Source organism: Amblyomma mixtum, chromosome 1 (assembly GCF_055824585.1).
Source record: "Amblyomma mixtum isolate Tamu chromosome 1, ASM5582458v1, whole genome shotgun sequence".
NCBI lineage: Eukaryota > Metazoa > Arthropoda > Arachnida > Ixodida > Ixodidae > Amblyomma > Amblyomma mixtum.
Genome location: NC_143012.1, coordinates 247,443,367 through 247,515,455, shown reverse-complemented (window position 1 = coordinate 247,515,455; position 72,089 = coordinate 247,443,367). Strand labels below are relative to the sequence as shown.

At 46.7% G+C, this 72,089-nt stretch overlaps 5 non-coding genes across 5 annotated transcripts; all 5 read left to right on the top strand.

Moving 5' to 3' along the window:
- The first annotated feature begins 40,178 nt into the window (after nt 1–40,178).
- On the top strand, nt 40,179–40,250 carry TRNAT-AGU (transfer RNA threonine (anticodon AGU)). Its single transcript has one exon. It is a non-coding gene; the product is annotated as a tRNA-Thr (tRNA).
- A 1,883-nt stretch (nt 40,251–42,133) lies between these two features.
- On the top strand, nt 42,134–42,205 carry TRNAM-CAU (transfer RNA methionine (anticodon CAU)). Its single transcript has one exon. It is a non-coding gene; the product is annotated as a tRNA-Met (tRNA).
- Nucleotides 42,206–43,110: 905 nt separating this feature from the next.
- TRNAT-AGU (transfer RNA threonine (anticodon AGU)) lies at nt 43,111–43,182 on the top strand. The gene has a single exon. It is a non-coding gene; the product is annotated as a tRNA-Thr (tRNA).
- A 5,807-nt stretch (nt 43,183–48,989) lies between these two features.
- Nucleotides 48,990–49,061, top strand: TRNAM-CAU (transfer RNA methionine (anticodon CAU)). Its single transcript has one exon. It is a non-coding gene; the product is annotated as a tRNA-Met (tRNA).
- Nucleotides 49,062–52,422: 3,361 nt separating this feature from the next.
- Nucleotides 52,423–52,494, top strand: TRNAT-AGU (transfer RNA threonine (anticodon AGU)). The gene has a single exon. It is a non-coding gene; the product is annotated as a tRNA-Thr (tRNA).
- Nucleotides 52,495–72,089: the final 19,595 nt, after the last annotated feature.

The following is a 72,089-nucleotide window of genomic DNA, read 5'->3' as shown; positions in this document are numbered from 1 at the left end:
AAAACATTTAAAACAAATTTAACATTTAGCCATGTTCTACGTTCGATTGCGCGCCCAGTACATCACAACTTAGACTGCACAGTAAGGAGCAGGCTGCCATTATTTATTCTTGCGCAAGGCTTTAGCAACGTCTTAGCGGACTTTTTGTTTTTACTGTTGTCAAAAGCTTTAAATCAAGCCGATTTTTCTTGAAATATTTCAAAAATTGCAAAAGGAATGTTTTTGCTTGTAATTACGGGCACCTTACTTTTTATTCTTGCCGCTCGAATGCTCCAGTTATTACTTCACTCTTACCAGAACAACGATTCAGTAAGAAAAGAGCTCAAGGGAGAAGTCGAGACGAACGAATGTGGTGGCTCTATCATGAATACTCATTAAAAACCCCACGAAGCCTATCGACTCCGCTATGGCGGCCCGTTCGGTGCTGACGAATTTGTAACATAGCAGTGGACGCTGGCGTGATGCCTATTGCAACCGGTTTAGGTCGTTGTTGCCTGTGGACCAAGGGTACAATGTTCGCATTTGTCTGACGCAAGGAGTTTCGGGCTTCTCGTAATCCCCTCTCTCGCGAAAGGGCCCTTTCCACCGCTTCATCTTGAGCGTGTTGCTCTCCTTAATCTCCTGCGCGCACACTTTCGGTGTTGGTTGCGTGACCGCTGCGGTGAAATCTCTCTTACTCGGTGTCGCCTCGGACATGATTCGATCACGGACGATGTGCTGTAGTCACGCTACAGATTACAGGTCTCTGAAGAACGTCGTTATGCCTCACTGCAAAAAAATCTTGATATTGGACAAGTTTGAAGCAGTGGCTTCCAAAAGGCTGTTTACCTTAAGTGGCAGCCACATGCATACTACAGTGGGGTTTTTAAAATGAGCAACTTAGTTAATAAAAGCGGACACTGTCACCCGAAGCTGCCGCTGAAGAAGCACCGTACTATTTCTAGAGCCCGCTTGGTGAAGAAAGACAAGAGATACTACTGACAGCAAGTCTCTTTTTTATTGACTAGAAATGCTTATTTGGACTGCTGGACTTTTCGCTCATTTTGAGAGGCACGTAGCTTAGGCGTGACGATCTGGCAGTTTTAGACACAGTGACGAGTGGTTTGCTCGGCAGACTACCATTCGAGTTGACTTTCCTAAAGATGAAGCGTGTGCAAATGAGGCCCAGTGCGACGTCTTCGCAATACAAAAAACAGTCTCAATTTTGTAAAGAATAGCTCAGGACCTGGAATGTTGTTCAAATACAGCACGATACGTGTACTCCAAGAAGCGACTGCAGAATGCAAGAAATGAGTTCTGGTGAATGCCGTGTATGTCTTCTTGTGTCCCTCATCCGATTTTCGCGCTTACTTTTCATATCCAAGAAACGATGGCCTTTCTTTCTTAAACCTCCTCAACAGACAACACGGTACTCTCAAACACGACTAGAAGCAGTTGACGACCCAGAGACCGCGCTATGAGTTAGTAAAGCCGTCCCATAACTCCTCACTTGAGCGCCAGGGTGCAGCACTCATCATGTAGACACCTCGTAACTCGTGCCCTGGAGCACAAGACAAGACGAACTGAACTGGGCCGTCAACTGTACGAGAGCCTAGCTGAGGAGCTGGTGACCCCGTAGCGGTGTTCGCCGTCGGGCCAAAAAGTGTAGCAGCGGGGGGCCACTTTAGGTCCCGCCAATCCCTAATATACTACTGTCCCAATAACTTGCAACTATGAATCTTGATTTCTGGCTATGAAGGCCTGGACGTCGCACGCCTGATAAACCCGCATTCCCTTTCACTTTGCCGCACACCGACGATCCATACGAAGACTGCCACGTGTCACCGATCTCTTTGCTATGCCTTAACCATTCTTGTTCTGCCCATAGACATATTCTAAATGTCTGACGTTCATGAGTATGCTATAATTTTGAGCAGAGGCTCCACCTCTGCCTATGCAGAAGGTTACGCTTCGTACACTAGTAGGCAGTGAGAAGATGTTTTATGTTTATAAAAAGACAGGACGCCTTCACACGCGTTTCGCTGGAGCGGAACAGTACCTGCGCAGAAATGGGGAAATACGTCTAGGCGTAAGAATTCGATACGTACTGCGGTCCTAAGCTTCATATGATTACAGGCATCGGCACATAATTTTCATGGAAGCCTCTTCACCCTCGACGTCAGTTCACTCTCACGTGAAACCGTTAACCTCATTTGCACATAGCAGATTGGCGACGGCGGATTTTACACTGCTGGGTGGAGGGAGCATTTGCAAACGCACAGAAGAACCCAAGCAAAGGAAAAGCAGGCGCTTTAAGCAAGCTGTGCACCTTTCGCGAAGGGGGGGGGGGGGGGGGGGATTAAGTAGCAAAGGAGAGCAAAAGAGAAAAATTGAGTTGACTGCTTGAATATAAATAATGCAGCCATGATGGAAGGGCATTACACTGTACTATGAAACGAAAAAAATGTGCTTTGTTCTTTTAGATCACATTTTACGCTACCCGAGAAAGTGTCCTGGAATTCACGGATACGTGCACGAACTTCAAGTGAAAATTCATTTTCGGCAAGGATGCTCGCTTGTATCTCAGGTTTGGGTCAAAATTGAGGGACACTTCGTAATACCACTAGACAGACAGCGCCGTCGCTGCTGACCACTAGAATAGTTACGATGCTGTTACAACTCGCGCCACGTGTGCGGCCTATGGCAGGAAGGCCCATAAACGAAACTTGACTGAGCTGGCAATAAAAGCATGTAAAGAACTGGGAAGTCAACAACGGAAAAATTTTATCACGACGACCTTTATAGTACCCCTGTTTTCGAAAACAGAATGACCCACAAATTGCTTTTCTTTACTGCATGGTATCTTTCTATAAGGTTATCCCTAAAGAGGTCGCTTAACATCATTACAATAGTTGCTATCTAAACAGAGCGCAAGAGGTGTGTATTATTACGACTATCAGCTCTGGCCTAAAGGAATTTGTAATGACCTCGATCCCTGCTTCCCCTGAAAACTTCTCGCTTTGGTGCTGACTATTAACCAGCTTTATCATCCTTTCCCTCTTGATATCATGTGTGAACAAGTCCGCGTTAGCTCCTTTAGGCGTACAAGCAATGCAGTGCGATAAACCATGCAGATAACCGTTGGTTGAACGATATATGACCAGCATATTTCCTTCGTTACTTCGACTCGCTTTAACCCCGAGTCCTCGCATGTATTTTGCGACTGCCAGTGGGATTATGGTTCATAAATACAGCGCCTCTAGCCACTGTAATATTTCTTTTTGCGCATAATTTATGTCACAAAATTCATAGCCGTCCTTTTAGTCCTGTAATCAGTATGCGCCAGGCGGCTAGGCTTTAATATCCGCAGATGTACTTAGTTTAGCAATCCCAAGAGAATAATAGGGCGCACATTTTGATGGGGATAGGTTTTTCTGGGATAGCTTCCGATGGCAATGCGTACGTCCGCTAACAGCGACTACGTGACCAGAACTGCACCGGAAGTACCGGCTCGATCTCCTACCCTAGCAGAGAGAGGGGGAGGGACAGCTGGATGGATGCTTGGAAGGAAGGCGAGGTTGTGTAGGCTTAGGAGAGATGGCATTCGCGCCGTGACTATGGGCACCAATCAGCGGAAAGCGGATGTATGGATAGATGAGGGGTGCTCAGCCAGCGATGTCTCGTAAGTCTGCGGAGCGCACGAATACGAGCGGTCTGTCAATAAAGTAGCGAAACTAATTCAGTAGAACACTTGTTTTAGATTGAAGTAGAAATACGCTTTGTGTCGTGTCTGCTTTATGGGAGTTTAACATCCCAAAGTGACTAATGCTATAAGGGACGCCCTAGTGCAGGGCTTCGGAATTTTCGATCATCTGTGGTTCATAAACGCACACTGACATCGCACAGCACACGGGCCTGTAGCATCCTGCCTTAATCGAAATGCGACCGCCGCGGCCGGGAACGAACCCGTTCGGGTCAGCCGCCGAGCGCCATAACCATAAACCTGCATCCATCAAGTTACTTTGCCCTTGAAAGCGATACAGCGCCTAAGATGTTGTTCCTACACTTCGTAGCAATGCTCGAATGCAGAAGCCGGAATGGCTTCCAGCTCGGCGCTTACAGAGTGCTTCATGCCTTCCGTCGTGCCAAAATGATGTCTTTTGAGGCGTTGTTTCAGTACATTGAAGAGAACGTGGAAGCACGGACTCAGGTCTGGCGAATACGGGGCTTAAAGGCAAAATGACTATTTTTTTTCATGTCAAAAACTCTGTAATCATAAACACCGTGTGACAAGGCGCGTTGACCTAATGAAGCATACAGTATCATTGATGATTAGCCTCACGCGAGCCGCAACTTTTCAAAACCCTTCAAAAACTTAAAAAAAAAGTACTGATTTACAGTCTGTCCTTGAGGCATGAATTGTTAATGAACGATTCCATGGCTGCAAAAAAAGCAAATGAGCATGAGTTTGAGCTTCGACTGTGTCATTCTCGCTTTTTTACCGGCCATGGTCAGTTTGCTGTGTACCACTCTTCTTTTCACCACTTTGTTCCTGAATTATACTACAAATGTATCTTTCATCACCAGCAATGATGTCTGTGAGAAAATATGTATATTTTTTTATCCGCTCTAGAAGGTCACAGCACAATTCCTTACTCTTGTCGTTTTGCTGAGATGTGAGGCTTGTGGCGACCATTTGTGCACAATTTTTTCGCATCCTCATTTCGTCAGACAAAATTTGATGAATGGTTGTATTGTTCACATTCAGCTCATCTGAAATAAATCTTGCTGTTAACCGACGGTCGTGTGGCAGGCGTTCTTTGATTTTTTCCATGTTTTCGCCACCGCGGTGGCTCAGTGGTTATGGTGCTCGGCTGTTGACCCGAAAGACGCGGGTTCGATCCCGGCCGCGGCGGTTCAATTTCTTTGGAGGAGAAATCCTAGAGGCCCGTGTACTGTGCGATGTCAGTGCACGTTAAAGATTAAAGATCCCCAGGTGGAGGAAATTTCCATAGCCTTCCACTACGGCGTCTCTCATAGCCTTAGTCGATTTGGGACGTTAAACCCCATAAACTATAAACCAAACTTTTTCCACGTTTTCCACGTTTTCATGCGTTCTTCACGTTGACGGCACCTTCGACCGTAGGTCATCTTCATCGAACTTGCGGCTTTCTGCAAATGCGCTGAGCCTTCTAAAATCTTGGGCTCTTAACAAGGCGCCTCATCGCAAGGTTCCTGAAGTTTTACAAAAGTATGAGCTGGTTGTCCTCGAGTTTGAAACATAACTCGATCGTACACGGCAGCTCGTAGCTGGGCTCGCTTATTTCCGGAACGAAAAGAAAAAAAAAACTTGACTTTGCGAGAAGTCCGAAGTTTATCATGACCAAGCTCCTCCTTCAGCACAAGTGCATGCGTGATTGACCTCAGAGCACGAACAAGGAGAAAATCTCAATGTTGTAAGGTCAAATGCTCTTTACTTTATTTACAGTTATTAGAAATAGAGCGCCAGAACACGGCACAAGGCGTGTGTGCGCGCTGTATTAAAAAAAAATTTCACGTGAAGGTTAAAAAAATCTACACAGTGCACAGAAGCAGCTCAGATATTGTTGAGTTCAACACGTTGTGCAACATAGCGTAAACGTTTTAGATTTCTTTTTGCTTTGCAACTTGGCAGGTCGAGTATATACAACTTCTTTCCGGCTATGAAGGGCTTCTCTTTGTCTTCGCCTTTCATGCCGTTTCTCTTTTTCGTTTGCTCCTGAACAAGAAAGAGCTAGGACGTTGAAGCTGAGATATTTTGCTACAACTTGCTTTTCCTCTGAAATTTGCTTAACTTTTCCTATACGGCTTTCCGGTGCAAAAAGGTTGGGTGCTAAACTCAATCATATGAGGACACTTAAATGTAGCCCCTATGTTAGAGAGATGAGGCTTTCAAAAAAAGAATATTTTTGTTCGTGGGGAACAAACAAAGGGACAGGCAGAGAAGCATGTCTGCTAGCAAGGAAGAAACAAACAAACAAAAAAGCTTGCTTAAAACGACATCACAACTAGCAGAATAGATATATTTTTAAAATTGAAATTTGCGCACGCTAAACATTGCACCATTAGCATGCTACTGGCGTTGCAAAATTGTGGACCGTGACGCAGTAACTGTCACATGACGCAGTAACTCTAATGACGCAGTAACTGTGTCAAACATCTCGGTGGACACCCGAACTGCGTCGCAAGAGAAGGGATAAAGGAGGCAGTGAAAGAAGAAAGGAAGAAAAGGTGCCGTGTAGTGGAGGGCTGCGGAATAATTTCGACCACCTGGGAATGTTTAACCTGCACTGATAATAATTTTTATACGGTCGATCAAAAAGACAGGAAAGGCGTGACTCAAGCTGCGCTTATTTGTAGAAGATAGTTTCAAAACTTCTATGATTGTTTTCTCGCAAGTGAAGCCTTCCCCGCTGGCCTAAATATTCCGGCTTACGATTGCTGATCCACTTCTGAGATAAAGTGCAACATCCCGATGGTAACGTGACTTTCACAGGAGATTAATTCACGAGGAAATCATGCTGTAAGGTACCAAACGTCTGGAAATTAACATTAAGGCCAGACGCATGTTATCTGGACCATTCTTTACGCCCCACTGCATTACGCGCGTTTTCGGTTTTTTCAAAACTGGCAATATAGATCCCGAATTTCACTCTAAAATTTCGGTGAACCAGGATAATTGACTATTGATACCCGAAGCTTTGGCCTTTGCGTTACCCCTGCTACAGTAGATGCTCGCAACAGGCGATTCGCATGCCTGCCAACATGAAGCGAGTGGACTCTTTAAACTAACCATGCGATAGTGCGATGTCGTTTGTATGCGACGGGCATCACTGTCGAAACAGAATGACTTTTGATCTCCAGGGAAGCCGCATGGGCTCCAGTATGCGACTAAGAAGCCAACTGTGGAGCCTGGCTAGTTTTGGCAAAGGCAACACAACCTTAGTGTCTTATTATTAGCAAGTAGATCGCAACGTCAGGATGCTCCGCGCATCTCAGAACGCGTAAGGTATTTAGAATAGCGATACAAACATACGGAAAATCCTCGCATGCAGGATAAGAATGAACAGAATGGTACAAATGCTTTTCAGCTTAGTATTTCCATGCCTATCGCTTCTGCTTCATGTGCCTGGTGAACGCTTTTTACCCCGTAATGAAAAAAGTGAGCTAGCAAACTGTACTCTGGCCCTTCATGATCCCCGCTGAATACTGCTGAAAGCACCCAATTTCCAGAGTTGGTGCACCAGCATGCTTCTTCAACATAAATGTTCTGCGGGGCGATCTTTGGAGGAAGGGTCTTTGAAGAATTTTTCAAATTACTTGTTAGAAAGTCCAGGAGGCTCTGAATTCGAAAAAAATTCCAGAAGACAGATAGACAAATATATGCGGAGTGCCTCGGCAGATAGGCGGAGAAAGTCTGATGGCTTTGGTGAACAAAGGGGGCTAGCCAGAATTGGGTCGCGGTGTCACACACTCTGGGCACCTCACCCGAATCTCGGGAGCATAAAGCTCGTGCCTTTGTTGGCAGCAGGACTTAGAATATCGAATATGCGCTACCGCCGCGTACGCAGTGCAAGAACGGAGAGATGCGTGCAGAGAGTGATATGGATCTTAATCAACCAGAGAGAACGGGTACCACGGTGCTCATTACTCTGCCATGGTTTGTTGTACTTGTGAATTGCGACAGCACGGAAACGAGACGGTTGTTTCTTTGGTTTGGAAGGTTGTTTCTTAGTCTAAGAACGAACATAAAGCGCATTCTAGCAACTGAAAAAAGGGAACAGCATCGCGAAGCTTATCATCTAAATTGAATTTCATGGGAATTAGTCGCCAGTTTTTTTCCGAACAAGGATAGTGAAAGCTGTGGGGATAGACTGCGAAAGAGCCATTGAGCGTCGACAGCTGTCGCTTAGTATGTATTTTCTTCAGATGGCGCACCGCACAGATAACACACAGAAAAGGTGCAGCATAAAATTAAGTGATTAATTTCAAAATCTGATTAAGATTGTTTTGAAAGACTTGCACAGCAATGACAGCTCAGAATAGAGTAAGCTATAGACTGCAAATATATAAGTGCGCTCATAGTTCCTGTGAATGCCTAGAGAAAACGGATGACTGAAAACAAGACTACTTGTTGCTTACCCAGGAAAAAAAAGCCCGCAGAAATTATCTATTTTGCTATGGGAAACGAACTTGATAACGTAGACATCGCAAGACATGTAAAAAGAAGTTTCGCTGTTAACTCTGAACATTGGGATGGGGTCAGTTATTTGTTTTTTGAATGTTCGCCGATGAGATGCAGCAGTTGTAGCGCCAGCAGGGAGACAGGTTCCAGAGAAAAAAAGAACGGGCGGAAATTAAATTTCGGGATGGTACCGTGTGAGGCAAGTTCCTGTGGTATTTGCAAGTGAGGGCTTTGCCAGCCGCGAGACGCCACAGTAAGAGCAATTTTGGAGCAGGCGAAGAAATATACGGTGACAGAGGAAGTGTCTAGATACAGTGGACTATAACGGTGTTTTTTTCTTTCTCCATACTGGAACTGTGCTGGTGGAACAAATAAGGCGCGGCTTGTACACTACTTCCCGTGCTACTTGTCCACAGCGCTCAAGCGGCACGCCTGGGTCCGGGTGACAAAGTTGGGAGCTTGATTATCGGTTCCACACAGCTCGTTCGATGCATAAACGATGTCATGAATGAAAGCAAAGGGAAAATATAGTTGGATGAGGTTTTAGCCCCTATGAAGTTATGAACGACGTCAAGGCTTTACGTAGTGCGCTTCTCGCATGTTCTGGACAAGTGTGTAAAGCACTCCAGGCTCGTTGACGCATGCAAAGAGAAAGCACCCCTGATTAAACAGAAGTTAGGAGGAAAGGGAGGAAGAAAGATTTCATGATGCAAAAATCAAGGACTCCAGGTTTTACGCAAATTAAGATGCCATGAGGTTATTCGTGGAAGAGCGAAGTTCATTATAAAGGGAGTTCCTGAGTTTAAAACTGCCATGGGGACAACGTGGCAGCCTATCTCAGCGATCCTCAGCGCGACATCGTCTTGTAGTACCCAGGAATGGAACATGAAAAGGGCGTAGCCTTGACGCAGTGGTCCCGGCATCTCCTTGCGAGGAAATTTTAACCTGCAAGCTCTCAGCATCTCAACTGTCTTTGTGAGGAATCGATGTGTTTGGAACTACAAAGCCCCTACGTCAAATTGTTATGCTAATTATGGTAACGCATATGCAGGGCATTTTTGGTCTACAGATATTTATTTTTCAAAGACGCGAAAGATGTGTCGGTTCGGTATGCGCATGAGAACTCCACACATAGGCGGTTTTTATATTCTTGAAAGAGCAGAGTAAATAGGCGGCTAATCAACTACTATTAACTAATCAAGGGTTTAATTTGTGAGTACAGGGCACAAGATCATACTCGCGAATCAGAGCTGGTCCGCATCGAAGGCAAATTCAATTTTGAATATTTCTAATTCGATACTACATTTCCAGAATCCAGCCGGTATAATGAGCCCATTTCGCGCAGAGAGGACGCGCTTAAAGACACAGGCACAAAGCCGCGTTTCTTGGCTGTGCGGCCAGCCTCTCGCTGTTGACGCTGCTATGATCTGCGTCCAGAGCTACTGAGAGGGAAGACGAGATTTCTAAGTTCGGAACAAAGTATATTATTCCTACGTACTCAGCACGCACTGAGCACATACTGAGGCGTCTGTTCAAAACGTACCGTGATGGGGGCGAATATCTAAGCAGGGTCAAGGTGACCAGCTTCTTTGAACTCCATGTTCTTCTTATGAGATTCGTCGTCCACATAAAGCACGCCACAGTATGTGTCCTGCCATTAACGTTTATAATTCTTAATCTTAAATGAGTGCTCAAGAAAAATGACTCTGTATAAATAAGAAATGTTCCTGGCTAATTCACAGAAGACGTATTTGTTGATGAGTCATACCTCACGTGACAAGACACAATGAACACGAAGCATTCAAGGGCTTAGCATAGGAATGGTAACACGTGGCAGAGTTTCAAAGAAGGTTAGTATTGCGTATTTTATAAAAGCTGAAGGGGCTGCACTTCTTGAAGCAGCTCTACATGTGACTGCATGTACTAGAGAACATGTTATAGAAACTTACACTTTAGGAAAGAATATAAAAGAGGAAACAGTTCAACCGGTCATTTAAGTGAACTTAGGGAAGCAATCGAACACCATAAATTGTTGGAATGAGAGAGCGAAGGTAGTCGAATCCCTGAAACGTTCGTGAAATAATGCAATCCGATGTGTTAGCAGTGCAAACAATAATGCCAATTTATGTCTGTAATCTATGCAGGGCGGGACACACCAAGGCAGATCGAACAAGGTTGTCCCTGGCTAGGTCGTGTGGTTAGTTTTGCGACGACAACAGAAACCATGACGCATTGCAGCCGATCTGTGGTGCTTTCATAGCAAACAAATTGATAATGAGCCTGTTGAATATTGCTTAGATAACGCTCAATTCAACGTTTGGTGATAGCTGCAAGAAAAACGATAAGCGACGATATTTGACGTAAGCAAGCGTGTTCTAGCTATTAGCTTAGGGTGGTGACGAAATTTGGCGTGGTTGCTTATAGCATTAGTGGGCTTGTTATTTTGTACGGCTTCATGAATTGCTTATTTAGAACACTTTTTTCTTGGATTACGGCAGCTCTGCGCCATATTTCCTGTAAAGAAACCGTCTGAAGTCGGTTGTACGCATCATGCACTGCTCCTCTTGGTTAATCAATCGTTACTGATATTATGCATGATGTAACGTTTTACCTCTCAGGCTTGCACCCAGGCAACCGCTCAAGAAGTTGCTATGGGCTTACTGCTTGTCAAAGTGAAAGGAAGGACTTACATAAGAAAGAAATGCGAGAGCTCTGGAAATCAAAATTGCTCGCACGCTTGCGTGATGATTTCCATACCAATTTGTTCAGACTTCACCTTACACAAACGATGTCAACACATTTTGTACTGTAATGTACGTTGCAGCGTGCATCTAATGAACATGATGATTTTTGCGGCAGCGCGGAGAACCTGCTGAACTAGTGAAACATGCGAATTAAGTGAATAAAGCATTTTTTGATTGTGATCCAACAAAACATACTCTCGCGAAATTGAAGGTTTTAGAACACGACCTGGGGATAGTTTGGTTAGAGCTAGTTGGTGGAGAAACGTGGGTGATAACAGGACTGGCGCACCTTGTGCTTACTGTGTCTTTAGTCCTTGTTATCTTGCGCCTTTGCAATACATCAGCCATAAAAGATGTCGTTTGAAGACCTCTTTACTAGGCCAGCAGGGGCCTCGAAATGTCATCTTTGAAAAGATTCCTACTGCAGAAAATTATAGGGTCGAGGCATTTGGCAAGGTTTTATACTGAATCTACTAGTGTAAACGACAAGGACTAGGCTATGCAGCTTCTAACCTTCCGCGATAATCAATCACTGGGAACGAGGCAAGATAATTGCTATCTTGTCATGGCGGCGTCTTTGGCAAAATAAACTGAACAGCCGGCCGTTGGCCTGAGTGCCCTAGCAGCCGACAGGCCACGCTGAGGGTACCGGCACTGGACTCGCTTTCCGGATGCGAGTGTAAACTAGCTGACGTAAGTCTGCATACTCGCTCTCCTTACTTGGATGATAAAAAAAACAATATAAAAGCGACAAAAAATAAAAGGAAATTAAGAATAAAAATATGAAAAGTTAAAAACAAAATATAACATAAAAACAAATATAAAAAAACTCTGCTTCTCCCGTAACCGAGAGTAGAGTAAGCATGAAATGTTTACGGGCCTAATGTCCTCTCGGTGGACACCAGAACCGCACCGTATAGGAAGGGAGGAACGCCACCACCCGTTCAGCGCGATGCCTTGCCATTTGAACGCAACGTTTTTTGAGGAAAGGAAATGGCGCAGTAATTCTCTGCCATCTCGGTGGACACCCGAACCGCACCGTAAAGGAAGGGAGGAACGCCACCACCCGTTCGGCGCGATGCCTTGCCCTTTGAACGCAGCGCTTCTCCCCCGGGCCCCTGTGCGCCTGCGCGGCTTTGCTTAGATGCGCGAGGCCCCTAAGAGATCACGTATGACAACGAAGTGTATCGTGGCATTTATGTGCTTTTGCACGCGTTATTAGAAATCGGAAATTATAATTCCGTGCATTATCAAACGCACAGCTCGACTGATATCTTGATAAACATTGAGAAGGCACTGGCAGCAGTTATTTTTTGTGACTCGTTTGGAGACCAACCGGCGCTTGCATGCCGGTCGCGTAAGAGGGCTTAGAGAGTCTCGTTAAATATCGTGAAGCCTCGTACGGTGCCCGTATGTTCTCGTTTCAGAGCCCGGATGACTGGAATTTAGTGGATTTCAGTGCCCGGATGATGGCTCTCGGTCTCGGCGTGACGTCACCACACTGCCGACAACGGGAGCTAAAAGCATATCATGCTTAAAAGCAAGCGGATAGTATGTGCGGTGTACGATGTCGCGCCTTCAGAGCCCTGTATACTGAGACTGGGTGCATGATTACACCGGTCACTTTAAACCCACACTCAGGGAGCAGGAAGAAACGCCGCGCTGAAGCGCCCTTTTCGACAGATAATAGGCCTGCATGTTATACAGAATTGTTTTTACGTCTTCCAGAAAGACCAGAAATAGACGAGCTAAGAGAATCAAAGCTTGAGAAGCTAAAGCACAAATCGTTTCTTAGTCACTTAGAGAGCGCAGGGTATTAAAATTACTACATGAATACTCGTACAATATTCGAAAATGAATTGCAGTATTTGCCGAAAACCAATGCAATTTAGTTGCAATGACTATTAGGCGTAACGAAAACATTCTTTTCCCGTGAAGTGCCGGTGACCAAGCTCCAGCTCGATCCCTATCCGATTAGATCGCTAGAGAGCAGGGCACTGCAGAGAACACTGGCTCGTCCCCCGAAATCATTTTAGCATTAACGAAAACCTGACCTAGAAACCTATATCACGAAGTAATATGCTTACGTTCGTTGCTCGCATCTAGCACGCTGCTTAATCAGGACGGAGCCCCAGTGGAAGCGGGCACAGTCTAGAGAAGGCAGCGCGCATTCCTCTCGAGACACGTGCGCGAATGGAAGCGTTCCGCTCCTTACGATGAGCTCCTGTACGCCTGCAGGGAGCAGCCCGTTCCCTCTGTCTCCTGGCGCGCCCCCATTTATCCCCTTTCCACATATCGCCCCGACGCACATGTTTACTTTCTGTGGAGTAAACCATGACGACGCTGCCGACGCAAAGTGGGACCTGGCTGCGGTGAAAGCCGCTGCACAGACTGGTCCTCTCGGGGCGCCACGGCTGCTCACTATGAGCGCGCACAGAGTGACACTCCGGCGAACATTCCGGGATAATATACGGTTCAGTGGTGTACGGCTCTGGTAGCGCACTATGGGACCGCCCAGCCCATAGGTGGGTCGTGTCTAACCTTTAGGGAGGTTTGTCCGGCTTGGTATCTGAAGAAGAGCTTCATCAGTTATGCTTGCTGCCTGGCGTATTGGAAAAATCTACAATATTAAGACTGTTCATTCCCCCCTTCTTACATCTAATGTGGATGACGGTTACTTGGGAATTTTCTTTAGATGTCTCCTCTGCGAGCATATGATGGCGACTTGGATATTCTTCTGATAGAATGGGTTATGTATTGGTGGGAGTGATGGCTGAAGTATTTTGAAGATGCAATATAGGGAGGATTCAATAGGAAAAATGTCTGGGCGAGTTCGTTCATCGTCACACAGAAAGCATAGCGCCGTAACTACAAAGGACGAGGTGAGGACCAGACAAGCGCTGCTTTCAACAAAGGTTTATTGTGGTTCCGGAGCATATATATACTACTCTTGTGTGCAAAGGGTAAGAAGGAAAGTAAAAGACAAAATTGCCATGTGCCACTGTCACCCAGACTTCGCGCACTTTTACGTGGGAAGCTCCCAGACACCCTTAGAGCGTGTGGGGGTAGCGGTCTCGGACTCAAAGGAGATGCCCTCGACTCAGCGTGGCAAACTCAGCGGAGACCAGCTACCAAGTGACAAGAGGTTTTTGGGCGTTCGGTGCCCAGCTTTCGCTGGTCGCAAGCCAGAGAATGGGTCGGAGCCAAAGGTTCACAAAACAAAACAAAGTTTATACAGCAATTGAGACGATACAGAGGATTACACAATCACTAGTACAGACACATACAAAGTGATTAAGAGAACAATGCAACTCGTGCAAAGTTAAACTCGAGAGAGAATACAATTCAAAGGAAATATTACACCTAAAGTGCACTAAAACAGGAGAGAGGTAAACAAGCAAAACACAATTTGTTCACCGGGCACTGCGGCAGTCCGACGACCAGAGTTCCATGACGATGCCGTCCCGCAGACTGGCGAACGTTGCCTCGTTGGTCCGATGCTGGCCGAGTGGTGTTTTCCCCGGGAGTCGAACGGGCGCGCTTCTCCGAAGCTTAAACGGCGGTCCGGACTGACTGATAGCGGTCAACGTCCTTCTTTATAGGCTCGCTCTCCCGTCTGTTTGTTGATCGCGCCCGAGTAGGCGCGCACATACACGCAGCATTGGCAGTGCTGTCTCCCTTTCCTCTTCTCACCGGCCGCGCGTCCCCATTGGTCAGAGGTCGCGGGTCGCATCTCGAAGTTTCGAGCGTGTTCTTGAGTGGCGCCGACGCCGACGGGCGAGGGGGGACGTGTCTTAGTGCACGCAAGGCTACGCCCTTTCCCCCCGTCAGCTGTAGAACCGACTCGTCTGTTCCAGAGAATTCGGCGTGGATGACTCATTCCTTCGGCGCACGCCATGGCGGTGGAGAGAGAGGCACGCGCTCGGCGGGGCTTTCACTCTCTCCCGTTGGGCTCGCGCTGGCGAGACGGCGTGCGCGCGGCGGTTTTTCTTTCTTGGTTTCTAAAATGCGCCGAATTTTGTGACACTGCCCCTTCCTTTAAGAATATTGTGTAACAATATTCACAAAACACAAAATTCGCGCGCACATGCATGCGCTCACAAAGTCAGTGGCGAATGCCAAAATACATACATCAATACCTTGATGCTTTTACATACATAACACAGTACAATAGACAGATTGCACTCCAAAACACGCCGCAGTTCGGCGGTACAATTCGCGCGCACATGCATGCGCTCACAAACTACATGTGAAAATACATACACCACTACCATGATGTTTTCACATACACAACACAGTGCAATGTTCACAATGCACATAAGTACACGCCGCGATTGGGCAGTACATTAACACAAGGCTACAAACATGGAGCACGCAAATACAAGGCACACTTTCGCCTATACTTCCAAGTTTGGCTGACACGGCGGGCTCGGAGCAGGATTGCTTCCTTCAATCTTTCAGTCGCACTTTCAATTCTCTTTCTTACGCGACTCTGACCTTTCCTGCTGTCACGAATTCTACTCTTCTTCCGCCTCATGCTGAGGCTTTTCTTCCGAACGCGGTTTTGGCTCCGCTTCCTGCTCGTACTCCTCTCTGGTTCTGCGGCCAGTCTTCGAGCCCTTCTTTTCCTGTGGCCAGCGCGTCTGTTGCGAGCAAATTTAACGCCAGTTCGCTTACGACGGCTGCGCTTCAGGTGTTTGCTCTCTTTTCCGTGTGCGCTCTTCTGTTTTCGTTTGCGCCTCCACACTGAGTCCTTGCTGTAGGCTGGGCTCGGTCCTCTGAGCTTCTTTCTGATTTTGCTGCGATGTTCGGGCAGCTCGCTCGCATTCGGCTCGGCTGTCTTCAGCTTGGTTCTGTCTCTTCCCGTTTTCTTCCTGAATTTTCTATAGGGCATCTGCTTTTCGGCTTCACCTGCTTTGGTGGTGTCCGATTCATACCCTTTTCTTTTTTCCTTCTTCCAAGCTCTGCTACGGAGCACACCCAGTTCATTTTCACTTGCATCATCCAAGACGGCCTCTCGTGATGAAACCGTTGGTTCAGTCCCTTTCTGTTCTTCATGTTCTTCTCGGTTCCTGACCTTGCTTCGTGCACAGTGCTCGAGACTCGGCTCAGGATTCTTTGGAGAGTTATTCTCCTCACTGATTCCTTCCATCAGTTGGTCACTTAGTGTGCAGCCGTAAAAAGGCTTTCCTTCGACTGCACCCACTCCTTCCTCATAGGCAAAAATTTCCTCGCCTTCCTCTTCGGGAAAGCCCTCCTCGCTGCTCGAGGGTTGACTCGGAACGGCTTCCGGGTCTTCACTGAGTGCGCTCTCCTCAGGTATTACTACGTATGAGCTTTCACACTCAGCGCCATTTAACCACTCTTTCTCGTGGTCATCACTGCCGGACTCAGAGGTGTTGCACTGGGACTCCTCCATAGAGAACCGAACTGCTTCATCGTCCTGAGGCGGCTGCCCTAGGATTCCCTCTGCCTGAAGTGTCAGGTTGGCCTTTACTTCAGTGCCTACTACCTCAGCAGTAGCTACACAATCAGTTTCCTGAGGAAGCGACACTCCGGTCTGTTCTTCACTCTCTGTGGTTGCAGCTGCAGACACAGACTGTTCCACAACCTCACTCTCACTAGTTGAGCTAGTTACATGCTCTTCAGTAGTTGTCAACAAATCAGACTCGTTAGTCTTCCAACCGGCCTCTCCGGGGTTATGCTCCACTGGATCCCTGACGTTCCTCAAACGCCGCATTTCAGCAAGCTTCCTCTGAATGATTGCCATTTCTATTTCAAAAGCTCTTTCGGCCGCTTCTTCGCGCCTTTTCCGTTCTCTCTCTTCTTCTTCACGTTTCCTTTGCCTCTCTTTCTCAGCGGCTTCTCTAGCGCGCTGTCTCTCTCTCTCTCTCTCTTCTCGAGCCCTCTCTCTTTCCTGGTCCACCCATTCTCGAAGTTCGGCTCCGGTCATCCCCATCTGGAGACCGACCTCTACTAGCTCCTTTAGCTCCTTGAAGCTCATCTTTTAGACCGAACTCTACATTCAAGGCAATGAATACCTCTACACGGTGAACCTCATTAACCGCTTCGGTGCGGCACCTCACAATATCGCTCTGCTGCTACCACTCGTTTACGACTTCTTCGTAAACTCCTTCAGACTCTTTCTCCGTTCTCTGTGCTTGCAAACACCAAACGTCCTGTCGCGGACGCCAGAATATATTGTCACCCAGACTTCGCGCACTTTTACGTGGGAAGCTCCCAGACACCCTTAGAGCGTGTGGGGGTAGCGGTCTCGGACTCAAAGGAGATGCCCTCGACTCAGCGTGGCAAACTCAGCGGAGACCAGCTACCAAGTGACAAGAGGTTTTTGGGCGTTCGGTGCCCAGCTTTCGCTGGTCGCAAGCCAGAGAATGGGTCGGAGCCAAAGGTTCACAAAACAAAACAAAGTTTATACAGCAATTGAGACGATACAGAGGATTACACAATCACTAGTACAGACACATACAAAGTGATTAAGAGAACAATGCAACTCGTGCAAAGTTAAACTCGAGAGAGAATACAATTCAAAGGAAATATTACACCTAAAGTGCACTAAAACAGGAGAGAGGTAAACAAGCAAAACACAATTTGTTCACCGGGCACTGCGGCAGTCCGACGACCAGAGTTCCATGACGATGCCGTCCCGCAGACTGGCGAACGTTGCCTCGTTGGTCCGATGCTGGCCGAGTGGTGTTTTCCCCGGGAGTCGAACGGGCGCGCTTCTCCGAAGCTTAAACGGCGGTCCGGACTGACTGATAGCGGTCAACGTCCTTCTTTATAGGCTCGCTCTCCCGTCTGTTTGTTGATCGCGCCCGAGTAGGCGCGCACATACACGCAGCATTGGCAGTGCTGTCTCCCTTTCCTCTTCTCACCGGCCGCGCGTCCCCATTGGTCAGAGGTCGCGGGTCGCATCTCGAAGTTTCGAGCGTGTTCTTGAGTGGCGCCGACGCCGACGGGCGAGGGGGGACGTGTCTTAGTGCACGCAAGGCTACGCCCTTTCCCCCCGTCAGCTGTAGAACCGACTCGTCTGTTCCAGAGAATTCGGCGTGGATGACTCATTCCTTCGGCGCACGCCATGGCGGTGGAGAGAGAGGCACGCGCTCGGCGGGGCTTTCACTCTCTCCCGTTGGGCTCGCGCTGGCGAGACGGCGTGCGCGCGGCGGTTTTTCTTTCTTGGTTTCTAAAATGCGCCGAATTTTGTGACAGCCACCTACGCCTAGAAATCAATCTCTGTCTTCGATAGAGCAACGGACGGTTGCTCACACAATCCTCACTTGCTCATGCTATCAGTGACGCTTTGCCTAACTCGAAATATGAACTTGAGAAAAAAAGGGCTGCCAGGTGATCTCTCTTCTTGCATTTTCTAGAAAAACAAAGCCGGCAGAGTACGACAAAGAAAATAATATCAGATGCATGTACCGACCAGCAAGAATGGTATCTGAGTGGGTGTGTGTGAGCTCATGTGTAAATGTTCCTTACTCCGTCAGTATAGGACAGCTTTCCCACCGCCCTCTGTAGCTCCGTATATACACCACTACCTTGTGCAGCAAGGTTCTGATGCAGTTATTCGTTCATGCATCCCCGTCCATGACCATGGCGGCGAGTTTTGGATTTTTATTTCTTATCAATAGCGAAACAAGGGCTCTGATGTCGTGAAAAGTAAAGCGGTCTGGAGCGCAGATAAAAAAAATGGAATAAAGTGAGATCATAGACCGGCGCGTTGGTCATATCAGCTCACTATAGACATAGGCGAATGTTTAAATAATGAAAAGGTGAATATGAAAGAAAGAGAAATTTAGGGGACTGCGGACTTACTTGATGACTGTTTTACACATACGTTACTCCAGTTTAATCATTGTATGACAAAACATACGTACAAGTAAAGAAGCACTCTTACAAAGAGTCTTGTGAAATAGCATCCACGAGGCAGCCTCTAATACGACGAGCACAATTTCCAGAAACCACAAAGGTCCAAGAGAAGCGCTATAGGGATGCCAAGAGTTGTATAGTCAGAGTTGTCCGCAAACTTAAGCCCCATTTTGGCTATGTCCACGAAGAATAGCGACAATACTGGCGCCGAATTGAACGCAAACCTAGAATGAAAGCAGTAAGTTTTGAAACACGAAGTCACGGTTGGTGCGGTAGAAATTGGATATTTTGCCGTTCACAACTAGGAAAAAAAGATAGGCACGTGTTAACTAAAGAACAAGTTCACACAGAAAAGGAGCGCATGAAAAACGCAATGGAGACCTAACAATTGAGCTAAAAAGTGCTGGGATGCAAGCGGAGAGTAGAAGAGATCATCGTCCACACTTCTTTCCTTCGTACTCTACCCCCTCCCCCACCCGACGTAAATGTATGGTGAAAGTGGAGGTACGTGCGGAAATTTCCCAAAGCAGCTGTATGAGGCAACGAAGTAGGCGAAGGGAGGGAGAGGAACTGGCACTATACCAGGGAGTGTTTTACAGTTCTCTAAATATGATTGTCTTTTTTTTCGAATCTCGGCGACTGCGACTATCAGTAGGAAACGTGCAAGTGAGCCCAAATAAGAGATCTGGAGAGTAACTCACTTCATAGGTGACAAACGCTGTATACGTGTGGAGAGTGCGATGCAGAGGCACACGACAATGAACATGAACACTAACCACGCAGAAGTTCAAGTTAGAAGGAATATGCCTGCAGTAACGTGTACAGAAAGCATGGTGCTTGAAACGCTGCTCCTCTTACCTAGCTTCGCTGCTTTATTTTCCGTTTTGTACGAGTGCTTAACGCCGCTTATATTGTGTAGCCTTACACAAACACTCAATTTTCCTTCACGCTATTTCTGTGGAGAAAATATTGGCGCGGGCTTAGCTATGGTTAAGCCGGGTAGGTTGCGAAAGGTGTTTTATACTGCATATGCAGCGCCTCTAGTGGGGAGAGTGCGGCGCGCCGTGCCAAGCGGCCGCCGTGCCAAGCAGCCGCCGTTACCCTACGAGCCGAGTTGGTAGCCCGTCTCTCGCTCCTGGTATGACGTCACGCTGTGACGTCACTAAGCATGGTATGACGTCAGGGGTCATTGTAAAGGTCAAACGTGCCAAGTGGCCGCCGCTACGTGGAAGGCCGTTCTTGGGAGTAGTATTGCTTTCGCAATAAAAAACACCGAACTCACGGCTAGTTCCTGAATTACTCATTGCGCTGTTATCTGTGTGGAACATGTCAGGCGAGATTTATTTCGCTATTTTAATAAAACCTATAGATAATAAAACTGAGAAAGGGAAACGTCGTTATGGCGCCCTAAATGCTCTAGCCGGAAAGCTAGCAGACACTATAAGGGCGGGGTAAAGCACGTACACGGGCCGTGGTGCGTTTTCACGCCTTGATGCCTTGAAGTCAGTAGCTTACAAACCACACCTTAGGCAGCCCACAAAAAGTCGCAAATCTGTAGCGCCTGATCCGAGACAATCTATGCTGTACTTTGTGCGGTTTCCTACAATTTTTTAATTTCTTTTACAAAAACTTGGTGATGTTGAGCGGGCGGGAACAGATAACGTTGGACCGAGAAAGGATGATTAGGACGCACGTTGAAAGGTTTTTCTACTTGTCTTAGAATTGAGTTTACATTGCCGTATTGAAATCCTGGTTGGAAGGTATTTCATCTGGCGAGAGTGATTCATCGCCCAAACGTACACCGACCAACTGCTGCAGAAAACAGCAGCAGTTTGCAAATAAAAAAGTGTCAGGTTTTATTTTTAATTTTTTGCTACAACGTTCGGCGAGCGTATGCTTTTGTCAGTCGCTATTGCACTATTCTACACTGCGCAGGAAGCTGACATTACTTGCTGCTTTGTTTTTAGTATCGGTCACGGATATAAAGCAGCATTAATAGACAGAAATTATCAGAGTGAAATAAGTGGCGCAAATGAACGGGCCTGGTGCACGACCACAGACTTGCCCTGTAGGTTGGTTGGTTTATGGTGTTTAACGTCCCAAAGCGACTGAGGCTATGAGGGACGCCGTAGTGAAGGGTTCCGGAAATTTCGACCGCCTGGGGTTCTTTAACGTGCACTGACATCGCACAGTACACGGGCCTCTAGAATTTCGTCTCCATCGAAATTCGACCGCCGTGGCCGGGATCGAACCCGCGTCTTTCGGGTCAGCAGCCCAGCGCCATAACCACTGAGCCGCCTCGGTGGCACAGACTTGCGCTGTATAAAAGAAAATAAAAAAAAGAGACATAGACCAAAATTTCAGTCCAACATTCATCACTTGTAGGTTGTTGGAACCCAAAAGGATATTATTTTTGGAGGATCGAAATGGCCGGACACATTCTGGAGTATTTTCTCTTTAAATTTTGACCCTGAAATATTAGAAAGAACGGTGGCTTAACGTAAAGAACGATCATAATTGCGAAGGTAGTCAACTGTCATTTTATGTCTCGACATTACATTTTATTGTTTTGAAATCTCTCACACTCCAAACCATGAGGCTGCATAATTCCAAAGTGGTGATTTTTTCACCCACTGCTATAACACGGCCTACGTATTATGTGCGCACGGTATGGATTAAAAAGACCTCAGATTTGTCACTATCGAGAGCACTTCAAAAAATACAAAAACAACGAAAGCTAAGCGACGATAGCGAACTTAAACATCAATTTGTTGAAATCATTTTGATGCCAGCATTTGGTAGAGATACAATTGTAAAGTTGCGGTGATGCCCTTTAGTGGAAATTGTACAGGAAGGGCTTTCGTAGTCAATAAGGTTATTTTTCCAGCAACAACGTAGTGAAGTTCATAACTATCGCATTCTTCCTGCCACACATGACGGAGTTTCACAAAACGCGAAGATTTGTATTGTGTTATCTGAACACGTAATGTGGGACTTCGCATTAGGCGGAAAGTTCCGTTATATGAGCAAGGTCTCCGTAGCACGCCTGCCGCCCAGCCATCAGTCACGTTCTTGGCCTGATCTACATGGGCGCACTGTCGGGGGTACGTGACCGACAAATCATAGCGTGACCTCTGTATGATGATGGTCTCTGTGGGGATCGACGTGTTTCGCTCGTCGAAGTTTAAAAGGCACGCCACCAGTAACCGAAAGGAAGACACACGTAGGCTACAATTCCGTAAAATATTATAGGTTTCTGGGAGGCCCCAATTTAACCCAGGTACTGTTATAGATCGCGCAAAACGCACGAATGATCTGCGTATTGATGGCATCAACTCGACTCCTTTTGCTGGCTCTGGAAGATAGCTTGCTGTTTATTTTTCCGGATCTTAGCTTAACCAAAGAGCTTCATTGTTCCGCTTGGAGAGTCACGTATTCGAACGTTCCTGTACGCTTAGAAGTATTGTTGTTAGTGCACCAGCAAATCGAGTGCAAGCCCGTATGCGCCTACAGATAGAAGGTCAGGCAACTTGGATTTTGCTTCGATCAATTCATCTATTTTCACAACTGAGAGGCGGTGAGAACTACCAAGTGAAGATGCAAAAAGACAGCTGGATGCAGCGTCGTTGAAGATACAGCAATTAGAAAGCCGTGAGATTAGGAAATTAAGTTGAAAGATACGAGGCCTCAGTGCTCTATCCGTTGCGAAAATGAGGCTTACTGGACCTATAACTATCATAATACTCACCGAATATATGCATCGTGCATTAATTTCGGGAAAACGTACTTTTTCGTACAGTACATTTTTATATTCCACACATTGCGCACCGTTTATTCGCGGCTTCATATCTGACGTGATCAAAGGTGTGATGAACACCGTCAAAGCACCCCAGATTGTAGAAATTAGCAGAAACGCCCTTTCTATGACGCCTGAATGGGTGCCTCTGGGCAGGAAGCCACCGACGCTTGACAAGTACTGGCTACGAGCAAAAAGAAAAGAAAAGCAAGAAAAAAGATGGCGGTCTAAAGCAACGCTTCTCTACGGCGTTAACGTGATGGGAACTCATTTGCCGCGCCACCAGCCACCGAGCACAATACACTGCTTCGTCGAGGAATCACGTCCCCGTCACGTCGCTCTCGTCCCCTCATTCTCACTTCTCCTCCCCATTGCGGTCCCTAAGCCGAGGGAAGTGAAGAACGCCATTCCACTAAACGGCGTCCGCACCACGTCTCCACAATTGCGAGGCGAAGAAAAAATGCGAATCATGATACATTATGTGGGCGAGAGTGGTGCGTGGTGTGTGTGGAATCATAACTCCAAACCTTGGGAAACGAAGCACTGCAAAGAAAAATGCTGGCAAATACGGCAGTCAGTGGGGCACACCTGAACATTTTTGACGGGCTGGCCTCAATCGGTAAAGCCGGTGGGGGCAAACGAAGAACTGGAGAGCCAAGTTAATATCAACACAGCTCTTATAAGCTCGTTCTTAGTTTCGCGCCGTTGTCGTCAGCGACAGCAGCGCCAGCTACCACCTGCCAACGGAGGCAGGTGATGAAGTAGACAGAGAAATCTTCTCTGTACTTTTAGAGGAGAGGAGGGAGAGGAGAAGTGGGAGACGGAGACGGGTGGCAAGAGGCGGCGGGTGGCAAAGTAATCTTGAACGTGGCCTCGGCAGCGTCAAGTGCTTGGTTCAAACCACAGTGCCGGACAAGGATAGGTACTAGAGTCCCCCGGCCATGCACCCGGCTTTTTGCTTTGCAGTCACACCATAGCTAACGCTGCAAACGAAAACGTTTGTTCCCCTATCACGGAATTATGGATAAGGTGTTTGGTACACGTACCCTGGAGACAATATTAACAAGCTGAAGTCTGTACAAAGTAAACCAGTTATATTTACATACCTTGAATATAATTGGCGTGGATGCCTCCGGCCCTCCGCACGGGGGATGGCACATGGTCGCGGTAGTTCGCTAAAGCAGCACAGTTAACGGCCTCACCTTTAAATCCCGCAGTTTAACACATGCAGAAGTGGTCAAGATTGCTCTCGCAGCCTCCCATTTCGATTCAAAACACATAAAAACCGACTCGCGAGGGCCCTGTCGGAACGTCGAACAAGGCTGCACTCCCTTCCTCGCCTATCGAATCTACCAAAGTTCCATACGGGATACGCACCCCTCACACCGTAACCTTATATAAGCGCCTGCTCATTAGCGCTTGGCAGGAAAGGAGGCAGCAGACGCAGCCGCCCGCGCGCTCTCTCGCCGGGCTGTTTTCTCTTCCCAACCCGACAAGCAACCGTATTTCATTCCGATCTGTACCTTCAAAGATGTGACAACCTGCTATCAAGAGAGTCATCGCTTTTACCCTCGCCCTAAAAGCCTCAAGGAGGCGGATGAGTGGCTCCTTCTGCGCCTTCTCACCAATACATTTCTGTGCCGGGCAGCACTAAAACATTTTACCCCTCCTTTAACGGCAGCTGCACGCACTGTAGAGCGGTGTCTTCTGACACATATCACTTGGTGTGGGCCTGCCCCTCCAACCCAGCTATTCCCCTTATCCCCAACCCAACCCGGGAGAACTGGGAGGTCACCCTGCTCGGCTGCCACGACTTACAGGTCCAACAAGCCTAAGTCGGGCGCGCCGGGGCGTCGGCCACCGCCACTGGGTTCCCAAACTAGGGACCTCCACCTAGTGCTTGTAAGAATCGGTCCCTTATGGGCTGGTCCAAAAATACCTTCTGTTCCTTCCTAATAAATGTTTTCGACACCCCCACCGTTCCGCTGCTCGAGGGTACTTCAGCAGAGCGGCGCTTACCGAAGATCATAGCAGCGCGAGAGATCGCCTGATCGCATATCACGACATCACGCTACACTACCGCTAAGAACGTCTACTTTGCCCCCCACCACACGCATCCGTGACAAAACAACAGACGACCTGACGTCCATTTCAGGCTCGCGATGTTCCTTCCCCAGCGCTGCTTGCGCTTTTCTTTTCTTTTACTCACGCCCTCGAATGCTCCCTGTGTGGGGCCCCAGGTGCCACATCCGACCTTATTAGTTCACCTGTCGACCACTGCAACCGCCGGTACAATGGGCCCACGGGATTCTAAGGGGTGGGAGGTCATTGTTTCTAGCTCCTACCCGGCTTCGCAACGTAGGCTAGTGCATTGGGCGGAGGAGGTCGCCGTCAGTCATGGGCTGTCGGCCACCACCCACGACCAGGATCCTGCCCACCTCTGAAATTTTGAACTACGAGGTCATAAAAACGACCTTCAAAAACATGGTACCTGCAGCTGAGGTGAATCTACACCCATTCTGCCAGCGCACGGCGGGCCGTCGGCAACGTTTCTACTGCGTTGTTCGAGAATTTTCTGTCGCAACTGAAATGTATCGTCCGCTGCGCTTGCAGTATTATTCGTTTGCTGGAGAAAATATTTTCATTGTGCTCAATGCGCAATACCAGGTGATTCACGGAACTACGTTGCAGCCCATTTTTTATGGCTGTTGATGCCATTTTTTTTCTCATAACATGAACTGTACGATAGTCTATGCCAATCTCTTTGTAGCTTCCACAAGAGTGCAAGGGCGGCAGTTTAGCTGACCTGCTTACTTCTTTTAATTTTGTCCTGCTCTAATACCCGCATATATGCAACTGTAAGAGCGCTGCCACAATTGTTAACGGGCCTTCTTTATATTTCTATGTAAGTTAAGTTCACAGGTAGTGTTTTTTCTGCTCTGAACACGTCTCACGGCAAAACATGCGATCTGCTACTGATGCAGCCTGAAAAAGCACTCATGGTCTTTGCAGACATCCAAGCATCCAAGCACGTGTTCTTCAAGCGTGTACCAAAAGAAAACAATGAAAATAGGGCTCTCGAGTTGCAATCTCCAGACTAGTTCTTGAACAATCCAGTTCGCCCAATACTGCCTCCTGCCTAGAATCGATCCGTTGCGCATTGCGTTGGCCAATTTTTTTGCGTTGATTATTTTTCACATTCTTATCACTAATCACCTCCTGTGCGGTGACTACCTCACCAAACGGAGATCACAGAAATTGCTTGATAAAAGAAAAATGATATTTAAATTGAAGATGGCTGTTATAATGTCCGCCTAGCCGCCACAGAAGAGTGGTATTGCTTAATGTCAGGGCTAGTGTTAAGACTCGAAACAGTGGTATTAACAGTCCGACTGGCCAAATAACGAGGATTCAGATCTCGTGTCGAGACGCAAAAAAAATTATGCACAAAGAGTGTTAAGCATTTAAGCTGTTTGCCTGCTGCGGGCCAAAACAAATAGAGGCCTTCGCATTCCACTCTGAACGTTCGGATTACGGAGACTCGGTGTAGCCAAGGGCTGATTGCGGTGGGGAAACCGCAGGCACAGTTTTGACTGAGGTGCCTTGTGCGCTCACTCATGCAGGAGCCACCTTTTCAGTAGTTAAATAACGCGAAAGTCCCCGTCGCCTGGTTGCGGCGGCTTTCTCGGAACATGGGCAACGAGAGTTTAGATACTTTTTGCTGGAGCAAAGTGCCACATGTTACACAATTCTCACTGCCTGCCCTCACCCCTTGTAACCAGGTTTGGACGCATAATCAGTGCTGCCTAACAAACTGTACGAATGTAGGTATTGCAGATGAGGCACATCCATTTGCGAAGGGTGCTCAGCTATGAATGAAGCTTAATTCTTGGGCCATTGAGAGTTGCTGCATTAACAACGGGCTGCCCAGGCTCAGTACTATCAAGAGCTGAATGTATGGGGTAGGGTAAAGAAAAAAAGTCGAAATTAAAGGCGAGGGGAGGTTTAAAACGCTCAGCGACAATGTTCGTTACTATGGTCGATAGTTTTGGTGTGGTAAACGTCCGTATCTATAGTGCGTTTATTAAAGGTTGAGCGTATTGTTATTCTATCCAAGATAAATACTAGCCAGATTCAGGATGCTTTTCGTTATTGTTATTCCATCCAAGATAAATACTAGTCAGATTCAGAATGCCTTTCGTCACTGAGAGCGATCTCAGTGACATAATCATCATCCGGTTCATAATCATCTGGTCAAACATTATATAGATAACAACTAGCACGTTTTCTTCTTTGCCCGAGTCATGCCTGTATTTTTTTTTGTCACACCCTGCTTATCAGCCCATTTGCCTTCCTGTGCATTTGCTCATGTTCTTTTTCTTCCCGTTACTATTATGTCGTATTTATATTCTATTTTTTTTATTCAATGTTTTTCTGCATGTATTTTGTACTGTCGTGATAATTTGTAATCAGCTTTTAGAACGTAACAGTGTTTGTTTCTACGCATTTTTGGTTTCTTCTAGCTACTGTTGCACATATTTATTGCTCCCCTCTTACTCAATGCCTACCTGGAGGCCTGTAAGGTACCTGTAAATAAATAAATAAATAAATAAATAAACATCATTAGCGCCTTGCCTATCGTGTTGCTCGCAGATGCGCTAGTAAGCACAAACAAGAGCGTCGTTGATATTGAAACGAAATCCATGCTAGGGTTTTGGAAGGAATCGCATAACTGTTCATTATTTTCCATTCGTAAGCTTCTCCTTTGACTTGTAGGTCTGTGAATACCATTGCATGCTAGCTCTCAGGTAATGGGCGGCAAATACCAACGACAGAAATGCTAAGTTTTGGATAAGGAATAAAACTAATGACCATGGTTTTCTTTCCATGAGAACGCAGAAAACTCTGCGCGTTGCCTAGCCCTGACTGAATGCCCGCAGCGTGGGTGCCTTTATGCTGTGTATGTATATGATGTATATGCTGTATGCTGTATATGATGTATATGGAGCAAATAAGTTGCCTGAACGTGGGGGCTTACTTGTTGGACTTGTTGGAAATTGTTGGACTGATTTGTCACAGATTTACTTGGACTAACACTACTTGGACTAACACGCCTTAGGAAGCATAAGAGGGTTCTCACGCAGCTTCCACCCTCTCCGTTCGATGACGTTCTACGTCACACCTGCGGTAACTCAGGACGTTCTACGTCCGCCGCTTATGAACGTGGGTGGCGCTGATGAACACTTTCAAGGTTAGGTTACTTGTGAACATAAATACCCCCGAAAGCAGAAGAATCGACAGCCGTCGCCGTAGCTCAGAGGTAGAGCACCGGACGCGTAATTCGGAGGTCGTGGGATCGGATCCCACCGGCGGCAGGTGGTTGTTTTTTCTTCTGCTTTTCTAATTAGTTATCTTTAAACGGTAACATATTCAGTAATATTCTAAATTGATCAACACCACAAAATAAATAACATAAAAAAATCCCCTGTGCCCCTTGGTTTCTGTGGCTGTTGGCTTCTGTCATATTTATAACGAGCGCCTCATCTCCTTCCCTTGTTTGCATAATTGCTTAGCGAGGGCCTCGATTCTGGCAGCCTTGACGCCTTAGGAAGCATAAGAGGGTTCTCACGCAGCTTCCACCCTCTCTGTTCGATGACGTTCTACGTCACACCTGCAGTAACTCAGGACGTTCTACGTCCGCCGCTTATGAACGTGGGTGGCGCTGATGAACACTTTCAAGGTTAGGTTACTTGTAAACATAAATACCCCCGAAAGCAGAAGAATCGACAGCCGTCGCCGTAGATCAGAGGTAGAGCACCGGACGCGTCATTCGGAGGTCGTGGGTTCGGATCCCACCGGCGGCAGGTGGTTGTTTTTTCTTCTGCTTTTCTAATTAGTTATCTTTAAACGGTAACATATTCAGTAATATTCTAAAGTGATCAACACCACAAAATAAATAACATAAAAAAATCCCCTGTGCCCCTTGGTTTCTGTGGCTGTTGGCTTCTGTCATATTTATAACGAGCGCCTCATCCCCTTCCCTTGTTTGCTTAATTGCTTAGCGAGGGCCTCGATTCTGGCAGCCTTGACGCCTTAGGAAGCATAAGAGGGTTCTCACGCAGCTTCCACCCTCTCCGTTCGATGACGTTCTACGTCACACCTGCGGTAACTCAGGACGTTCTACGTCCGCCGCTTATGAACGTGGGTGGCGCTGATGAACACTTTCAAGGTTAGGTTACTTGTAAACATAAATACCCCCGAAAGCAGAAGAATCGACAGCCGTCGCCGTAGCTCAGAGGTAGAGCACCGGACGCGTAATTCGGAGGTCGTGGGTTCGGATCCCACCGGCGGCAGGTAGTTGTTTTTTCTTCTGCTTTTCTAATTAGTTATCTTTAAACGGTAACATATTCAGTAATATTCTAAATTGATCAACACCACAAAATAAATAACATAAAAAAATCCCCTGTGCCCCTTGGTTTCTGTGGCTGTTGGCTTCTGTCATATTTATAACGAGCGCCTCATCCCCTTCCCTTGTTTGCTTAATTGCTTAGCGAGGGCCTCGATTCTGGCAGCCTTGGCGCCTTAGGAAGCATAAGAGGGTTCTCACGCAGCTTCCACCCTCTCCGTTCGATGACGTTCTACGTCACACCTGCGGTAACTCAGGACGTTCTACGTCCGCCGCTTATGAACGTGGGTGGCGCTGATGAACACTTTCAAGGTTAGGTTACTTGTAAACATAAATACCCCCGAAAGCAGAAGAATCGACAGCCGTCGCCGTAGCTCAGAGGTAGAGCACCGGACGCGTAATTCGGAGGTCGTGGGATCGGATCCCACCGGCGGCAGGTGGTTGTTTTTTCTTCTGCTTTTCTAATTAGTTATCTTTAAACGGTAAAATATTCAGTAATATTCTAAATTGATCAACACCACAAAATAAATAACATAAAAAAATCCCCTGTGCCCCTTGGTTTCTGTGGCTGTTGGCTTCTGTCATATTTATAACGAGCGCCTCATCCCCTTCCCTTGTTTGCTTAATTGCTTAGCGAGGGCCTCGATTCTGGCAGCCTTGACGCCTTAGGAAGCATAAGAGGGTTCTCACGCAGCTTCCACCCTCTCCGTTCGATGACGTTCTACGTCACACCTGCGGTAACTCAGGACGTTCTACGTCCGCCGCTTATGAACGTGGGTGGCGCTGATGAACACTTTCAAGGTTAGGTTACTTGTAAACATAAATACCCCCGAAAGCAGAAGAATCGACAGCCGTCGCCGTAGCTCAGAGGTAGAGCACCGGACGCGTAATTCGGAGGTCGTGGGTTCGGATCCCACCGGTGGCAGGTGGTTGTTTTTTCTTCTGCTTTTCTAATTAGTTATCTTTAAACGGTAACATATTCAGTAATATTCTAAATTGATCAACACCACAAAATAAATAACATAAAAAAATCCCCTGTGCCCCTTGGTTTCTGTGGCTGTTGGTTTCTGTCATATTTATAACGAGAGCCTCATCCCCTTCCCTTGTTTGCTTAATTGCTTAGCCAGGGCCTCGATTCGGGCAGCCTTGACGCCTTAGGAAGCATAAGAGGGTTCTCACGCAGCTTCCACCCTCTCCGTTCGATGACGTTCTACGTCACACCTGCGGTAACTCAGGACGTTCTACGTCCGCCGCTTATGAACGTGGGTGGCGCTGATGAACACTTTCAAGGTTAGGTTACTTGTAAACATAAATACCCCCGAAAGCAGAAGAATCGACAGCCGTCGCCGTAGCTCAGAGGTAGAGCACCGGACGCGTAATTCGGAGGTCGTGGGTTCGGATCCCACCGGCGGCAGGTGGTTGTTTTTTCTTCTGCTTTTCTAATTAGTTATCTTTAAACGGTAACATATTCAGTAATATTCTAAATTGATCAACACCACAAAATAAATAACATAAAAAAATCCCCTGTGCCCCTTGGTTTCTTTGGCTGTTGGCTTCTGTCATATTTATAACGAGCGCCTCATCCCCTTCATTTGTTTGCTTAATTGCTTAGCGAGGGCCTCGATTCTGGCAGCCTTGACGCCTTAGGAAGCATAAGAGGGTTCTCACGCAGCTTCCACCCTCTCCGTTCGATGACGTTCTACGTCACACCTGCGGTAACTCAGGACGTTCTACGTCCGCCGCTTATGAACGTGGGTGGCGCTTATGAACACTTTCAAGGTTAGGTTACTTGTAAACATAAATACCCCCGAAAGCAGAAGAATCGACAGCCGTCGCCGTAGCTCAGAGGTAGAGCACCGGACGCGTAATTCGGAGGTCGTGGGTTCGGATGCCACCGGCGGCAGGTGGTTGTTTTTTCTTCTGCTTTTCTAATTAGTTATCTTTAAACGGTAACATATTCAGTAATATTCTAAATTGATCAACACGACAAAATAAATAACATAAAAAAATCCCCTGTGCCCCTTGGTTTCTGTGGCTGTTGGCTTCTGTCATATTTATAACGAGCGCCTCATCCCCTTCCCTTGTTTGCTTAATTGCTTAGCGAGGGCCTCGATTCTGGCAGCCTTGACGCCTTAGGAAGCATAAGAGGGTTCTCACGCAGCTTCCACCCTCTCCGTTCGATGACGTTCTACGTCACACCTGCGGTAACTCAGGACGTTCTACGTCCGCCGCTTATGAACGTGGGTGGCGCTGATGAACACTTTCAAGGTTAGGTTACTTGTAAACATAAATACCCCCGAAAGCAGAAGAATCGACAGCCGTCGCCGTAGCTCAGAGGTAGAGCACCGGACGCGTAATTCGGAGGTCGTGGGTTCGGATCCCACCGGCGGCAGGTGGTTGTTTTTTCTTCTGCTTTTCTAATTAGTTATCTTTAAACGGTAACATATTCAGTAATATTCTAAATTGATCAACACCACAAAATAAATAACATAAAAAAATCCCCTCTGCCCCTTGGTTTCTTTGGCTGTTGGCTTCTGTCATATTTATAATGAGCGCCTCATCCCCTTCCCTTGTTTGCTTAATTGCTTAGCGAGGGCCTCGATTCTGGCAGCCTTGACGCCTTGGGAACCATAAGAGGGTTCTCACGCAGCTTCCACCCTCTCCGTTCGATGACGTTCTACGTCACACCTGCGGTAACTCAGGACGTTCTACGTCCGCCGCTTATGAACGTGGGTGGCGCTTATGAACACTTTCAAGGTTAGGTTACTTGTAAACATAAATACCCCCGAAAGCAGAAGAATCGACAGCCGTCGCCGTAGCTCAGAGGTAGAGCACCGGACGCGTAATTCGGAGGTCGTGGGTTCGGATGCCACCGGCGGCAGGTGGTTGTTTTTTCTTCTGCTTTTCTAATTAGTTATCTTTAAACTCTTTAAACGGTAACATATTCAGTAATATTCTAAATTGATCAACACCACAAAATAAATAACATAAAAAAATCCCCTGTGCCCCTTGGTTTCTGTGGCTGTTGGCTTCTGTCATATTTATAACGAGCGCCTCATCCCCTTCCCTTGTTTGCTTAATTGCTTAGCGAGGGCCTCGATTCTGGCAGCCTTGACGCCTTAGGAAGCATAAGAGGGTTCTCACGCAGCTTCCACCCTCTCCGTTCGATGACGTTCTACGTCACACCTGCGGTAACTCAGGACGTTCTACGTCCGCCGCTTATGAACGTGGGTGGCGCTGATGAACACTTTCAAGGTTAGGTTACTTGTAAACATAAATACCCCCGAAAGCAGAAGAATCGACAGCCATCGCCGTAGCTCAGAGGTAGAGCACCGGACGCGTAATTCGGAGGTCGTGGGTTCGGATCCCACCGGCGGCAGGTGGTTGTTTTTTCTTCTGCTTTTCTAATTAGTTATCTTTAAACGGTAACATATTCAGTAATATTCTAAATTGATCAACACCACAAAATAAATAACATAAAAAAATCCCCTGTGCCCCTTGGTTTCTTTGGCTGTTGGCTTCTGTCATATTTATAACGAGCGCCTCATCCCCTTCCCTTGTTTGCTTAATTGCTTAGCGAGGGCGTCGATTCTGGCAGCCTTGACGCCTTAGGAAGCATAAGAGGGTTCTCACGCAGCTTCCACCCTCTCCGTTCGATGACGTTCTACGTCACACCTGCGGTAACTCAGGACGTTCTACGTCCGCCGCTTATGAACGTGGGTGGCGCTTATGAACACTTTCAAGGTTAGGTTACTTGTAAACATAAATACCCCCGAAAGCAGAAGAATCGACAGCCGTCGCCATAGCTCAGAGGTAGAGCACCGGACGCGTAATTCGGAGGTCGTGGGTTCGGATCCCACCGGCGGCAGGTGGTTGTTTTTTCTTCTGCTTTTCTAATTAGTTATCTTTAAACGGTAACATACTCAGTAATATTCTAAATTGATCAACACCACAAAATAAATAACATAAAAAAATCCCCTGTGCCCCTTGGTTTCTGTGGCTGTTGGCTTCTGTCATATTTATAACGAGCGCCTCATCCCCTTCCCTTGTTTGCTTAATTGCTTAGCGAGGGCCTCGATTCTGGCAGCCTTGACGCCTTAGGAAGCATAAGAGGGTTCTCACGCAGCTTCCACCCTCTCCGTTCGATGACGTTCTACGTCACACCTACGGTAACTCAGGACGTTCTACGTCCGCCGCTTATGAACGTGGGTGGCGCTGATGAACACTTTCAAGGTTAGGTTACTTGTAAACATAAATACCCCCGAAAGCAGAAGAATCGACAGCTGTCGCCGTAGCTCAGAGGTAGAGCACCGGACGCGTAATTCGGAGGTCGTGGGTTCGGATCCCACCGGCGGCAGGTGGTTGTTTTTTCTTCTGCTTTTCTAATTAGTTATCTTTAAACGGTAACATATTCAGTAATATTCTAAATTGATCAACACCACAAAATAAATAACAAAAAAATCCCCTGTGCCCCTTGGTTTCTGCGGCTGTTGGCTTCTGTCATATTTATAACGAGCGCCTCATCCCCTTCCCTTGTTGGCTTAATTGCTTAGCGAGGGCCTCGATTCTGGCAGCCTTGACGCCTTAGGAAGCATAAGAGGGTTCTCACGCAGCTTCCACCCTCTCCGTTCGATGACGTTCTACGTCACACCTGCGGTAACTCAGGACGTTCTACGTCCGCCGCTTATGAACGTGGGTGGCGCTGATGAACACTTTCAAGGTTAGGTTACTTGTAAACATAAATACCCCCGAAAGCAGAAGAATCGACAGCCGTCGCCGTAGCTCAGAGGTAGAGCACCGGACGCGTAATTCGGAGGTCGTGGGTTCGGATCCCACCGGCGGCAGGTGGTTGTTTTTTCTTCTGCTTTTCTAATTAGTTATCTTTAAACGGTAACATATTCAGTAATATTCTAAAGTGATCAACACCACAAAATAAATAACATAAAAAAATCCCCTGTGCCCCTTGGTTTCTGTGGCTGTTGGCTTCTGTCATATTTATAACGAGCGCCTCATCCCCTTCCCTTGTTTGCTTAATTGCTTAGCGAGGGCCTCGATTCTGGCAGCCTTGACGCCTTAGGAAGCATAAGAGGGTTCTCACGCAGCTTCCACCCTCTCCGTTCGATGACGTTCTACGTCGCACCTGCGGTAACTCAGGACGTTCTACGTCCGCCGCTTACGAACGTGGGTGGCGCTGATGAACACTTTCAAGGTTAGGTTACTTGTAAACATAAATACCCCCGAAAGCAGAAGAATCGACAGCCGTCGCCGTAGCTCAGAGGTAGAGCACCGGACGCGTAATTCGGAGGTCGTGGGTTCGGATCCCACCGGCGGCAGGTGGTTGTTTTTTCTTCTGCTTTTCTAATTAGTTATCTTTAAACGGTAACATATTCAGTAATATTCTAAATTGATCAACACCACAAAATAAATAACATAAAAAAATCCCCTGTGCCCCTTGGTTTCTGTGGCTGTTGGCTTCTGTCATATTTATAACGAGCGCCTCATCCCCTTCCCTTGTTTGCTTAATTGCTTAGTGAGGGCCTCGATTCTGGCAGCCTTGACGCCTTAGGAAGCATAAGAGGGTTCTCACGCAGCTTCCACCCTCTCCGTTCGATGACGTTCTACGTCACACCTGCGGTAACTCAGGACGTTCTACGTCCGCAGCTTATGAACGTGGGTGGCGCTGATGAACACTTTCAAGGTTAGGTTACTTGTAAACATAAATACCCCCGAAAGCAGAAGAATCGACAGCCGTCGCCGTAGCTCAGAGGTAGAGCACCGGACGCGTATTTCGGAGGTCGTGGGTTCGGATCCCACCGGCGGCAGGTGGTTGTTTTTTCTTCTGCTTTTCTAATTAGTTATCTTTAAACGGTAACATATTCAGTAATATTCTAAATTGATCAACACCACAAAATAAATAACATAAAAAAATCCCCTGTGCCCCTTGGTTTCTTTGGCTGTTGGCTTCTGTCATATTTATAACGAGCGCCTCATCCCCTTCCCTTGTTTGCTTAATTGCTTAGCGAGGGCCTCGATTCTGGCAGCCTTGACGCCTTAGGAAGCATAAGAGGGTTCTCACGCAGCTTCCACCCTCTCCGTTCGATGACGTTCTACGTCACACCTGCGGTAACTCAGGACGTTCTACGTCCGCCGCTTACGAACGTGGGTGGCGCTGATGAACACTTTCAAGGTTAGGTTACTTGTAAACATAAATACCCCCGAAAGCAGAAGAATCGACAGCCGTCGCCGTAGCTCAGAGGTAGAGCACCGGACGCGTAATTCGGAGGTCGTGGGTTCGGATCCCACCGGCGGCAGGTGGTTGTTTTTTCTTCTGCTTTTCTAATTAGTTATCTTTAAACGGTAACATATTCAGTAATATTCTAAATTGATCAACACCACAAAATAAATAACATAAAAAAATCCCCTGTGCCCCTTGGTTTCTGTGGCTGTTGGCTTCTGTCATATTTATAACGAGCGCCTCATCCCCTTCCCTTGTTTGCTTAATTGCTTAGTGAGGGCCTCGATTCTGGCAGCCTTGACGCCTTAGGAAGCATAAGAGGGTTCTCACGCAGCTTCCACCCTCTCCGTTCGATGACGTTCTACGTCACACCTGCGGTAACTCAGGACGTTCTACGTCCGCAGCTTATGAACGTGGGTGGCGCTGATGAACACTTTCAAGGTTAGGTTACTTGTAAACATAAATACCCCCGAAAGCAGAAGAATCGACAGCCGTCGCCGTAGCTCAGAGGTAGAGCACCGGACGCGTATTTCGGAGGTCGTGGGTTCGGATCCCACCGGCGGCAGGTGGTTGTTTTTTCTTCTGCTTTTCTAATTAGTTATCTTTAAACGGTAACATATTCAGTAATATTCTAAATTGATCAACACCACAAAATAAATAACATAAAAAAATCCCCTGTGCCCCTTGGTTTCTTTGGCTGTTGGCTTCTGTCATATTTATAACGAGCGCCTCATCCCCTTCCCTTGTTTGCTTAATTGCTTAGCGAGGGCCTCGATTCTGGCAGCCTTGACGCCTTAGGAAGCATAAGAGGGTTCTCACGCAGCTTCCACCCTCTCCGTTCGATGACGTTCTACGTCACACCTGCGGTAACTCAGGACGTTCTACGTCCGCCGCTTATGAACGTGGGTGGCGCTGATGAACACTTTCAAGGTTAGGTTACTTGTAAACATAAATACCCCCGAAAGCAGAAGAATCGACAGCCGTCGCCGTAGCTCAGAGGTAGAGCACCGGACGCGTAATTCGGAGGTCGTGGGTTCGGATCCCACCGGCGGCATGTGGCTGTTTTTTCTTCTGCTTTTCTAATTAGTTATCTTTAAACGGTAACATATTCAGTAATATTCTAAATTGATCAACACCACAAAATAAATAACATAAAAAAATCCCCTGTGCCCCTTGGTTTCTGTGGCTGTTGGCTTCTGTCATATTTATAACGAGCGCCTCATCCCCTTCCCTTGTTTGCTTAATTGCTTAGCGAGGGCCTCGATTCTGGCAGCCTTGACGCCTTAGGAAGCATAAGAGGGTTCTCACGCAGCTTCCACCCTCTCCGTTCGATGACGTTCTACGTCACACCTGCGGTAACTCAGGACGTTCTACGTCCGCCGCTTATGAACGTGGGTGGCGCTGATGAACACTTTCAAGGTTAGGTTACTTGTAAACATAAATACCCCCGAAAGCAGAAGAATCGACAGCCGTCGCCGTAGCTCAGAGGTAGAGCACCGGACGCGTAATTCGGAGGTCGTGGGTTCGGATCCCACCGGTGGCAGGTGGTTGTTTTTTCTTCTGCTTTTCTAATTAGTTATCTTTAAACGGTAACATATTCAGTAATATTCTAAATTGATCAACACCACAAAATAAATAACATAAAAAAATCCCCTGTGCCCCTTGGTTTCTGTGGCTGTTGGCTTCTGTCATATTTATAACGAGAGCCTCATCCCCTTCCCTTGTTTGCTTAATTGCTTAGCGAGGGCCTCGATTCTGGCAGCCTTGACGCCTTAGGAAGCATAAGAGGGTTCTCACGCAGCTTCCACCCTCTCCGTTCGATGACGTTCTACGTCACACCAGCGGTAACTCAGGACGTTCTACGTCCGCCGCTTATGAACGTGGGTGGCGCTGATGAACACTTTCAAGGTTAGGTTACTTGTAAACATAAATACCCCCGAAAGCAGAAGAATCGACAGCCGTCGCCGTAGCTCAGAGGTAGAGCACCGGACGCGTAATTCGGAGGTCGTGGGTTCGGATCCCACCGGCGGCAGGTGGTTGTTTTTTCTTCTGCTTTTCTAATTAGTTATCTTTAAACGGTAACATATTCAGTAATATTCTAAATTGATCAACACCACAAAATAAATAACATAAAAAAATCCCCTGTGCCCCTTGGTTTCTGTGGCTGTTGGCTTCTGTCATATTTATAACGAGCGCCTCATTCCCTTCCCTTGTTTGCTTAATTGCTTAGCGAGGGCCTCGATTCTGGCAGCCTTGACGCCTTAGGAAGCATAAGAGGGTTCTCACGCAGCTTCCACCCTCTCCGTTCGATGACGTTCTACGTCACACTTGCGGTAACTCAGGACGTTCTACGTCCGCCGCTTATGAACGTGGGTGGCGCTGATGAACACTTTCAAGGTTAGGTTACTTGTAAACATAAATACCCCCGAAAGCAGAAGAATCGACAGCCGTCGCCGTAGCTCAGAGGTAGAGCACCGGACGCGTAATTCGGAGGTCGTGGGGTCGGATGCCACCGGCGGCAGGTGGTTGTTTTTTCTTCTGCTTTTCTAATTAGTTATCTTTAAACTCTTTAAACGGTAACATATTCAGTAATATTCTAAATTGATCAACACCACAAAATAAATAACATAAAAAAAATCCCCTGTGCCCCTTGGTTTCTGTGGCTGTTGGCTTCTGTCATATTTATAACGAGCGCCTCATCCCCTTCCCTTGTTTGCTTAACTGCTTAGCGAGGGCCTCGATTCTGGCAGCCTTGACGCCTTAGGAAGCATAAGAGGGTTATCACGCAGCTTCCACCCTCTCCGTTCGATGACGTTCTACGTCACACCTGCGGTAACTCAGGACGTTCTACGTCCGCCGCTTATGAACGTGGGTGGCGCTGATGAACACTTTCAAGGTTAGGTTACTTGTAAACATAAATACCCCCGAAAGCAGAAGAATCGACAGCCGTCGCCGTAGCTCAGAGGTAGAGCACCGGACGCGTAATTCGGAGGTCGTGGGTTCGGATCCCACCGGCGGCAGGTGGTTGTTTTTTCTTCTGCTTTTCTAATTAGTTATCTTTAAACGGTAACATATTCAGTAATATTCTAAATTGATCAACACCACAAAATAAATAACATAAAAAAATCCCCTGTGCCCCTTGGTTTCTTTGGCTGTTGGCTTCTGTCATATTTATAACGAGCGCCTCATCCCCTTCCTTTGTTTGCTTAATTGCTCAGCGAGGGCCTCGATTCTGGCAGCCTTGACGCCTTAGGAAGCATAAGAGGGTTCTCACGCAGCTTCCACCCTCTCCGTTCGATGACGTTCTACGTCACACCTGCGGTAACTCAGGACGTTCTACGTCCGCCGCTTATGAACGTGGGTGGCGCTTATGAACACTTTCAAGGTTAGGTTACTTGTAAACATAAATACCCCCGAAAGCAGAAGAATCGACAGCCGTCGCCGTAGCTCAGAGGTAGAGCACCGGACGCGTAATTCGGAGGTCGTGGGTTGGGATCCCACCGGCGGCAGGTGGTTGTTTTTTCTTCTGCTTTTCTAATTAGTTATCTTTAAACGGTAACATATTCAGTAATATTCTAAATTGATCAACACCACAAAATAAATAACATAAAAAAATCCCCTGTGCTTCTTGGTTTCTGTGGCTGTTGGCTTCTGTCATATTTATAACGAGCGCCTCATCACCTTCCCTTGTTTGCTTAATTGCTTAGCGAGGGCCTCGATTCTGGCAGCCTTGACGCCTTAGGAAGCATAAGAGGGTTCTCACGCATCTTCCACCCTCTCCGTTCGATGACGTTCTACGTCACACCTGCGGTAACTCAGGACGTTCTAAGTCCGCCGCTTATGAACGTGGGTGGCGCTGATGAACACTTTCAAGGTTAGGTTACTTGTAAACATAAATACCCCCGAAAGCAGAAGAATCGACAGCCGTCGCCGTAGCTCAGAGGTAGAGCACCGGACGCGTAATTCGGAGGTCGTGGGTTCGGATCCCACCGGCGGCAGGTGGTTGTTTTTTCTTCTGCTTTTCTAATTAGTTATCTTTAAACGGTAACATATTCAGTAATATTCTAAATTGATCAACACCACAAAATAAATAACATAAAAAAATCCCCTGTGCCCCTTGGTTTCTTTGGCTTTTGGCTTCTGTCATATTTATAACGAGCGCCTCATCCCCTTCCCTTGTTTGCTTAATTGCTTAGCGAGGGCCTCGATTCTGGCAGCCTTGACGCCTTAGGAAGCATAAGAGGGTTCTCACGCAGCTTCCACTCTCTCCGTTCGATGACGTTCTACGTCACACCTGCGGTAACTCAGGACGTTCTACGTCCGCCGCTTATGAACCTGGGTGGCGCTGATGAACACTTTCAAGGTTAGGTTACTTGTAAACATAAATACCCCCGAAAGCAGAAGAATCGACAGCCGTCGCCGTAGCTCAGAGGTAGAGCACCGGACGCGTAATTCGGAGGTCGTGGGTTCGGATCCCACCGGCGGCAGGTGGTTGTTTTTTCTTCTGCTTTTCTAGTTAGTTATCTTTAAACGGTAACATATTCAGTAATATTCTAAAGTGATCAACACCACAAAATAAATGACATAAACAAATCCCCTGTGCCCCTTGGTTTCTGTGGCTGTTGGCTTCTGTCATATTTATAACGAGCGCCTCATCCCCTTCCCTTGTTTGCTTAATTGCTTAGCGAGGGCCTCGATTCTGGCAGCCATGACGCCTTAGGAAGCATAAGAGGGTTCTCACGCAGCTTCCACCCTCTCCGTTCGATGACGTTCTACGTCACACCTGCGGTAACTCAGGACGTTCTACGTCCGCCGCTTATGAACGTGGGTGGCGCTGATGAACACTTTCAAGGTTAGGTTACTTGTAAACATAAATACCCCCGAAAGCAGAAGAATCGACAGCCGTCGCCGTAGCTCAGAGGTAGAGCACCGGACGAGTAATTCGGAGGTCGTGGGTTCGGATCCCACCGGCGGCAGGTGGTTCTTTTTTCTTCTGCTTTTCTAATTAGTTATCTTTAAACGGTAACATATTCAGTAATATTCTAAATTGATCAACACCACAAAATAAATAACATAAAAAAATCCCCTGTGCCCCTTGGTTTCTGTGGCTGTTCGCTTCTGTCATATTTATAACGAGCGCCTCATCCCCTTCCCTTGTTTGCTTAATTGCTTAGCGAGGGCCTCGATTCTGGCAGCCTTGACGCCTTAGGAAGCATAAGAGGGTTCTCACGCAGCTTCCACCCTTTCTGTTCGATGACGTTCTACGTCACACCTGCGGTAACTCAGGACGTTCTACGTCCGCCGCTTATGAACGTGGGTGGCGCTGATGAACACTTTCAAGGTTAGGTTACTTGTAAACATAAATACCCCCGAAAGCAGAAGAATCGACAGCCGTCGCCGTAGCTCAGAGGTAGAGCACCGGACGCGTAATTCGGAGGTCGTGGGTTCGGATCCCACCGGCGGCAGGTGATTGTTTTTTCTTCTGCTTTTCTAATTAGTTATCTTTAAACGGTAACATATTCAGTAATATTCTAAATTGATCAACACCACAAAATAAATAACATAAAAAAATCCCCTGTGCCCCTTGGTTTCTGTGGCTGTTGGCTTCTGTCATATTTATAACGAGCGCCTCATCCCCTTCCCTTGTTTGCTTAATTGCTTAGCGAGGGCCTCGATTCTGGCAGCCTTGACGCCTTAGGAAGCATAAGAGGGTTCTCACGCAGCTTCCACCCTCTCCGTTCGATGACGTTCTACGTCACACCTGCGGTAACTCAGGACGTTCTACGTCCGCCGCTTATGAACGTGGGTGGCGCTGATGAACACTTCAAGGTTAGGTTACTTGTAAACATAAATACCCCCGAAAGCAGAAGAATCGACAGCCGTCGCCGTAGCTCAGAGGTAGAGCACCGGACGCGTAATTCGGAGGTCGTGGGTTCGGATCCCACCGGCGGCAGGTGGTTGTTTTTTCTTCTGCTTTTCTAATTAGTTATCTTGAAACGGTAACATATTCAGTAATATTCTAAATTGATCAACACCACAAAATAAATAACATAAAAAATCCCCTGTGCCCCTTGGTTTCTGTGGCTGTTGGCTTCTGTCATATTTATAACGAGCGCCTCATCCCCTTCCCTTGTTTGCTTAATTGCTTAGCGAGGGCCTCGATTCTCGCAGCCTTGACGCCTTAGGAAGCATAAGAGGGTTCTCACGCAGCTTCCACCCTCTCCGTTCGATGACGTTCTACGTCACACCTGCGGTAACTCAGGACGTTCTACGTCCGCCGCTTATGAACGTGGGTGGCGCTGATGAACACTTTCAAGGTTAGGTTACTTGTAAACATAAATACCCCCGAAAGCAGAAGAATCGACAGCCGTCGCCGTAGCTCAGAGGTAGAGCACCGGACGCGTAATTCGGAGGTCGTGGGTTCGGATCCCACCGGCGGCAGGTGGTTGTTTTTTCTTCTGCTTTTCTAATTAGTTATCTTTAAACGGTAACATATTCAGTAATATTCTAAATTGATCAACACCACAAAATAAATAACATTAAAAAAATCCCCTGTGCCCCTTGGTTTCTGTGGCTGTTGGCTTCTGTCATATTTATAACGAGCGCCTCATCCCCTTCCCTTGTTTGCTTAATTGCTTAGCGAGGGCCTCGATTCTGGCAGCCTTGACGCCTTAGGAAGCATAAGAGGGTTCTCACGCAGCTTCCACCCTCTCCGTTCGATGACGTTCTACGTCACACCTGCGTTAACTCAGGACGTTCTACGTCCGCCGCTTATGAACGTGGGTGGCGCTGATGAACACTTTCAAGGTTAGGTTACTTGTAAACATAAATACCCCCGAAAGCAGAAGAATCGACAGCCGTCGCCGTAGCTCAGAGGTAGAGCACCGGACGCATAATTCGGAGGTCGTGGGTTCGGATCCCACCGGCGGCAGGTGGTTGTTTTTTCTTCTGCTTTTCTAATTAGTTATCTTTAAACGGTAACATATTCAGTAATATTCTAAATTGATCACCAGCACAAAATAAATAACATAAAAAATCCCCTGTGCCCCTTGGTTTCTGTGGCTGTTGGCTTCTGTCATATTTATAACGAGCGCCTCATCCCCTTCCCTTGTTTGCTTAATTGCTTAGCGAGGGCCTCGATTCTGGCAGCCTTGACGCCTTAGGAAGCATAAGAGGGTTCTCACGCAGCTTCCACCCTCTCCGTTCGATGACGTTCTACGTCACACCTGCGGTAACTCAGGACGTTCTACGTCCGCCGCTTACGAACGTGGGTGGCGCTGATGAACACTTTCAAGGTTAGGTTACTTGTAAACATAAATACCCCCGAAAGCAGAAGAATCGACAGCCGTCGCCGTAGCTCAGAGGTAGAGCACCGGACGCGTAATTCGGAGGTCGTGGGTTCGGATCCCACCGGCGGCAGGTGGTTGTTTTTTCTTCTGCTTTTCTAATTAGTTATCTTTAAACGGTAACATATTCAGTAATATTCTAAATTGATCAACACCACAAAATAAATAACATAAAAAAATCCCCTGTGCCCCTTGGTTTCTGTGGCTGTTGGCTTCTGTCATATTTATAACGAGCGCCTCATCCCCTTCCCTTGTTTGCTTAATTGCTTAGCGAGGGCCTTGATTCTGGCAGCCTTGACGCCTTAGGAAGCATAAGAGGGTTCTCACGCAGCTTCCACCCTCTCCGTTCGATGACGTTCTACGTCACACCTGCGGTAACTCAGGACGTTCTACGTCCGCCGCTTATGAACGTGGGTGGCGCTGATGAACACTTTCAAGGTTAGGTTACTTGTAAACATAAATACCCCCGAAAGCAGAAGAATCGACAGCCGTCGCCGTAGCTCAGAGGTAGAGCACCGAACGAGTAATTCGGAGGTCGTGGGTTCGGATCCCACCGGCGGCAGGTGGTTGTTTTTTCTTCTGCTTTTCTAATTAGTTATCTTTAAACGGTAACATATTCAGTAATATTCTAAATTGATCAACACCACAAAATAAATAACATAAAAAAATCCCCTGTGCCCCTTGGTTTCTGTGGCTGTTGGCTTCTGTCATATTTATAACGAGAGCCTCATCCCCTTCCCTTGTTTGCTTAATTGCTTAGCGAGGGCCTCGATTCTGGCAGCCTTGACGCCTTAGGAAGCATAAGAGGGTTCTCACGCAGCTTCCACCCTCTCCGTTCGATGACGTTCTACGTCACACCTGCGGTAACTCAGGACGTTCTACGTCCGCCGCTTATGAACGTGGGTGGCGCTGATGAACACTTTCAAGGTTAGGTTACTTGTAAACATAAATACCCCCGAAAGCAGAAGAATCGACAGCCGTCGCCGTAGCTCAGAGGTAGAGCACCGGACGCGTAATTCGGAGGTCGTGGGTTCGGATCCCACCGGCGGCAGGTGGTTGTTTTTTCTTCTGCTTTTCTAATTAGTTATCTTTAAACGGTAACATATTCAGTAATATTCTAAATTGATCAACACCACAAAATAAATAACATAAAAAAATCCCCTGTGCCCCTTGGTTTCTGTGGCTGTTGGCTTCTGTCATATTTATAACGAGCGCCTCATTCCCTTCCCTTGTTTGCTTAATTGCTTAGCGAGGGCCTCGATTCTGGCAGCCTTGACGCCTTAGGAAGCATAAGAGGGTTCTCACGCAGCTTCCACCCTCTCCGTTCGATGACGTTCTACGTCACACTTGCGGTAACTCAGGACGTTCTACGTCCGCCGCTTATGAACGTGGGTGGCGCTGATGAACACTTTTAAGGTTAGGTTACTTGTAAACATAAATACCCCCGAAAGCAGAAGAATCGACAGCCGTCGCCGTAGCTCAGAGGTAGAGCACCGGACGCGTAATTCGGAGGTCGTGGGGTCGGATGCCACCGGCGGCAGGTGGTTGTTTTTTCTTCTGCTTTTCTAATTAGTTATCTTTAAACTCTTTAAACGGTAACATATTCAGTAATATTCTAAATTGATCAACACCACCAAATAAATAACATAAAAAAAATCCCCTGTGCCCCTTGGTTTCTGTGGCTGTTGGCTTCTGTCATATTTATAACGAGCGCCTCATCCCCTTCTCTTGTTTGCTTAATTGCTTAGCGAGGGCCTCGATTCTGGCAGCCTTGACGCCTTAGGAAGCATAAGAGGGTTCTCACGCAGCTTCCACCCTCTCCGTTCGATGACGTTCTACGTCACACCTGCGGTAACTCAGGACGTTCTACGTCCGCCGCTTATGAATGTGGGTGGCGCTGATGAACACTTTCAAGGTTAGGTTACTTGTAAACATAAATACCCCCGAAAGCAGAAGAATCGACAGCCGTCGCCGTAGCTCAGAGGTAGAGCACCGGACGCGTAATTCGGAGGTCGTGGGTTCGGATCCCACCGGCGGCAGGTGGTTGTTTTTTCTTCTGCTTTTCTAATTAGTTATCTTTAAACGGTAACATATTCAGTAATATTCTAAATTGATCAACACCACAAAATAAATAACATAAAAAAATCCCCTGTGCCCCTTGGTTTCTTTGGCTGTTGGCTTCTGTCATATTTATAACGAGCGCCTCATCCCCTTCCCTTGTTTGCTTAATTGCTTAGCGAGGGCCTCGATTCTGGCAGCCTTGACGCCTTAGGAAGCATAAGAGGGTTCTCACGCAGCTTCCACCCTGTCCGTTCGATGACGTTCTACGTCACACCTGCGGTAACTCAGGACGTTCTACGTCCGCCGCTTATGAACGTGGGTGGCGCTTATGAACACTTTCAAGGTTAGGTTACTTGTAAACATAAATACCCCCGAAAGCAGAAGAATCGACAGCCGTCGCCGTAGCTCAGAGGTGGAGCACCGGACGCGTAATTCGGAGGTCGTGGGTTCGGATCCCACCGGCGGCAGGTGGTTGTTTTTTCTTCTGCTTTTCTAATTAGTTATCTTTAAACGGTAACATATTCAGTAATATTCTAAATTGATCAACACCACAAAATAAATAACATAAAAAAATCCCCTGTGCTCCTTGGTTTCTGTGGCTGTTGGCTTCTGTCATATTTATAACGAGCGCCTCATCACCTTCCCTTGTTTGCTTAATTGCTTAGCGAGGGCCTCGATTCTGGCAGCCTTGACGCCTTAGGAAGCATAAGAGGGTTCTCACGCATCTTCCACCCTCTCCGTTCGATGACGTTCTACGTCACACCTGCGGTAACTCAGGACGTTCTAAGTCCGCCGCTTATGAACGTGGGTGGCGCTGATGAACACTTTCAAGGTTAGGTTACTTGTAAACATAAATACCCCCGAAAGCAGAAGAATCGACAGCCGTCGCCGTAGCTCAGAGGTAGAGCACCGGACGCGTAATTCGGAGGTCGTGGGTTCGGATCCCACCGGCGGCAGGTGGTTGTTTTTTCTTCTGCTTTTCTAATTAGTTATCTTTAAACGGTAACATATTCAGTAATATTCTAAATTGATCAACACCACAAAATAAATAACATAAAAAAATCCCCTGTGCCCCTTGGTTTCTTTGGCTGTTGGCTTCTGTCATATTTATAACGAGCGCCTCATCCCCTTCCCTTGTTTGCTTAATTGCTTAGCGAGGGCCTCGATTCTGGCAGCCTTGACGCCTTAGGAAGCATAAGAGGGTTCTCACGCAGCTTCCACCCTCTCCGTTCGATGACGTTCTACGTCACACCTACGGTAACTCAGGACGTTCTACGTCCGCCGCTTATGAACGTGGGTGGCGCTGATGAACACTTTCAAGGTTAGGTTACTTGTAAACATAAATACCCCCGAAAGCAGAAGAATCGACAGCCGTCGCCGTAGCTCAGAGGTAGAGCACCGGACGCGTAATTCGGAGGTCGTGGGTTCGGATCCCACCGGCGGCAGGTGGTTGTTTTTTCTTCTGCTTTTCTAATTAGTTATCTTTAAACGGTAACATATTCAGTAATATTCTAAATTGATCACCAGCACAAAATAAATAACATAAAAAAATCCCCTGTGCCCCTTGGTTTCTGTGGCTGTTGGCTTCTGTCATATTTATAACGAGCGCCTCATCCCCTTCCCTTGTTTGCTTAATTGCTTAGCGAGGGCCTCGATTCTGGCAGCCTTGACGCCTTAGGAAGCATAAGAGGGTTCTCACGCAGCTTCCACCCTCTCCGTTCGATGACGTTCTACGTCACACCTGCGGTAACTCAGGACGTTCTACGTCCGCCGCTTATGAACGTGGGTGGCGCTGATGAACACTTTCAAGGTTAGGTTACTTGTAAACATAAATACCCCCGAAAGCAGAAGAATCGACAGCCGTCGCCGTAGCTCAGAGGTAGAGCACCGGACGCGTAATTCGGAGGTCGTGGGTTCGGATCCCACCGGCGGCAGGTGGTTGTTTTTTCTTCTGCTTTTCTAATTAGTTATCTTTAAACGGTAACATATTCAGTAATATTCTAAATTGATCAACACCACAAAATAAATAACATAAAAAAATCCCCTGTGCCCCTTGGTTTCTGTGGCTGTTGGCTTCTGTCATATTTATAACGAGCGCCTCATCCCCTTCCCTTGTTTGCTTAATTGCTTAGCGAGGGCCTCGATTCTGGCAGCCTTGACGCCTTAGGAAGCATAAGAGGGTTCTCACGCAGCTTCCACCCTCTCCGTTCGATGACGTTCTACGTCACACCTGCGGTAACTCAGGACGTTCTACGTCCGCCGCTTATGAACGTGGGTGGCGCTGATGAACACTTTCAAGGTTAGGTTACTTGTAAACATAAATACCCCCGAAAGCAGAAGAATCGACAGCCGTCGCCGTAGCTCAGAGGTAGAGCACCGGACGCGTAATTCGGAGGTCGTGGGTTCGGATCCCACCGGCGGCAGGTGGTTGTTTTTTCTTCTGCTTTTCTAATTAGTTATCTTTAAACGGTAACATATTCAGTAATATTCTAAATTGATCAACACCACAAAATAAATAACATAAAAAAATCCCCTGTGCCCCTTGGTTTCTGTGGCTGTTGGCTTCTGTCATATTTATAACGAGCGCCTCATCCCCTTCCCTTGTTTGCTTAATTGCTTAGCGAGGGCCTCGATTCTGGCAGCCTTGACGCCTTAGGAAGCATAAGAGGGTTCTCACGCAGCTTCCACCCTCTCCGTTCGATGACGTTCTACGTCACACCTGCGGTAACTCAGGACGTTCTACGTCCGCCGCTTATGAACGTGGGTGGCGCTGATGAACACTTTCAAGGTTAGGTTACTTGTAAACATAAATACCCCCGAAAGCAGAAGAATCGACAGCCGTCGCCGTAGCTCAGAGGTAGAGCACCGGACGCGTATTTCGGAGGTCGTGGGTTCGGATCCCACCGGCGGCAGGTGGTTGTTTTTTCTTCTGCTTTTCTAATTAGTTATCTTTAAACGGTAACATATTCAGTAATATTCTAAATTGATCAACACCACAAAATAAATAACATAAAAAAATCCCCTGTGCCCCTTGGTTTCTGTGGCTGTTGGCTTCTGTCATATTTATAACGAGCGCCTCATCCCCTTCCCTTGTTTGCTTAATTGCTTAGCGAGGGCCTCGATTCTGGCAGCCTTGACGCCTTAGGAAGCATAAGAGGGTTCTCACGCAGCTTCCACCCTCTCCGTTCGATGACGTTCTACGTCACACCTGCGGTAACTCAGGACGTTCTACGTCCGCCGCTTATGAACGTGGGTGGCGCTGATGAACACTTTCAAGGTTAGGTTACTTGTAAACATAAATACCCCCGAAAGCAGAAGAATCGACAGCCGTCGCCGTAGCTCAGAGGTAGAGCACCGGACGCGTAATTCGGAGGTCGTGGGTTCGGATCCCACCGGCGGCAGGTGGTTGTTTTTTCTTCTGCTTTTCTAATTTGTTATCTTTAAACGGTAAAATATTCAGTAATATTCTAAATTGATCAACACCACAAAATAAATAACATTAAAAAATCCCCTGTGCCCCTTGGTTTCTGTGGCTGTTGGCTTCTGTCATATTTAGAACGAGCGCCTCATCCCCTTCCCTTGTTTGGTTAATTGCTTAGCGAGGGCCTCGATTCTGGCAGCCTTGACGCCTTAGGAAGCATAAGAGGGTTCTCACGCAGCTTCCACCCTCTCCGTTCGATGACGTTCTACGTCACACCTGCGGTAACTCAGGACGTTCTACGTCCGCCGCTTATGAACGTGGGTGGCGCTGATGAACACTTTCAAGGTTAGGTTACTTGTAAACATAAATACCCCCGAAAGCAGAAGAATCGACAGCCGTCGCCGTAGCTCAGAGGTAGAGCACCGGACGCGTAATTCGGAGGTCGTGGGTTCGGATCCCACCGGCGGCAGGTGGTTGTTTTTTCTTCTGCTTTTCTAATTAGTTATCTTTAAACGGTAACATATTCAGTAACATTCTAAATTGATCAACACCACAAAATAAATAACATTAAAAAAATCCCCTGTGCCCCTTGGTTTCTGTGGCTGTTGGCTTCTGTCATATTTATAACGAGCGCCTCATCCCCTTCCCTTGTTTGCTTAATTGCTTAGCGAGGGCCTCGATTCTGGCAGCCTTGACGCCTTAGGAAGCATAAGAGGGTTCTCACGCAGCTTCCACCCTCTCCGTTCGATGACGTTCTACGTCACACCTGCGTTAACTCAGGACGTTCTACGTCCGCCGCTTATGAACGTGGGTGGCGCTGATGAACACTTTCAAGGTTAGGTTACTTGTAAACATAAATACCCCCGAAAGCAGAAGAATCGACAGCCGTCGCCGTAGCTCAGAGGTAGAGCACCGGACGCATAATTCGGAGGTCGTGGGTTCGGATCCCACCGGCGGCAGGTGGTTGTTTTTTCTTCTGCTTTTCTAATTAGTTATCTTTAAACGGTAACATATTCAGTAATATTCTAAATTGATCACCAGCACAAAATAAATAACATAAAAAATCCCCTGTGCCCCTTGGTTTCTGTGGCTGTTGGCTTCTGTCATATTTATAACGAGCGCCTCATCCCCTTCCCTTGTTTGCTTAATTGCTTAGCGAGGGCCTCGATTCTGGCAGCCTTGACGCCTTAGGAAGCATAAGAGGGTTCTCACGCAGCTTCCACCCTCTCCGTTCGATGACGTTCTACGTCACACCTGCGGTAACTCAGGACGTTCTACGTCCGCCGCTTATGAACGTGGGTGGCGCTGATGAACACTTTCAAGGTTAGGTTACTTGTAAACATAAATACCCCCGAAAGCAGAAGAATCGAGAGCCGTCGCCGTAGCTCAGAGGTAGAGCACCGGACGCGTAATTCGGAGGTCGTGGGGTCGGATGCCACCGGCGGCAGGTGGTTGTTTTTTCTTCTGCTTTTCTAATTAGTTATCTTTAAACTCTTTAAACGGTAACATATTCAGTAATATTCTAAATTGATCAACACCACCAAATAAATAACATAAAAAAAAATCCCCTGTGCCCCTTGGTTTCTGTGGCTGTTGGCTTCTGTCATATTTATAACGAGCGCCTCATCCCCTTCTCTTGTTTGCTTAATTGCTTAGCGAGGGCCTCGATTCTGGCAGCCTTGACGCCTTAGGAAGCATAAGAGGGTTCTCACGCAGCTTCCACCCTCTCCGTTCGATGACGTTCTACGTCACACCTGCGGTAACTCAGGACGTTCTACGTCCGCCGCTTATGAATGTGGGTGGCGCTGATGAACACTTTCAAGGTTAGGTTACTTGTAAACATAAATACCCCCGAAAGCAGAAGAATCGACAGCCGTCGCCGTAGCTCAGAGGTAGAGCACCGGACGCGTAATTCGGAGGTCGTGGGTTCGGATCCCACCGGCGGCAGGTGGTTGTTTTTTCTTCTGCTTTTCTAATTAGTTATCTTTAAACGGTAACATATTCAGTAATATTCTAAATTGATCAACACCACAAAATAAATAACATAAAAAAATCCCCTGTGCCCCTTGGTTTCTTTGGCTGTTGGCTTCTGTCATATTTATAACGAGCGCCTCATCCCCTTCCCTTGTTTGCTTAATTGCTTAGCGAGGGCCTCGATTCTGGCAGCCTTGACGCCTTAGGAAGCATAAGAGGGTTCTCACGCAGCTTCCACCCTGTCCGTTCGATGACGTTCTACGTCACACCTGCGGTAACTCAGGACGTTCTACGTCCGCCGCTTATGAACGTGGGTGGCGCTTATGAACACTTTCAAGGTTAGGTTACTTGTAAACATAAATACCCCCGAAAGCAGAAGAATCGACAGCCGTCGCCGTAGCTCAGAGGTGGAGCACCGGACGCGTAATTCGGAGGTCGTGGGTTCGGATCCCACCGGCGGCAGGTGGTTGTTTTTTCTTCTGCTTTTCTAATTAGTTATCTTTAAACGGTAACATATTCAGTAATATTCTAAATTGATCAACACCACAAAATAAATAACATAAAAAAATCCCCTGTGCTCCTTGGTTTCTGTGGCTGTTGGCTTCTGTCATATTTATAACGAGCGCCTCATCACCTTCCCTTGTTTGCTTAATTGCTTAGCGAGGGCCTCGATTCTGGCAGCCTTGACGCCTTAGGAAGCATAAGAGGGTTCTCACGCAGCTTCCACCCTCTCCGTTCGATGACGTTCTACGTCACACCTACGGTAACTCAGGACGTTCTACGTCCGCCGCTTATGAACGTGGGTGGCGCTGATGAACACTTTCAAGGTTAGGTTACTTGTAAACATAAATACCCCCGAAAGCAGAAGAATCGACAGCCGTCGCCGTAGCTCAGAGGTAGAGCACCGGACGCGTAATTCGGAGGTCGTGGGTTCGGATCCCACCGGCGGCAGGTGGTTGTTTTTTCTTCTGCTTTTCTAATTAGTTATCTTTAAACGGTAACATATTCAGTAATATTCTAAATTGATCAACACCACAAAATAAATAACATAAAAAAATCCCCTGTGCCCCTTGGTTTCTGTGGCTGTTGGCTTCTGTCATATTTATAACGAGCGCCTCATCCCCTTCCCTTGTTTGCTTAATTGCTTAGCGAGGGCCTCGCTTCTGGCAGCCTTGACGCCTTAGGAAGCATAAGAGGGTTCTCACGCAGCTTCCACCCTCTGCGTTCGATGACGTTCTACGTCACACCTGCGGTAACTCAGGACGTTCTACGTCCGCCGCTTAAGAACCTGGGTGGCGCTGATGAACACTTTCAAGGTTAGGTTACTTGTAAACATAAATACCCCCGAAAGCAGAAGAATCGACAGCCGTCGCCGTAGCTCAGAGGTAGAGCACCGGACGCGTAATTCGGAGGTCGTGGGTTCGGATCCCACCGGCGGCAGGTGGTTGTTTTTTCTTCTGCTTTTCTAATTAGTTATCTTTAAACGGTAACATATTCAGTAATATTCTAAAGTGATCAACACCACAAAATAAATAACATAAAAAAATCCCCTGTGCCCCTTGGTTTCTGTGGCTGTTGGCTTCTGTCATATTTATAACGAGCGCCTCATCCCCTTCCCTTGTTTGCTTAATTGCTTAGCGAGGGCCTCGATTCTGGCAGCCTTGACGCCTTAGGCAGCATAAGAGGGTTCTCACGCAGCTTCCACCCTCTCCGTTCGATGACGTTCTACGCCACACCTGCGGTAACTCAGGACGTTCTACGTCCGCCGCTTACGAACGTGGGTGGCGCTGATGAACACTTTCAAGGTTAGGTTACTTGTAAACATAAATACCCCCGAAAGCAGAAGAATCGACAGCCGTCGCCGTAGCTCAGAGGTAGAGCACCGGACGCGTAATTCGGAGGTCGTGGGTTCGGATCCCACCGGCGGCAGGTGGTTGTTTTTTCTTCTGCTTTTCTAATTAGTTATCTTTAAACAGTAACATATTCAGTAATATTCTAAATTGATCAACACCACAAAATAAATAACATAAAAAAATCCCCTGTGCCCCTTGGTTTCTGTGGCTGTTGGCTTCTGTCATATTTATAACGAGCGCCTCATCCCCTTCCCTTGTTTGCTTAATTGCTTAGCGAGGGCCTCGATTCTGGCAGCCTTGACGCCTTAGGAAGCATAAGAGGGTTCTCACGCAGCTTCCACCCTCTCCGTTCGATGACGTTCTACGTCACACCTGCGGTAACTCAGGACGTTCTACGTCCGCCGCTTATGAACGTGGGTGGCGCTGATGAACACTTTCAAGGTTAGGTTACTTGTAAACATAAATACCCCCGAAAGCAGAAGAATCGACAGCCGTCGCCGTAGCTCAGAGGTAGAGCACCGGACGAGTAATTCGGAGGTCGTGGGTTCGGATCCCACCGGCGGCAGGTGGTTGTTTTTTCTTCTGCTTTTCTAATTAGTTATCTTTAAACGGTAACATATTCAGTAATATTCTAAATTGATCAACACCACAAAATAAATAACATAAAAAAATCCCCTGTGCCCCTTGGTTTCTGTGGCTGTTCGCTTCTGTCATATTTATAACGAGCGCCTCATCCCCTTCCCTTGTTTGCTTAATTGCTTAGCGAGGGCCTCGATTCTGGCAGCCTTGACGCCTTAGGAAGCATAAGAGGGTTCTCACGCAGCTTCCACCCTCTCTGTTCGATGACGTTCTACGTCACACCTGCGGTAACTCTGGACGTTCTACGTCCGCCGCTTATGAACGTGGGTGGCGCTGATGAACACTTTCAAGGTTAGGTTACTTGTAAACATAAATACCCCCGAAAGCAGAAGAATCGACAGCCGTCGCCGTAGCTCAGAGGTAGAGCACCGGACGCGTAATTCGGAGGTCGTGGGTTCGGATCCCACCGGCGGCAGGTGATTGTTTTTTCTTCTGCTTTTCTAATTAGTTATCTTTAAACGGTAACATATTCAGTAATATTCTAAATTGATCAACACCACAAAATAAATAACATAAAAAAATCCCCTGTGCCCCTTGGTTTCTGTGGCTGTTGGCTTCTGTCATATTTATAACGAGCGCCTCATCCCCTTCCCTTGTTTGCTTAATTGCTTAGCGAGGGCCTCGATTCTGGCAGCCTTGACGCCTTAGGAAGCATAAGAGGGTTCTCACGCAGCTTCCACCCTCTCCGTTCGATGACGTTCTACGTCACACCTGCGGTAACTCAGGACGTTCTACGTCCGCCGCTTATGAACGTGGGTGGCGCTGATCAACACTTTCAAGGTTAGGTTACTTGTAAACATAAATACCCCCGAAAGCAGAAGAATCGACAGCCGTCGCCGTAGCTCAGAGGTAGAGCACCGGACGCGTAATTCGGAGGTCGTGGGTTCGGATCCCACCGGCGGCAGGTGGTTGTTTTTTCTTCTGCTTTTCTAATTAGTTATCTTTAAACGGTAAAATATTCAGTAATATTCTAAATTGATCAACACCACAAAATAAATAACATAAAAAAATCCCCTGTGCCCCTTGGTTTCTGTGGCTGTTGGCTTCTGTCATGTTTATAACGAGCGCCTCATCCCCTTCCCTTGTTTGCTTAATTGCTTAGCGAGGGCCTCGATTCTGGCAGCCTTGACGCCTTAGGAAGCATAAGAGGGTTCTCACGCAGCTTCCACCCTCTCCGTTCGATGACGTTCTACGTCACACCTGCGGTAACTCAGGACGTTCTACGTCCGCCGCTTATGAACGTGGGTGGCGCTGATGAACACTTTCAAGGTTAGGTTACTTGTAAACATAAATACCCCCGAAAGCAGAAGAATCGACAGCCGTCGCCGTAGCTCAGAGGTAGAGCACCGGACGCATAATTCGGAGATCGTGGGTTCGGATCCCACCGGCGGCAGGTGGTTGTTTTTTCTTCTGCTTTTCTAATTAGTTATCTTTAAACGGTAACATATTCAGTAATATTCTAAATTGATCAACACCACAAAATAAATAACATTAAAAAAATCCCCTGTGCCCCTTGGTTTCTGTGGCTGTTGGCTTCTGTCATGTTTATAACGAGCGCCTCATCCCCTTCCCTTGTTTGCTTAATTGCTTAGCGAGGGCCTCGATTCTGGCAGCCTTGACGCCTTAGGAAGCATAAGAGGGTTCTCACGGAGCTTCCACCCTCTCCGTTCGATGACGTTCTACGTCACACCTGCGGTAACTCAGGACGTTCTACGTCCGCCGCTTATGAACGTGGGTGGCGCTGATGAACACTTTCAAGGTTAGGTTACTTGTAAACATAAATACCCCCGAAAGCAGAAGAATCGACAGCCGTCGCCGTAGCTCAGAGGTAGAGCACCGGACGCGTAATTCGGAGGTCGTGGGTTCGGATCCCACCGGCGGCAGGTGGTTGTTTTTTCTTCTGCTTTTCTAATTAGTTATCTTTAAACGGTAACATATTCAGTAATATTCTAAATTGATCACCAGCACAAAATAAATAACATAAAAAAATCCCCTGTGCCCCTTGGTTTCTGTGGCTGTTGGCTTCTGTCATATTTATAACGAGCGCCTCATCCCCTTCCCTTGTTTGCTTAATTGCTTAGCGAGGGCCTCGATTCTGGCAGCCTTGACGCCTTAGGAAGCATAAGAGGGTTCTCACGCAGCTTCCACCCTCTCCGTTCGATGACGTTCTACGTCACACCTGCGGTAACTCAGGACGTTCTACGTCCGCCGCTTATGAACGTGGGTGGCGCTGATGAACACTTTCAAGGTTAGGTTACTTGTAAACATAAATACCCCCGAAAGCAGAAGAATCGACAGCCGTCGCCGTAGCTCAGAGGTAGAGCACCGGACGCGTAATTCGGAGGTCGTGGGTTCGGATCCCACCGGCGGCAGGTGGTTGTTTTTTCTTCTGCTTTTCTAATTAGTTATCTTTAAACGGTAACATATTCAGTAATATTCTAAATTGATCAACACCACAAAATAAATAACATAAAAAAATCCCCTGTGCCCCTTGGTTTCTGTGGCTGTTGGCTTCTGTCATATTTATAACGAGCGCCTCATCCCCTTCCCTTGTTTGCTTAATTGCTTAGCGAGGACCTCGATTCTGGCAGCCTTGACGCCTTAGGAAGCATAAGAGGGTTCTCACGCAGCTTCCACCCTCTCCGTTCGATGACGTTCTACGTCACACCTGCGGTAACTCAGGACGTTCTACGTCCGCCGCTTATGAACGTGGGTGGCGCTGATGAACACTTTCAAGGTTAGGTTACTTGTAAACATAAATACCCCCGAAAGCAGAAGAATCGACAGCCGTCGCCGTAGCTCAGAGGTAGAGCACCGGACGCGTAATTCGGAGGTCGTGGGTTCGGATCCCACCGGCGGCAGGTGGTTGTTTTTTCTTCTGCTTTTCTAATTAGTTATCTTTAAACGGTAACATATTCAGTAATATTCTAAATTGATCAACACCACAAAATAAATAACATAAAAAAATCCCCTGTGCCCCTTGGTTTCTGTGGCTGTTGGCTTCTGTCATATTTATAACGAGCGCCTCATCCCCTTCCCTTGTTTGCTTAATTGCTTAGCGAGGGCCTCGATTCTGGCAGCCTTGACGCCTTAGGAAGCATAAGAGGGTTCTCACGCAGCTTCCACCCTCTCCGTTCGATGACGTTCTACGTCACACCTGCGGTAACTCAGGACGTTCTACGTCCGCCGCTTATGAACGTGGGTGGCGCTGATGAACACTTTCAAGGTTAGGTTACTTGTAAACATAAATACCCCCGAAAGCAGAAGAATCGACAGCCGTCGCCGTAGCTCAGAGGTAGAGCACCGGACGCGTAATTCGGAGGTCGTGGGTTCGGATCCCACCGGCGGCAGGTGGTTGTTTTTTCTTCTGCTTTTCTAATTTGTTATCTTTAAACGGTAAAATATTCAGTAATATTCTAAATTGATCAACACCACAAAATAAATAACATTAAAAAATCCCCTGTGCCCCTTGGTTTCTGTGGCTGTTGGCTTCTGTCATATTTATAACGAGCGCCTCATCCCCTTCCCTTGTTTGGTTAATTGCTTAGCGAGGGCCTCGATTCTGGCAGCCTTGACGCCTTAGGAAGCATAAGAGGGTTCTCACGCAGCTTCCACCCTCTCCGTTCGATGACGTTCTACGTCACACCTGCGGTAACTCAGGACGTTCTACGTCCGCCGCTTATGAACGTGGGTGGCGCTGATGAACACTTTCAAGGTTAGGTTACTTGTAAACATAAATACCCCCGAAAGCAGAAGAATCGACAGCCGTCGCCGTAGCTCAGAGGTAGAGCACCGGACGCGTAATTCGGAGGTCGTGGGTTCGGATCCCACCGGCGGCAGGTGGTTGTTTTTTCTTCTGCTTTTCTAATTAGTTATCTTTAAACGGTAAAATATTCAGTAATATTCTAAATTGATCAACACCACAAAATAAATAACATAAAAAAATCCCCTGTGCCCCTTGGTTTCTGTGGCTGTTGGCTTCTGTCATGTTTATAACGAGCGCCTCATCCCCTTCCCTTGTTTGCTTAATTGCTTAGCGAGGGCCTCGATTCTGGCAGCCTTGACGCCTTAGGAAGCATAAGAGGGTTCTCACGCAGCTTCCACCCTCTCCGTTCGATGACGTTCTACGTCACACCTGCGGTAACTCAGGACGTTCTACGTCCGCCGCTTATGAACGTGGGTGGCGCTGATGAACACTTTCAAGGTTAGGTTACTTGTAAACATAAATACCCCCGAAAGCAGAAGAATCGACAGCCGTCGCCGTAGCTCAGAGGTAGAGCACCGGACGCATAATTCGGAGATCGTGGGTTCGGATCCCACCGGCGGCAGGTGGTTGTTTTTTCTTCTGCTTTTCTAATTAGTTATCTTTAAACGGTAACATATTCAGTAATATTCTAAATTGATCAACACCACAAAATAAATAACATTAAAAAAATCCCCTGTGCCCCTTGGTTTCTGTGGCTGTTGGCTTCTGTCATGTTTATAACGAGCGCCTCATCCCCTTCCCTTGTTTGCTTAATTGCTTAGCGAGGGCCTCGATTCTGGCAGCCTTGACGCCTTAGGAAGCATAAGAGGGTTCTCACGCAGCTTCCACCCTCTCCGTTCGATGACGTTCTACGTCACACCTGCGGTAACTCAGGACGTTCTACGTCCGCCGCTTATGAACGTGGGTGGCGCTGATGAACACTTTCAAGGTTAGGTTACTTGTAAACATAAATACCCCCGAAAGCAGAAGAATCGACAGCCGTCGCCGTAGCTCAGAGGTAGAGCACCGGACGCGTAATTCGGAGGTCGTGGGTTCGGATCCCACCGGCGGCAGGTGGTTGTTTTTTCTTCTGCTTTTCTAATTAGTTATCTTTAAACGGTAACATATTCAGTAATATTCTAAATTGATCAACACCACAAAATAAATAACATAAAAAAATCCCCTGTGCCCCTTGGTTTCTGTGGCTGTTGGCTTCTGTCATATTTATAACGAGCGCCTCATCCCCTTCCCTTGTTTGCTTAATTGCTTAGCGAGGGCCTCGATTCTGGCAGCCTTGACGCCTTAGGAAGCATAAGAGGGTTCTCACGCAGCTTCCACCCTCTCCGTTCGATGACGTTCTACGTCACACCTGCGGTAACTCAGGACGTTCTACGTCCGCCGCTTATGAACGTGGGTGGCGCTGATGAACACTTTCAAGGTTAGGTTACTTGTAAACATAAATACCCCCGAAAGCAGAAGAATCGACAGCCGTCGCCGTAGCTCAGAGGTAGAGCACCGGACGCGTAATTCGGAGGTCGTGGGTTCGGATCCCACCGGCGGCAGGTGGTTGTTTTTTCTTCTGCTTTTCTAATTAGTTATCTTTAAACGGTAACATATTCAGTAATATTCTAAATTGATCAACACCAAAAAATAAATAACATAAAAAAATCCCCTGTGCCCCTTGGTTTCTGTGGCTGTTGGCTTCTGTCATATTTATAACGAGCGCCTCATCCCCTTCCCTTGTTTGCTTAATTGCTTAGCGAGGGCCTCGATTCTGGCAGCCTTGACGCCTTAGGAAGCATAAGAGGGTTCTCACGCAGCTTCCACCCTCTCCGTTCGATGACGTTCTACGTCACACCTGCGGTAACTCAGGACGTTCTACGTCCGCCGCTTATGAACGTGGGTGGCGCTGATGAACACTTTCAAGGTTAGGTTACTTGTAAACATAAATACCCCCGAAAGCAGAAGAATCGACAGCCGTCGCCGTAGCTCAGAGGTAGAGCACCGGACGCGTAATTCGGAGGTCGTGGGTTCGGATCCCACCGGCGGCAGGTGGTTGTTTTTTCTTCTGCTTTTCTAATTAGTTATCTTTAAACGGTAACATATTCAGTAATATTCTAAATTGATCAACACCACAAAATAAATAACATAAAAAAATCCCCTGTGCCCCTTGGTTTCTGTGGCTGTTGGCTTCTGTCATATTTATAACGAGCGCCTCATCCCCTTCCCTTGTTTGCTTAATTGCTTAGCGAGGGCCTCGATTCTGGCAGCATTGACGCCTTAGGAAGCATAAGAGGGTTCTCACGCAGCTTCCACCCTCTCCGTTCGATGACGTTCTACGTCACACCTGCGGTAACTCAGGACGTTCTACGTCCGCCGCTTATGAACGTGGGTGGCGCTGATGAACACTTTCAAGGTTAGGTTACTTGTAAACATAAATACCCCCGAAAGCAGAAGAATCGACAGCCGTCGCCGTAGCTCAGAGGTAGAGCACCGGACGCGTAATTCGGAGGTCGTGGGTTCGGATCCCACCGGCGGCAGGTGGTTGTTTTTTCTTCTGCTTTTCTAATTTGTTATCTTTAAACGGTAAAATATTCAGTAATATTCTAAATTGATCAACACCACAAAATAAATAACATTAAAAAATCCCCTGTGCCCCTTGGTTTCTGTGGCTGTTGGCTTCTGTCATATTTATAACGAGCGCCTCATCCCCTTCCCTTGTTTGGTTAATTGCTTAGCGAGGGCCTCGATTCTGGCAGCCTTGACGCCTTAGGAAGCATAAGAGGGTTCTCACGCAGCTTCCACCCTCTCCGTTCGATGACGTTCTACGTCACACCTGCGGTAACTCAGGACGTTCTACGTCCGCCGCTTATGAACGTGGGTGGCGCTGATGAACACTTTCAAGGTTAGGTTACTTGTAAACATAAATACCCCCGAAAGCAGAAGAATCGACAGCCGTCGCCGTAGCTCAGAGGTAGAGCACCGGACGCGTAATTCGGAGGTCGTGGGTTCGGATCCCACCGGCGGGAGGTGGTTGTTTTTTCTTCTGCTTTTCTAATTAGTTATCTTTAAACGGTAACATATTCAGTAATATTCTAAATTGATCACCAGCACAAAATAAATAACATAAAAAATCCCCTGTGCCCCTTGGTTTCTGTGGCTGTTGGCTTCTGTCATATTTATAACGAGCGCCTCATCCCCTTCCCTTGTTTGCTTAATTGCTTAGCGAGGGCCTCGATTCTGGCAGCCTTGACGCCTTAGGAAGCATAAGAGGGTTCTCACGCAGCTTCCACCCTCTCCGTTCGATGACGTTCTACGTCACACCTGCGGTAACTCAGGACGTTCTACGTCCGCCGCTTATGAACGTGGGTGGCGCTGATGAACACTTTCAAGGTTAGGTTACTTGTAAACATAAATACCCCCGAAAGCAGAAGAATCGACAGCCGTCACCGTAGCTCAGAGGTAGAGCACCGGACGCGTAATTCGGAGGTCGTGGGTTCGGATCCCACCGGCGGCAGGTGGTTGTTTTTTCGTCTGCTTTTCTAATTAGTTATCTTTAAACGGTAACATATTCAGTAATATTCTAAATTGATCAACACCACAAAATAAATAACATAAAAAAATCCCCTGTGCCCCTTGGTTTCTGTGGCTGTTGGCTTCTGTCATATTTATAACGAGCGCCTCATCCCCTTCCCTTGTTTGCTTAATTGCTTAGCGAGGGCCTCGATTCTGGCATCCTTGACGCCTTAGGAAGCATAAGAGGGTTCTCACGCAGTTTCCACCCTCTCCGTTCGATGACGTTCTACGTCACACCTGCGGTAACTCAGGACGTTCTACGTCCGCCGCTTATGAACGTGGGTGGTTCTGATGAACACTTTCAAGGTTAGGTTACTTGTAAACATAAATACCCCCGAAAGCAGAAGAATCGACAGCCGTCGCCGTAGCTCAGAGGTAGAGCACCGGACGCGTAATTCGGAGGTCGTGGGTTCGGATCCCACCGGCGGCAGGTGGTTGTTTTTTCTTCTGCTTTTCTAATTAGTTATCTTTAAACGGTAACATATTCAGTAATATTCTAAATTGATCAACACCACAAAATAAATAACATAACAAAATCCCCTGTGCCCCTTGGTTTCTGTGGCTGTTGGCTTCTGTCACACTAGTCATCACAGTTGGAGGGCGGTCTTCCAACCCTCCGCGTCAATGATAACGTAAATATGGGTAAGAAAAAATATAAACGAAATGATGGACAGCTGGCTTCTAATGTTCTAGTTCAAGTCCAGCAAGAAAGAGAAAACCTCAAACATATTTTTTAATGCAGGATCTCAACACCAGTTTTTAAGTAACTTATAGCTGATGGGCCATATTTTGACGCGAGGTTTTTGTTTTTTGTTTCATTAATTCCTCTTCCATTGGTCACTAGTGCATGTTACCTAGACAGCACGGGATATTACCGTGCTTTTAAAGGAAAAAAAACAGGCGCATGATGAAAATTGTATGCATAACGGCGCCTCACGCCCTTGCCGCCTTTCGGGGCTGACGCAAGTGAATGACGGAGCACGACGATGTGCATGGCGACTTTCCCCGCCGCTGCTTCCGTGTCGGGAAAGCAACTGTGCGACTGCTGTGCAGCATATCGGCGAACCATGATCCTTGGGGCATGGCAGGACTGGTTGCGGTCGCTAGAGGCGGCGTTGTGTCCTGAGCGGCCGCTCATTTGATGGCCGTTCTTTTAATATCTGCTTTCTAGATGCTGGACGTCACCAAAAAGGAAACAAAAATGAAGTGAAACCTCACAAGACATAGCCCCAATAGATCAAACCACTTGTAGCATGCCTCACTATGCCCCAGGCAAAAAAAAGACTTTTCTAGGCTGTTTCAATGCTAACTGTATCTTAATTACAAACGAAAAGAAAAACGAAAATTTTAAAATGAATGCTTTAGCGCGGGAAATGAGAACACCGTAATGAAAGTTAAAGTAAGAGTTTCGTTTAAGTTTTTGCACGAAAGCCACGTTTAGGAAACTGATGAAAAATCATGAAGTACGCTTGGTATTTGAATAGAGACGCAACTTTATTTGGAGCGGCGTATAGACACTAGGCGTCAAGCAGATATTTTTGAAGCTCAGTTTGAAATTAACTGGGGCCGAGCTTTAATAATTTTGTGCAATTGGGTCCTGTTACAAAAGGCCTAACCAGAGGACACAGACAAGTTAGAAAACTGAAAAAAAGCATTGTGAAGTGATTGCTATTTCATTGAAGTGACGTGGGATTGAGAGAGGAATGCTTCTTTTATTACGAAATGCATAACGTGCTCAGTAAGAGCTTGCCGTAAAGACACGGAGATATTAATGACTGTACTTTCACCCTTCCCTCTGTAGGAACAGCATCGTGGCCTCGCACCAAAGTGCCCAGAGGAAGCATTTTTTTGTCGAGCGAACTCATCCAATATACTGCGCGCTGTTCCAAAGCTGTACCGTCGATTACGAAACGCAACTGCGCAAGAGGCATGCATCGCTTAGGCAGGGCAGGTGTCATAAATCACATCAGGTCTGCGTGTGAAGCTCCTTGCCCTAAGAGCATGCCGGTTCTGAGGAAGACTTTAACGTTAGTTGGATCATCAATAACCAGCGTTGAGGAAAGGAGCGTGCGAAAACACACTCTTATCGGATGGCCTGCATGAACGCTTCAGGGAAGGACCTCTCTGCTGGAAAATAGGTTCCATCGAACTCCCAGCCCGCTGAAATTGTCTCATATGCCTACTTGCGCAACTCAGCCTTTGCTTCTTTTCCGGAGGCCGATAAATCTACAACGCTTACAATGTTTATGACATTATGTAAAATAGGCACGCCTGCTGGGTTTTATTTCCTCTCCAGTAAGTCATTCTTTTGGTGGACATTTATCTTTTGCGCATACAAAGAGCAAACACGTAACGGGAGGTGCAGTATGCAGTAGTCGCACAGGAAAAAATTGGAGAGTCCTTATAAGCTCTTCTTGAAGGGTATGTCACGATAGCTTTGCGGAATTGCTCCTTCTCGACTCTACATTCATACAAACCTGACAGTCTTCGTACCACTCCTGGCACAGTGGTGCAGCGGTTAACGATACGCCATGCACTGCCCTGCGACGGCAGGTGCTGCCAGCAGTGGGGCACACGTATCGGCGTAGCAGCTGCTTGCTATATGCCATAACATGAAAGCAGGGAGCCATTTGGACGGATTCCCAGGGATTACGAAGCTTTCGGAGTTTCTGCAACTGGCATACGACGAGTTTAGTGTGGGTTAAATGCAGATGCGTTCAATCCTCAGAGGACAATGTTGAGCTGCTTGTGCGGCTGAGAGTGGTGATGTGTGTGATTTTATTCAGGGATTGCGGCATTGAAGCTTTAGTCTGGCAACCACTTTCAATCTGGCAACCACTTCCGGGAGGCTTTTGACGCAACTCTCTTCAGTCTTATGATGCGTATCGCATTCAGCCCCAATTAGAGTGCTTCGTTGGTTGAGGGGTTGTCCATGAAGTGGTATATTCATCTTTTTTCTAGCTGGTAAATATTTTTCTGGTCATAAAAGCTATGGGACCTACGAAGGTTCCGAATTCGAAAGTTCCAAGAACTGTTACAGTTCACGTCACATCACCACATCAGTTTACTAGTCCTGCTGTAAAGAATAGTGGTGATATTGCACAACGGGTGGGTTAAAGAGAAGCCTAAGACAAAATTAACCTATCCATTTATAGTTATCGGTTGTGCGTTTTAAGTTTTAAGAAAGTTCGTGCGTTCCCAATGTCACCACGTGGCATAAGCACTGTCTTAGGTTGAAGCTCAGCGTGAAATTACCGACATGGGAACCTAGTCCTGCTAGTACGTGTAGTGGGAACATGAAGACGACATAGCCAACAGGATAGCACATGCGCTACGGAGGTCATTCCGAGACGAATCCCCCTGTTAGTTCTGTGAAAGAAAAGAGTGCGTTGCAATATCAGCCGGGGCTGACTACGCATGGTGTTAAAGGTTTTCTTCCTTTATACTACGACCTAATATCAGAAGCGTTTTGATGCAACCGTAACGCTGCGCAAAGCAAAGTACGCGAAGGAATTTTCCAAACAGTGAGCCCTGCTGCGAAGTGCTTAGGGAAGTGAGGCTGTAGCAGCACCGCTAAACCGGACGCTTGGCTTCAAGCGAGCATCTGATATCATTGCGAACTTATTGCAGATTGGTTGAGCGGGAGCTGATCTTCCATACTGCTCAGTGGTGTTACCTTTTCCGACCTGCACGAGCCTGCTGGGAAGATTAAGCTCTTCCAAAATTTCTTTATGGTGTCACGCGGCTTAGGTCTTGTGCTAGCATCAGTCCGAGCAATGTCCTTTATGTTGCACGCGCATGTTTCCATCCATGAGATGCGTGAAAAGGCACACAATAGGAAGGGATCCGTTCGCGTGGCTGCTCAGCAGGCCGGTACAAAAGCAGTAAAAGAATCGATAAGTCCGGCTTTGACGCATGGATGGAAAAAATAGAAAGGAATAAAACTGATAGAAAGACAGGGCGAAACACATACGTGTGTCAAAATGTTGATCCCGTGGCGACGCATCGATTTCCTTTGCAGCCTTTTCCTTTGATTTCCTTTGACTTCTGTGACTCGGAACAAGGCTGGAAAACAGGACGGATGAACATACTTCCTGATCAGCAGTGTACTTTGCATAGATTTAAAGCTATTTCCAACAATGTCAACAAGTTCCAACAATGTCAAGCTCCAACTAACTTGCCCAATTTTTCGTTTTTTAATCGTACACATTTTGCTGGCAGAGATTTTAGAGTTTTACAGATGGCTACCCTCAGGTCTGCAAGTGATTCCTTTCGTTAAATGTACCGAGTAAGCTAAATTAAAAAGGAATATTTTTTTGTGATGTGAAATTCCGCTTTTTCTTGAACAAGACTGAATGTTTCACTTGCGTGCCAATAATATTTTTAAATACGAAAAGTGACATTTTTGCAAAGCACAACGGCGGCCACTTATGCCCCATTTTACACTTCCGTGTGGCATATAAACGAAAAACCAGGTACACTGTTTTATTCCTGATTTAGGTAGATGCTTAGTGTTCAGTTCACAACAAAGAAAAACTGCTTACTATTTTCATTTTATCAAAATGTAGCTCTAGGCTCTATGCAATTTCCCGGAAACGTGAATTTACTTTTGCGCTGCTTCAGCCCGATTTCATTAGAAATTTATTTTCTCTCAGCTCCGGAGCTCGCGTGTGACAGTTATTGGAAGCTTATGCCGAAATAGTAGTTCTGGAAGTATTAGTTCTGCGCTAACGAGCTCATACTGACTATAATGTTATTGAATTCTGAAAACGCAGCCCGAGGTAGGGCGCCGCTTCTGTACGGTGGCTGTCGCCTTGCACGATTTCTTATTATTCTAAACTCTCGCTGTTAGTAGGAAGCACAGGCGAGCTAAAAGTGAGTTACTGACCGTCGTTATACATTGGTAGAGAACTAAAAGGAATGCCTCTCTTTGAAGACCCAGAACGAAGACTGTTATTGAATTGTTTTGTGAGCGTGCTGCAAAGCCCATGCTTATTGGTCTCTAGACACTGATAACAACCTGGATCAACGCTAATTTACTTTTAATCATAGCAACATTGCCCGAGCGAGGAATCTCATGCCGTCCGGTGTTTCACCAGGATGCTACGCGGCGCAGTGGTTGTCTGAGGCGAACCGGTGATGACTTTATTTTAATGAAAGGACTAAACAACTGATCATCGAAAAGACCGAAAAATCAAGTGAGTAAATAAACAGGAGAAAGAATGGAGGGAAGGTTGCCAAGCTGGTGGCGATTGGAATCATATATCAACGTGCATTTGTTCAGTATAACTCGCAATGAAGCCATTTTTTCGGCTTCAAAACCATGTTCCTTGAAACATTAGTTGTTGCGGCAATTGACCCCATCTTTCTTGAACCACAAGGGTTGGAAGCATTTTCCTCTCAGAACTTAAACAACAGAATCGAGCAAATCCAGCCTTGTTGATAAAAATTTGAATATTGGAATATTGTAAGGTATGGATATGGAAATATTGAAGGTAATGGTCCATTCTTGTGATATGGAGGCAAATCGTTACTTTAAAGTGTTTCCAACAATCGCATCGAACAGTTAAGACCGCGATAGAAAACCAATGGGGAAACCTTTTCACAACAGCAAATCTATTAACAGAGAAAAAAAGATACATGGTTGCCGTTGGGTGATTTTCGGCCATTTTTACTGCTATAGTGAAATCTTACAAATATTAAAAAATTGTGTTCATAAATGCTTTACCGTTAAAAAATACTTTTGTTAAGAGTTGCTGGATGGGATCTACTTAATTACAGATATTAAAATAAAGCAGGGGAGCTTGATGCGCAGTATCTTTATTGCCAGGGGGAAGGATAAAGTAAAAAGTAAACAAAAATGAACAAACTTTTAGTTAACAATACTATACTACACTACCCATACAACTATACTACCTATATACTACAACACTATAACTTAGTAAACAGAGCACGGAGAACTGATTACAATGATAATGGTTTGGTGAATGTACATCTAGAAAATCGCAGGAAAACGGTTCAGATTTCTCAGCTAAAATTTATGTGAGGTGTAGGGCCAGCCTTCCGCCCTTACGTTAAACTTGCGCATATTTAAAACACCTTTTCACTGTGACGAAAAAGGGCTGTACCAATAACCACAAATGAATGAGATGAAGGATGACATCTTTCGTTTAGTGAAGCTGCGTAAAATATTTCAGGCTGGCAACTGGAAATTCATTAGCCTACGAACATGAACCAATGTCTATCAACGTATTTCGTGCCACAACCACAATGTTTCGTTGTATGTTTCTGGAGGAGAATACGGGCACACTGAACTCCAGAGAGCAAAGCATGAAAGGCTGTATTCTTGAAGTCATCACAAAGCAGCGAGAAAGAAACGATTAAAGGTTACTTTATGACTGAAAACAACAATTTTCTCTTTTAAGCCGATCGCGAGGACAACAATAATTTTAAAACGTAAAAAAATAAAAAAAATGAACCCTCCACCAAGTGGACTGCCTGTGTAACAGTTTAGGATAATTAAATGCGGTACTCCTTTTCTGACGACGAGATAGAATGAAATATTTTGTTTTAACGCCTTTTTCTGAAACTACAAACACCGAGCGTAGCATAAAAGCTGGATGGCATAACAATAGGCGGCTAAAGTTACTGAAAACACCAGGAGAGATCAGAAAGAAGCGCTGGCTTACTACATCTTACCCCAAACGTTCGTATGATCCTTGCGGGCTAGTTCATTTTGCAAGAGATCCCCAGAAGACTTGGCGATTCTTAGAACTCATTTATTAAGTGACACGTTCTTCAAGGAAGATTTTATATAAAAGCCGACTGTTACATGGAGGTGCTCATCTTTCGCAATAAATGATATACTTAGCGAAGTTACCTCTAGGATAATCGACACAATTCTACTGACCCGGTCGGATTTAACATTCCCTGCTCGTGAACATACCGGCGATTGCGATGGCGGAATCTGCCCTGCATGCGTTCGACGTCTTTCGCGTATGCCTTACAGACGAAAACAGACGCGGGCATTCGATGTCGCAACGGCTGTTTCGAAATCAGAGAAATGGCTCGCAAGTCAAAGAAACGACCTGCATCCAAATGAGTATTATCACCTGAAATCCCCGGAGAACTGGAGCTTGGCCTTGTTTGTTTTCTTAAGACGATCGCCGGAAGCTTGAAGGCTAGTAGGCTTAAGTGTTTTGTTTTCAGAAAGGAGCTTTTCTCAGGAAAGTCCATGAAGAGGATTTCAAGGAATACACGAAAGAAAAAAAATAGTTTAAAGCCGTGTCGTGAGCTTTTCAGAGCCAACTCTTCTAGATGCGTGAGAAGTCGGAATAAGCGTATATACGACGCAACGTTTCAGGTACCGGCGACGTTTAACTGTGCATCGAATTCACTGTGTAGTTTCTTATCCGGATGTGTCTTTTATTTGTTCAAGAAGGCGGTCGTCTCCAATCAGACTGATGGAAAAGGGTTTAGTATACTTGTAACCAGATTTTTTGCGCTTGCCCGAATGTTGATAGCTATAGCGTCGGATCGACTGAAGCCAGAGTCGGCGCAAGAGGAAGAGAGCTTGCATTGCGAAGACTGCGATATACGGAGTGAAGTGCTGTGAACATCGTACATATGTTCCAGCTTTCCTTGTTCCATTGACCGTGCAAACAGGTCTTCACGTCATAACGACGACATACCTTTAAACGGAGCATGCAAATTATAGTTTACATAGGCATGTGTTCAGGCACTCGTATACGCTGTATAAATTAAGCAGTGTAGATATGATGTAGTGAGTTCACAACACGAATATAAGGAGTGGTGCGAAGCATTATAGACACCAGGAGGAGCTGTGTGCTAGCATCACGTGCACTAAGGTCTCGCTTTGTGTCAAGATTTACATCGTGATAACGTGAACATTGCGTATTTTTTTTTTGGTAACCAACCCAGTGCGTTACGAATGCTATATGTGGGCGCAAAAGTCTTGATAACGAAAAGGACGACAGTGCTCGTTTCAGTGGCTGAGATTTTATCGGGGAAGCACAACTTAAAAAGTCTCAACCAAGAATCTTGTGTGAAGCTTTGAAGTAACTTGGGTAAGCTCGGGTTAGGCCGGAGGAGTGCCGCGCAAGCGGCAGCCAATTGGATAAAGCTGGTTTATGCTCGGAGGAGCGTTGCGCCAGCTGTAGCCAATGGGAGGATGACCTTGCCCAAACATAGGATAACAAGGGCCCGTACAGAAATAAAATAAATTGCCGCGACCAGGTTTCAAACCCTCGGCGATGTGAAAAAAGTTAGCTTCGCTGGCTTCTGCACGAGAGCACTATGCAACCACCGCAATTTTATTTTGTAGCCGATGACGTCTTGTGTTAAACGGCGACACAATCTTGCACTTTGCGCTGCACATCGTTGTCTTCATCAACTTCCTTCTGTGGCGCGAAGAGATCAGATTAGCTGACGTTTGATCAGAGCTTAGCCTGAATCTAATATCGTCGCCACAGATGCCGACGATCCAGCTATGAGCCAACCACGCTAAACACATGTTTTGAAAAGTCTACTCCTTTTAACTTCCTTTAATCTTTACCAGTTTTTTATATCGTCAACATAAGACGATATGTAACCTCCATACTGGAAATGACTAATGCACCTCGAGGAGAACGAGACAGAAAGAGAAGCTCATTAGGAAAATAAACGTCCACCGGCATAATTCTTGGTAGACACGTGAACAGCTGCTTGAGAGAGCGAAGGTATTGTATGAAAGAGGAGTTTGCGAAAGGAAACAGTTATGGTCTATTTCACGCTGCGTTTAACGCCACAGAGCAGCCAGCGTGCTGTGAAGGGCTACGTAAAGGGCTGCGAAATAATTTTTACCACCTCGGTATATTAAGCCTGCACTGACACCGCGCACTATGTGTGCGATATCGGAATTCGCTGGCAACAAAATGCAGCTGCAGCGACCACAACTTCATTTTGAGACTTTCCATTTTGCAGCGTGCGCCGTACCCACTAAGCCGCCGCGCAAAGCAGGGGAGGGAGAATGAACGATGTTTCTATGAGTGCCATCGATGGAAACACCTAAAAGAAATATTTTGCTACATATCAGAAGAATGGACCATTGACTTCAACATTTCCGCAAATGTGTCTTACAATTTTTTAATTTTAGAATTTTTTCTCCAAAATTGCTTATAACGACTAGGGTCAACGCAGCTCTTTGTTAGTGAATCCCGGAGGCCCGGACGCTAGGCTACACCACTGCTTCTTTCAAAAGGGTGGTATGGGGAGCTCTTTGGTTCAGAGGTCACAATTTCGAGTTTATTCGTGGCCGAGTTTTCAAATGCAATTATTATGGCAACAATTGCATCTTTTGCTGCAGGACAGACGTCGAATACCGTATAATAGCCATAGAATCGAATGTGACTAAGAACTAAAATCGGAAGCAGTTGTCTTCAGGCTCCCTTTAAGGTAAGTATTTGTGTGCTTTTGCTAACCGTGAAAGACTGTGGAAGTGAAATCACCTGCGCAGTGGATAGCCAAATGGCTATGGTGTCGTGCTGACTAGTGGAGTGCCAAGTGTGCCGCTGGATCGAATGTATTGTAAGTTCTGCCGCCGTGGTTTTGTCGAGTTTCGGCTCGCAGTGCGATAAAAGGCGACTTGTTTGAAGAGGGAACGACATGAGCGCTATTTCGTATTCAGAAATGCTGGATGACCGGAATTTTGGTAATTGTCGAAATTAAGATGCTTGTAAGAAATGCTCCTTATAAACACTACGGTCGCTGGGCGAAACGACGTGATATATGCATACAAACCTTTATAGGCGCATTGTTCGGCAGGCATAGTAAGTATCGAAGATGCATGTATCTTCGATACTATTTTTCGACACAATTACAATAAAGGTATTGGGCATTGCTTGGCAAAAATGTAACTATCGCAGTATCGGTATCGAAAATACATATTTAGTGTGTCACGCATTTTAACTATTCTCGATAGTAAAAAGAAAAAAAAGTCTGCAGCAGACTTTAGGCTGCTGTGTGTCAGATGGCAGCGCAGGCTCAGGCGGCAGTACTCTGAAAAAGCACCAAAAACAAAACGATGCGATAGAATTAGGAACTGAGAATGCCAATGCCGTTCGCCCGGTCAGTATTCTTTCCTTCCACGTTCGTTGTCTGGCAGAGAAAGACGAATAAGTTGCACTGCATGGTGCTGACTCAGTGACAGAAGGAGCGAGGAGATAGGCTTACCGTTGAGGTACCGATACCAAAAAACTCGTTCATACGCCTGACGGTGATAAAGATGCAGCACAAGTCCAGAAAACGCGCGTAGTACAAAATGCGCTCAGCTATAAAATCTTTCCATCAAGGCCGTCTTCACGCAAACACGTACGCGGAATTTGCCGTTGTCGTTACTGAACCTATGTATAGCACATTTGGATGCAGGTAGACGTGAATTTACTCGTAGATTTGAAAAGCTTTTGCCGAAAAAAACTTGTGCAAAGCACGCGACGGTTACTGCTGTTCCTCAACCTATTTCAAACTACTGTGATTGGAAAAAGTAATAGAAGACTTCCACCGTCATGCTCACGAGTTCACAGAACAAGCCATGGTGTTGACTTTGTCACCACGACAAAGGGCATGCACTATTCTACACGCAGATCAATAGGGTCATCAGCGCCGACAGTGCCAAATGTATCTGCTGACACATTCTCTGCGTTTGGAGCAGCAAGCGCTACATGAAGGCATAGTTCTCAAGAGGCTGTAGAAAAACTGCAGTTTCTTAAACGTCCACAGGATGTTCGAGTTCAAGTGGCTATGCTTCACTCTTATTCGTTGATAAAAAGCGCATTCATCAAACGCAAGCCAACGTGCATGTTTGCTGTATAGAGGGGCTTTCTCATTTGCTTATTTATAGCGCGGCCGCATCGCGGGGCTCTTCCGGACTGGCCGTTTTACCATAGGCTTTTATTTGAGACATTTAATGAAAGAAACATCTAAGTAACAGAGATTAACAAGTTATGTTTAGCCTAATGTAACTTGCATTCCTTTTATTTTTGTTGTCTTCCGTCTATTTTTAAAGCAGAATGTTCAACTTGAAGTTCTGTTAAACATTAACTTTTCGTGTTTCTCATGCTCCGTAGTTTGTGAAATTTAACACAGAGGAAAAGTGGAGGCAACCGGGTGACTACGACAGTAAAAACTAAAAGCACCAGAGAAAGTTTTAGGTTTATTCGTATGTAGTGAACTGCTCGCAGACCGCTTCGCTTGAAGAACGTTGGCTTAAAAGATATTGCTAGGCTTGCAATAGAAGTGGTCCCTTAAACCACTGTGGTTTAAGTGAATATGAGTGGCTAGAATCGTTCAAGCCCTTTTAGAAGCAGTGCACTATATCGAATGCACTAAAAATTTTAGAAACCACGCAGCTGTTTCTCACCTTCAGTAATCGTATTGTCACCTGCATTAAAATTTGCGGTTTTAATGTTTTAGCGAAGTACCGAAGATGCTGCATCGAGTATCCGTATTGGAACTCAATTTCGGTTCGGTATCTTGTATCGGCATCGGACATGCAATTTTTCGGGATATCGGGTATCGGTTTCGAAGACACTTTTTTTGAAGTATCGCGCCAAGCTTTGTCGTTCGAAATCTTCGTGCACTGGCTGGAAAGAGAGTAAAGCTCTCTTGCCGCCTTACCTGCTCCCTCCTATCAAAAAATAAAACAGTTGCACAGCGCACGAAGGCTTGGTTGCAATTCAGCATGATCATGAAAACTATGAAATGGTTTCCCGAATCCAACAAAACAACCCCTGAAAAACACGCATTTCAGACTGTGATGCTGAACCAGTCGCTTCTCCCCGAATACTTTTCAGTCATATGAGGTTACATCTGGTTGGTTTGGTTGGTTTATGTGATTTAACGTCCCAGAGTGACTTAGGCTATGAGAGACGCCGTAGTAGAGGGCTCCGGAAATTTCGACCACCTGGGGTTCTTTAACGTGCACTGACATCGCACAGTACACGGGCCTCTTGAATTTCTCCTCCAAATAAAGTCGGCCGCCGCGGCCGGGATCGAACCCGCGTCTTTCGGGTCAGCAGCAAAGTACCATAACCACTGAGCCACCGCGGCGGCTGAGGCTACATCTAAAGGGCATATGTGAAGAAAGCAAATTGGCACCTTACCGGTTGCCACTAGCTTAGATGTGCTAGTTGTGTTTAGTTGTG